General features: G+C 40.5%; 1 protein-coding gene across 1 annotated transcript; it reads left to right on the top strand.

Moving 5' to 3' along the window:
* Nucleotides 1-37934: 37934 nt before the first annotated feature.
* LOC147618699 (mitochondrial uncoupling protein 1-like) lies at nucleotides 37935-59150 on the top strand. Its single transcript, XM_086773730.1, has 9 exons — nucleotides 37935-38138; nucleotides 39652-39870; nucleotides 40212-40290; nucleotides 40529-40662; nucleotides 52112-52210; nucleotides 54430-54534; nucleotides 54663-54740; nucleotides 58555-58641; nucleotides 58742-59150. The coding sequence occupies exons 1-9, from the start codon at nucleotides 38028-38030 to the stop codon at nucleotides 58775-58777; spliced, it is 948 nt and encodes a 315-aa protein (XP_086629856.1). The 5' UTR covers nucleotides 37935-38027; the 3' UTR covers nucleotides 58778-59150.
* Nucleotides 59151-72089: the final 12939 nt, after the last annotated feature.

The following is a 72089-nucleotide window of genomic DNA, read 5'->3' as shown; positions in this document are numbered from 1 at the left end:
TCAAAGAAGATGAAAAGCCAAAAGATCTTTCAGAGCTTGAAAGATTGTTCCCCATCATGGAGCAACAAAGGCAAAAGGAAGAAACCAAAAGGGCTTAAGAATGAAGGGACAAAGAAGCCCAACGTGATGATGAACGAAGGGTCAAGGATGCCAAACGCAAACCAAGTAGCTCCAGAATACCAACAAAGGCTTGAACGAGACGCTCCAGCACCGGTAGTTGATAGCAACAAGCAAACGTGATGTCAATTCTCCCTACAATGGCACAACAAGGTCCAAGTTTCTCCACCGCTGTCATACAAGCTCAACCAAATTTTAGTAAGGCTCTCTCATACGAGGAGGCAGTAGGAGGACAGGCTCTCAGACTCTCTTACTCTAGGATTGATATTGTTCCCACTCTAGACCGATCATCAAAGCCTTGGTCTCCGGGGAGGACTAGTCAGAGATGGGAGATCATCATCAGCATTGGCATATGCCAAGTCCATCTCTTCCATATGAATTGACCTCATCCATACCCTCCATGGGTGGCGAGTAGAGGAGGAAGCTACGTGGAGGTTCAGAGGCTTTTCTGCACGCATGGCATGCTCGGGTCCCTTTCTCTCTCGTCAGAATGGCGAGATCACTTGGCATTATAGGCCGCTTGTATGGTTAACCCCCACCTCCCCCTCCCCCATGGGCGCTTGTGTGAGGTAGGTTCCCTCTGGGAGTGGCTAACCATGGAGGGAACCACCCTCCCCAGTTCCTACTTTGCCTCTCTAGCATGTACACTTAGCCTATAGCTATTTATTTTTTAATAATTGAGGAAAGGTAGCCTATAGCTATTTATTTTTAATAATTAAGGAGGGGTGGTTTGATGCACTATAGTTGGCTATATTGTCATTTCCAACAATTAGTCTGGAGCTCTTTGCAAGAGACACATTAAGAGTAAGCTTTGTATTCCTAGCTTCAGATAGTGAGGCTTAACAGCAGCGTAAGGCTGGTAGCACAACATTTGTCACCAATAAAATGGAACAATAGTTGGATGAGCAATCTAACCTGTGCATTCCCAGCTTTAAATAGTAAGGTTTTAACGCAGCCTAAGGAGAACATCTGTCGTCAATGCGGTGGAATAGGAGTTAGACGAGTGCATTAGGCATGGATAGAACTCATGTAAGTGTAAGCATCAAGAAATCAAAGGTTGAGTACACGTTGCTCCAATGATGTGTAAGGGAGAATCATGAAAATTTGGCATGGATGAAACTCATGGTAAGCTTTATCACCAAGGAAGGAATTGATGCTGAGAATTTAAGCGTCACTGAGTACTTTATTAAATGTAGAGGCGCAAAACTCTCCATCCCATGTGCTAAGCTGCTTGCATATGTTATGCCACCAGTACTATTGGCACTTATATTTGATCAGATTGTTGCCTGTATTTGATAAACATATAAATTCTTCTTCTTGGCAAGGTAGAATTGACACATGCCACCCTGCATGATACAAATTGTTGTCCTTTGCCAAAAAGAGTGAGGCTTACGCCAGAATCTCTAAATGGAATGATGGTCCAGTATGACTTCTCTTATCCCTACTACCTTGGAAGGAATTGATGCTGAGAATGTAAGCGTCAGAGTACTTTATTAAATGTAGAGGCGCAAAACTCTCCATCCCATGTTATGCCACCAGTACTATTGGCACTTATATTTGATCAGATTGTTGCCTGTATTTGATAAAACATATACATTCTTCTTCTTGGCAAGGTAGAATTAACACATGCCACCCTGCATGATACAAATTGTTGTCCTTTGCCAAAAGAGTGAGGCTCACGCCAAAACCTCTAAATGGAATGATGGTCCAGTATGACTTGTGTCATTATTAGGCTTGCAAACTTTGACCATATCCATGGCTAAAGTTACGCATAGAAATAGAAAAGTTAAGACAATGCTTTGAGCCTTGCCAAATAATGTACACCTGCCACATCACCAAAATAGTTGTCAGCAAATAAATCAAACTATGCAAAAGTATGCCAGCACTTCTTCTAATATGATTCAAAAAGCATGATTTGAAGTATGGGAGCATGGCAGCTTTGTGCAATTTGATATTTAAAGCATGCTTCTTCAGTTACCTTCTGAGTTGATTTCTATGTGGTTGTGTGTGTGTGAGAATGAGACAGAGGGAGCGCGAGCTCTTTTTTTGTAGTTTAAAAACCTCAATACAGTTGAGACGTTTTGTTTATTGAAAACTAGTTAATCCTCAAAATTTAAAATTCAAAAACCCCTCTCTCTCTCTCTCTTGCAAAGGTTGTCACGCGCCTTTGCCACACGAAATCCATGAAGCACATGTGAAATTTGTCCTTTGCCACATGAAATCCATGAAAGCACATGTGAAATTTGTAATCTCGCCTTCACCAATCAGCTTAACACCAAGGAGTCCATTGAGAACAGCTTGCAGGCCCTTCTTCTCATTCACATTGTACCATGGGTGTCGTTTGGCAAAGGCGAGTGACACACTCTTGCAGGGATGGAGGGCCTTAAAAACGAGGAAAGAGAGAGACACAAGAAAAAGAGGGAAAAAATAAGCAAAGCTGGCCTTTTACGTCTCAATATAACAGTGCAAATAGGCTAGATATAGCACACCTATGGCATTAACAAAGGCTTTCTAAGGACAAGACAAAGGCGATAGCTTTCACTAGAAGAAGAAGAAAAGGAGGCATTTATAGAGAGAGGAGTACACACAGAGGTGAGACAGATGGCTTACTTTTAAAAGCTTGGAATGCATCTTTTCATGGTGCGTGACCCGATCAAAGTAGGCTTTGTAGTTTCGTACTGCAGTTTGGTACACACACACACACAGTACGAGTGCATTTGGTGTCATTTGATAGCAGTACATTGCAGTAGTACACCTCAAAAGTCTAATTCAAAAAACACACACACATGCGCAATTCACGTGCGTGCTCTTTCTTATTGGAAATTTCCGCGAGTTTTGACCTTGCTTTACATATCTAACTTAACAATATTGTGCCGAGTCAAAGCTCGCATAAGATAACGATTGACAAAGCCCTACAGCTTGTCTAGAAAATGTCGTTTGCATGCTTGTGATGCGCATCGATTTATGCCCCATTGAGGGGGGGGGGTGTGCACATGCCCCTTTGCTTTCTACCCCCCCCCCCCCCCCCCCCCCCTTGTCTCTCTCTCTCTCTCTCTTAGAGAGGAAGAGAGAGAGTGTACCAAACACGATTTTAAGATGCACCCAAGCCTCATGTGATCAATGTGATGAGAGAGACTGTCTTCTTCTCTTATGCATGCATGTGTGTGTCTATATTTGTGTATGCGAGAGCGCTCACGCACTACATATATGAGTATGTGTGCGAGAGATAAAAAAAGAGAGATTTCATTAATGTACATGGAGGCCAAGTACAACCTATGGGAACAATACAAAGCATAGACCATGAGAGGTTTTCTAACAAACACTTGAAATAAATTAACAAAAAAATACTTAAGATTAAATGCCATTTGCTTCATGTGTAGCCTCATATACATTACTCATAGACTAAGAATCTATTAGTTTTGGATGTGGAACTCTAGGCACATTTCCTTTGTAAAAGATTCCCATTTGCCATCTTGCATTGTCGAAGGAGGTGGAGCCAGTAGAGGACAACTTGATTTTTTTTAATTTACATGTGCAAGAGAATGACTCTTTTCAATTGAATATTTAAAAAAAATATGTTAAGAGTGAAAGCTATTCCGCCAATTATGACCCTTAGGAGTTACGATCAATGCAGCTACATAGTAATACATACATTGAGGAAATAGACACTGTGACTCACATCACATATATTGGTGCATATGTGAGCAATTTGTTGATGTGCGTTGGACCTCGACAAGAAGGTGTCTATTGAGAACTAACCAAGTACAAGCCAAGCCACACACACCCAACCAAGGCCACAACAAAAAAGAAAGGATTATATATTGTTAGTTTTTTATGTTATTTCAACAAACAGAAAAAACTAACAATATATAATAAACACACACACCCAACCAAGGCCATAACAAGACCACAACAAAAAGCAAGGACTAGGTTCAAGATGGCATTTTAATGTATGATCATCCTAGCCCTAGGTCTTAACCAATATATAGCTTTGATATGTGTCCCCTTCTTGTTCTAAACAAATATAAACTAAGGCTCATGTTTGTCTCAACCACCATTGCCTTGCACACTTATCGTGTCGCTATGTGTAGTCGTTTTTCTTCAACGTTGATATTGTGAAAGTCATTGCCTATAGTTATAGCTACCATATAAGCTAAATACAAAGCTCTTAAAGCAAGCTTAATCAGTCGATGCTTAAAAAGTAATCTTCTTCTTGTAGCCAAGCTCTGAAGAAAGAGAAAGAGGAAACACCATTAGAGAAGAGAACAAATCGCATAGCTAGTAAGTTTTAAGACTTGTGCTTGATTGCCTCATGATCTTTTTTATACCTTAGCCTAAAGCTAAATATAGGTTTGATAAAAAAAACTTTTCCAAAATGCACGCCCTCTTTTCTTTCCTAATGAGTAAGAAAAAAAAAGTTATTCTTTTAAGATAAAGCTTGCCCCTTTTTACTAAACTAGTGGCATGACCCATCTCTAATGGGCAAGAGTATTCTTGCATGTATTAAAACAGAGACTCGTCCTTAGGGGAGAGTAGTCGGATAAGCCTTATATTTGAAGCCCATTTTGGGCCTCATGGTCCTCAACTTGGCAATCTATATATGAACGTGTACACCATGTTTGCCATATATATCCATGTAGGAGCTCCTAAAGCACTTACTTTTCTTTGAATAAAGCACCAAACGTGGCAGAAATATACATCCAGCATTCCAACCCAATATAGTGGTGACAATCTTAACACACCTGAGCAAAGCATTAAAACAATCTTTGGGTGACTGGATTATCTGTCCTTGGAATCCTATACTCCTCACCTCCATCTGTTCAAAAAATTATATTTAAGATAATAACATTAACTATTTTGTAAGATATAATTTTTAAAGAAAAAAACAAAAAGATAAAATCTTACAAAACTCATTCTGTGGATCAATATTTGAGATGAATGGCGTTTGAACAGACTTGTAAACAACAAATCAAAAATTCTGAAATGTCCAGTGTCTATGTACCAAAAATCTAACTTATTAGGCTTTTCATAGTTACAAAAATTACATGTACATGAATCGATATCCAATGTTAGATTGTAAATTCCGAGCCCAAAGCTCTCATTGTAAGTATCTCGTTGTATCTCATTGTAAGTATCTCGACCATACAAACCTAGCAATAATCTGGGTTCAAAAAAATAAAGATACTCCCTGTTGCAAAAAAATGTATCAATAATAATTTATATTTACATAAAATGCAAAAGCTACATAAAAAGCAAGTTTCTATACCGTACTACACCTATGCTCTATAATAGTTCGATCATTAGAGATGTTGTTGCTTGTCCTTCCCAAAACAAGAGGTCTACAATTGAGCCATGAAAATTAAATAGATTATGGTAAACAATGATGACTATATCATAGCAAACATCGAGAAAAATACCTTCAATATCTTGTCCATCACCATAAATAAATGAAAATGATCTCGTTGCCACATCCATCCCAAGAAAAATACCCGTGATATTAAAAATGACACTACACTACACTAATCATTTACATAAGATTTTGAGGTCAGTCTCTCTCTCTCTCTCTCTCTCTCTCTCTCTCTCTCTCTCTCTCTCTCTCTCTCTCTCTCTCTGGACGTTCAGTATTTCGAGCCAAATAAGAAAAATTAATAATGCCATTGTAAATGAAAACAAGCCAAAAGCAAAACATTTGCTTATCCAAATGTTTTGAAAAAAATAAGAACTCACCAAGCTCCTAAAACCATCTCAACAATTTGAACCACCCCTTGAGTAATAGATAGGGCACTCCATATTGTGGATTTGTATGGTGGCTTTACCTCAATGTCAACCATTTAATCCACATAATGTAAGTAGATTTATATATATCAAGTCAATATTGTCGGCAAGGATAGCGCTACTGTGAGATAAATTAAAGGAATTTTACCATCCAATTTCTATTTAACTTCATGTCTTTGCATCACAATAAAATAATTGTCATTCTAAAATAAACATCTATCAACTTGAAAGCATGTACACTTATTGAAAGATAACATAGATTGCACATGTCACATCTTCGCAAACATTATCCTTTCAAATGCTTACTTGATTAATACAGAGATATCTATGAATGTAGTCTCTGGTGTTTTTAGTCTACTGCATCAATAGCTCGTTCTCTACCTTTTGGACATATATTTTATTTACATTCTTTATTAAGAGACTAAGGTTATGTAAAAGGGGAGGAGAAGGGTGTGTGTGTGTGAAGGGACTTAAGGTCCTCCTAGCTCACCTATTTAAAAGGTTATGTAAAAGGGGAGGAGAAGGGTGTGTGTGTGAAGGGACTTAAGGTCCACTAGCTCACCTATTTAAAGGTGAAGCTAGGAGGCATTTTGTATGAAGCAAGAAGCTTAGTTGTATTTTGAGCAACTTAATAAGCAAGATCTTTTCTTGCATTTTGTGAGTCTCTCTCCTCCACATAATGATCTAGCATGAGCACCACGAAATTCTAACATGGTATCTAGAGCTTGGCAAGATTAGGTCACTTTTGTGGTGTAGAATAGGTCAATTTTATCATGTTTTTCTTTGTGGAGAAGAACCCCCAGCCACCCCAGTGGAGGCCTTCTAGCAGCTTGTGGAGGCTGTATCTTGGCATGATTTGAACTAAGAAGATCAAGATTACCTCCATGCGCTTAGGGCCGTACCACCAATTGACGGTTTGCACCTCACTCCACCGCCGCGGCATTGTCGCCTGAGCAAATCGATGCTGTTTCTGCTGCGCAACCACTGTCGTACAGCAATACGCCGTGTGTAGGCGATTGTAGGCTGCATTGGCTTAGGGCTTTTGAAGCCCATAGCCTCAACTATCTACAGTCGAAGTTTCAGCCCGAATGACGGCCCGAATCGTGCGCTACAGTCAAAAGACCAAGCTGCTCTTTTGGTAGCCATTGAAGCTTCCATTAAAGCTTCAAAATCAAAGGTTTTCTTTCACTAATCTCCTCTTCTTAGCTATAATCACTTAAGTGCCCTTGTGAGGGTTTGTTGCTGATCCTAATTTGAGTTTGAAGTGGTGGGCATACACCATGAGATATTCATGAGCCTCATTCTCATCAAGCTCCATCAACAACATCTTCAAGTGCACAAAGCTCTTTCAAAGTGTGCTTTATAAGCACTAATAGTGTTGATTAACACTAATGCAGCTTCTAATCCAGCAAAGAGGAGTCATTCCAAAGTGTTTTTAAATACTAAGAGTGTTCTTAAACACTAATGGTGAATCTAATCACCAATACAAGTGTCATTAGATGATAGAAATGTGCTCTTAAGTACTAATCATGTTTTTAAACACTAATGGTGATCTTAATCACCAAACAAAGTGTTCATTGACACTAATGAAGGTCTCCCCATTAGAATTAGTGGTTGGGCACAAACCCTAAGTGCTAAATCATAAGCTTAACCATCTTAATCTCCTTTTTTATGCAACATCCTTGGCTTGATTAAGGGTTGTTGCACTATCATAAGCCTTTCTCTTTCTACTTAAGCCAAAATATCAAAATTTTTGGTTTTTTCTTCTTCAAAAATCAGCCCATTACTCTCTAGTAATCTCCTTCAATACCCAATGTCAAAGGACAACACCCAAATCAAGAAGTTCTCAGGAGAGGGCTTCCACACTTGGCAAGTCCTTGTCAAGTACAAAATGATGTCTAAAGGTTTTTGGCCATTCATCTCCGGCACTAAGGTTATTGATCGAACTAAGACTGAAGATATTGAAGATGATGAGAGGGCACAAACCATCATCATGCTTCATCTTGATGAGGCTCTCAATCACCATGTGGACCAGCTTCCGATACTACAAAGGAGAAATTGGATGAGCTTGATAAGCTCTATGGAGCTCGTGGTGGTAAGAATTCCAAGATCTCACTTAAAATTGAATTTTTCAGCTTAGAACTCAAAGAAGGAGACGGCATTGGAGCCTTCATCTCTCACTTGAAGGGCCTTATGGCTCAACTTGCATCAGTGAATACGAGAATGGATGAAGATGATGCAGTGGGCTGTTTTGCTAAAAGCAGTTAAGAAGGTGTACCCCACCTTAGTCACCACCCTGAAGAACATACCTAATCCCACCCTTGAAGGAGTCATTCAATCTTGTCTTGATGAAGAAAAGAGGCCAAAGGGAGGAGCTGAATCTTCAAATGCAACAACTTCATCGAATATCGAACAAGCTTTGTCACATCAAGTGATCAAGGTAAGATGTGTCCATTGCAAAAAGGTGGGTCATTTGGCAAATAATTGTTGGATCAAATATCCCAACAAAATGAAATGTAACAAATGTAAACAAACCAGACATATCACTTCTAAATATCCTAACAAAGAGTCAGAGGCTAACTTTGTATCAGCTTCTAACTCCACTGAGAAATTGTTTTAAATCTCAATGTAACCACACCTATATTCCTAACCTTGTACGCCTAATGTTATAAAGGCAACCTATGTCCAATACCACCTATTCCAATTTTTTTTCATAGTTGGTATTGAAGGGGAGTATTAAGAGACTAAGGTTATGTAAAAGGGGAGGAGAAGGGTGTGTGTGTGTGAAGGGACTTAAGGTCCACTAGCTCACCTATTTAAAGGTGAAGCTAGGAGGCATTTTGTATGGAGCAAGAAGCTTAGTTGTATTTTGAGCAACTTAATAAGCAAGATCTTTTCTTGTATTTTGTGAGTCTCTCTCTGAGCCACATAATGATCTAGCATGAGCACCACAAAATTCTATCATTCTTCTGTATGCCATTTGCAATATCTCTTTGTAGACAACATTGGCTTACTTCGTTTGAACCTTCTATGTTGCTTTCATGTTCCATAGTATCCTTTACACACACTTTCACTGCATCAAATGATCTAACCCGTGACATAGCAACATACAATTATCCATGTATGAATACTTATATGTCCAAATAAAGTCCCAGCACACTCAATGTTTGTTCTTAGGATTATTTATTAACATACCAAAAGCTAGTCTCATAGAGAATTATCTCCTTCTCATGTCAAAAGGCAATTGAAGCATAGTTGCTTTGAATATTATCATGGGAATAAAGAGCATGTCTCTAATGTTTGTACCTATAATAATTTGTACTTCTATCACCTTTGAGTGAAATTACTTGCATATCAGTCTGGTACCATTACAAAGTCCCTATCGAGGGTCTAAATTACGGAGCAACATGATAGGAGCATTCATCTTTAGAAGCAAGCGATGAGGAGGGTAGCCACCACTTAAGTTCAAACTATTCAAGTACTCAATTGAATACAATATTCTGTCATTCTCAAAAGAAACAACCGAATCTACACTGAGGTATTCTCTTTCAAGACCGGGTAATGCACTCAAGGCTAGTTCATTGATCTCATCAACCTTTAGATTTCATAGTGTAAGAATAGCACGATCTTTGAAGAAGCATGCATAATCCTCCACTCTTTGAAGATCTTTGTACACCCGTTCTACCAAAGTCAAAAGGGAGTTTCCACGGTTCAACATTCGTGGTGGAATTACCACTCTACCTTGATTTTTTGGATGACCTATAGAGACATACATCTCCAATTTATGAAGTCCGTTTGACAAATTCTAGTTATGTACAATCATAATAAGCACTCTAAATGACCCGCATGTTTGGGTGAGCTTTAAAACATTCACATATCTCCAAATATATGACCGGCACAACATTGCATCAACAATAACCTCATGCAATCCTTTTCCTACAAGGGGTAAGATTTACCTCCTGAAGTCACCGCCAAAGAGCATAATTTTTCCACCAAACACTATATCACTTTGCATAATATCTTTTAATGTCCTGTCCAATGCTTCATATGCATACTGATGCATCATTGGAGCCTTATCCCAAATGATCAACCTTGCAAGCTTCAACACCTCAGCCAATTGGTTATTATCTTTGAAACCACATGTGCTAAAAGCATTGAGAACCAATGGGATTTTGAAGCGTGAGTGTGTTGTACGACCATTTGAAAGTAACAATGCAGCTATTCTAGATGATGCACATGCCAAAGAAACTTGATTATCTCCACATAATCAAGATAGCAAGGCATTATAGAGATACGTTTTATCCACTCCACCTAGTCCATCAAGGGAAAAAACACCACCATTGTTCAAAGAATTGGCCTCAAGGATGGGATCAAATGCTCTTGATTGACAACTATTTAAAGTCCTTTCCATGGAAATAGACAAATCAGCTTGTTGAACAAAATCAAACATCATCTCTTCCATCAGCAAATCATTGTTGATGGTAACAACACTTAATCTATCAAGAATAGGCAACCCTTCAAAATCATGTAGCCGTCTTCAGTTTCACATGTAGCCTTAAAATAGAGATACAAATGTCCATTCACTATGAGTAACATGCGTAGGTAAAATTTCTCACCTGCACTCAGGCTAGCATTTACATACGTCCAATCATCTTTCCTCTTTTTCTTTTAGTCCATGATCGAAGAGCTCTATTCCACACCCACTTGCAAGGAAAATCAACACATAGCAAGCTATTTGTATCTACATGTAATTGATTAGCTATGAATCATTCGGTGAGATTAGTTCTTTGGATTTCTATCACACAACTAATTACATCACGCAAATCATCATGGTCATTGAATATCACATTATCTTTCATCGAAAGATAAATATGCATTCTTTGTATATCAAGCATTTCATCATGCAAATTATATTGGTATAAGCACCAACATGCCTCTGACGCAGACATGTATCATGCATCCAGATATTGACTAACCTCATCAATAACCCCATGTGTCTCTTGCAACTCTATAGTAGCTCTATCATGTCCTTTGTATACATACTTATACAAATACTTCACTGCTGCTGTAATGGTAGAGCATACTTGTATGTTAATATGGGCTTTGTATCTCATAGAGAGAAAAGAGTTATATGGAACAACCCATTGAGTATCCACCCTATGATCCTTAACTTGGATGATGTTTGCAACTCCCATTAACCATGCAACAAGAGTATATAGTTTATTCCCCACATGATCCATGGACATTACAATGACTGATTATGTTGTGCAACTCAAACATCACCTTATTAGAAAGTTCAGCACATACCAACATATCATAGTGAGCAATCTCAGTCAGTTTACATCCACTTTCCAACATCAATAATATATGTGCATGTGGCAAGCCTCTTTTTGAAATTCAATAATAGAAAAAAAAATCCCACTACCCTTCCAAATAATGTTTTTTCCACCAATAAGTGCATCATATCCTTATGCTTCTCATAGAAGACCCATGCCGTCAAGTCAGGTCGATCTTGGGTAGCCTGACCCGACAGTGAAGCATTGCTTATTTCATCCCACTTAGGATTGTAAGTAAAGGTAATAAAGAGGTCATCCTTACCCATCTTCCCAATAATTTCCATTGAATCCTGATACAATTGATGCATCTATCGAGCCCCCCAGTATATGTAGATGGTAGAACTATCCTGCGTCCAGGAATGCCCCCAGAGACTCCATTGACCCCATAGCTTATATTAACCATATCTGCAAGCCCTTTCTATACTTCATCATGAAATTATTTTTGGTTATAACGTATCCATACTAATCTTGATTCTTCCATGCTTCTATATGCATCAACAATGTATGGTTGCAAAAGTCGACCACCGCACAAAAGGCAAGCATTTGTATCTTCCCTTATTTGTAATCTATATGCATAATATTACCATTGAGTTATAGACTTTATCTCCTCATTTGAACCTTGTCTATTCCTACCATGGAGTGGAATTCCAACATACCAACCATCCTCTTCCTCGAAGAAATAGAAGAACATATAATAAAGACATATATGAACGATGCAAGTTAAATATTATTTTTATAGCACCTCTGCAAGACATTATTTGAATATCTCTATGATCTACATGAAAATCATCTCCTTGACCCGGCATAATAGCTCACTTCCTATAGGAACCAAGTATTACCTTTAGGTTGATCGAGCTTGAAGGATGACCATTCTCAAATCTGCATGTGGACTTGACTGCAACATTTCTCTCATTGTACGAAGTGCACACGCGTACGGATTATGTTTATACATCATTGTTTACAACCTTTCATCCCATGAAGTCTATTCTCCAATTCATGCTCCATATCATACACGTTGTTATCATTCTGGATCTCCATTTACTGAACTCCAAAATGAATATCTTAAGTCTCTTCAAACATCTCTTTATATCTTTGTCAACATATAACATAACCCTAATAACCCAACTATATACCAACACTACATACATGTAGATATCTCGTTTATACACAATGTGTACTCTTAGCGAGACATATAATTGTCTCTCTAAAAGTCTAGTATTGGCAACCATAAAGAAAGTTCTTTACTTTTTAAGCATATTTCTCTGTTGTTTTAAGGCTAATATAGTATGTATATTCTCTTAGGCCCATATATTCTCTCTCTAGAACTCTCCCTACAATCAAAGACAATTGTCTAATAAATGAAAAGTTTCTAGCTTAGCCAGCCAAGCATATCAATATTATAAACTCTATTTATGTGCACACAGTAAAGTATTAGACAGGTAAAAATCATTATTACATTCACATTATCCATACAAATTATCAATATTAAAATACTCAATGAGATACAAAGAGATATAGAAAGTGTTTTAATGTGCAGTCTCCTCTCTCTCTCTCTCTCTCTCTCTCTCTCTCTCTCTCTCTCTCTCTCTCTCTCTCTCTCTCTCTCTCTCTCTCTCTCTCGCTCTTAACTAACCAAACATATGAACATAAATAAATTTCTTTATCTATGCATCACATATGAACTGCAAACACACAAATAGATAGAGAGAAAAAGGGCAACAATAAAACTAACCTCAAGTTAAAGAGAGAATGATAATCGAAAAACCACCAACTTTGCTAGCTGTCGTCCTTGTGCTTGCCTCTACATAATCACACACAGAAACTAGAACAACATAAAACTTATGGTCTGTCTATTTTTCTCATGTTGTCCCAGCTACATTTCACATCAAACACACAAAAAAGCAGAGTAACTTTTTGTGTATTGCGTGTGTGTGTGTGTGTGTGTGTGTGTGTGTGTGTGTGTGTGTGAGAGAGAGAGAGAGAGAGAGAGAGAGAGAGAGAAGAGACATCCATCAATAATCTCAAAGATTATTACATCATTATCTTTATCAATTTTCTTATTGGAATGCACTTCAGTATTTCCCTGAAAATAAAAGCGCTTTTCCTTGGAGATCCTACATCTGCTACCCACAATATAAAAGCCATCTAGTAATCTCAATGCCTCTTTGATTAAGAGGAGCTTGAGATTTTTATCTAGCCTATAAGGGTCTAAGATTATATAAATATACAGTGGATTAGCATCATCCCATCCATCAAATCCATGAACTTCCCATTTTGGACTAGGTTGGTATCCATGGTATCCAAAAATACCCAATTGTGGTAGCTCCTAAAATAAGATCATATTTGAGAATTTAGTATTTTTGTAGATCAACTTTAAAATGTCCAATGACATATCTTTGCATAAAACATAATTAAACTTTACATTAAATGACAATCATGATCTTTTTTATAGTGAGCGACAAAGAGAGAGTAGAAGAAAAGAATGAGAGAGACAAAGATAGTATATAAAAAATAAATAAATTACAAACTATTCAAATACTAAAAGAGACCTTCTAGCACCAAAGGTCACAAAAGAAGAATACACCTATATTTATTTTCTAATGAACTTATGCTTCGGAATACATTTCATAACTTTATCAAATACTTGTCATACTTGATCTCTATCACCAAAGATATTATAGTCTATTTCATAAAAATCTATCAAGCCTAGACTTTCTTTAATATACATTAGCGTAATATTTTCATCTACATTTTTTGGCTCTAAACATATAATAATTTTATAAACATCATCCCATCCAACAACTTCAACTCACCATGCCCCAACTTCTCCACTATGAAAAATCAAACTCTGTAGCCAAATTCACCCTTTCCTCAAAGGAAAGAGTGCTCCTCATGTGCTAAAAAAATGCAAGTCATCTTATCCATCTCTGTCAATCATACATACATACATATATAGTAAGATGTTAACATAGGTAAGTAGATGCATGACATATATGTAGATGTGATATGTAAATAAACACATGTAATCACAAAACATGAAAAATATATTTGTGTGTGTGTGTGTGTGCATAACATATGCATGACATATATGTATGTATGTATATGTATGTATGTATGACATATATGTATGTATGTATATTTATATATATACATATATATGTGTGTATGTCAGGTAAATATGTGTTTTTGCTTGCCTTAAGTACAAGCCAAAAACACACACACATATGTATGTATCTATGTATGTATACACATATGTATGTATCTATGTATGTATACACATACATACATACATACAATGTTATACACATACATACATACATACAATGTTATACACATACATATGTATGTATCTATGTATGTATACACAAACACACATATGTATGTATCTATGTATGTATACACATACATACATACATACATACATACAATGTTATACACATACATACATATATATAATGTTATAGATACATACAAAAAAATACTCATATAGAATTACTTTTAAAAAATAGAGTTAAACCATATACATGTATATTATATGTTTTCATGTGCACGGATGTCTATACTAAGTATGTATGTGTTATTGTATGTATTTGTGTGTATTTGTGTGATCATGCATGTGTGATCCCATGGCTTTTTGAACTTGTATACTTTAGTTCGCAATCTCTGTCCTCTCTCTCACACACATTTATCTATCTATATGTATGTATGTATGTATGTATACACATATGTACATACATACATATAATGTTATAGATATGTACAAAAAATTACTCATATAGAATTACTAAAAAAACATAGTTAGACCATATACATGTATATTATATGTTTTCATGTGCACAGATGTCTATACTTATGCATGTGCTATTGTATGTATTTGTGTGTATCATGCATGTGTGATCCCATGGCTTTTTGCAATCTCTCTCTCTCTCTCTCTCTCTCTCTCTCTCTCTCTCTCTCTCACACACACACACACACACACACACACACACACACACACACAAACTCTCACAAACCGGAAGCGTGAAAGGGAAGATTAGAAAATATGAGAAGCAAGATATAAAAAAAAGAAACATAGCATGTCTTTTCAAAGATACACATACACACACATATGTATGTATATATGTATGTCAGTACACACATACATACACTCTTATAGATACATACATATATGTACGTGTGTATGTATACACATACATGTAATCTTATAGATACATACAAAAAAATACTCATATAGAATTATTAAAAAAATCAAAGTTAGACCATATACATGTATATGTATATGTTAGTGTGTGTATGGATGTCTATGTTATTGTATGTGTATATTTGTATTGTAATGATGGAGAGAGAGAAAAAAAGTGCACTCATTATGGAGTACCACATTCACTCAAGGGAGTACCACCATAGCCATAGAAGCATAGAGCTCCAAGAAAATATAATTTGATTAGTCAAAAGTGACTAATGCCCCTAGTTATAATATTCACTTATATACTTGCCCACCCTTTTACACTCATTAATGTTGGGCCTCATTCTTTCACAGCCATATCCATGCCCATGAGCCTCTCCTTATGTACAAACTCAAGCCCCTTTCATTACAAACCATCCCCACCAAAAGGTTTCGCCCTCGAAACCATGTATGGAGTAATGTATGGGCTGTATGAATTCTTCTTAACTTCCCTCATGAATGCGGAAGTACATTTGTTGCAATTCCAAAAATGGCTTACACAAAAAAACTCCACATAGAACTATCCACTTATTTGATGTACATATGGACTGGCCTCTATGATATCCATAAGCTCGTGGACTCTTGTTGAACTTGATTGATGAGTAGTGAAGTATACCAATGATCATAGCTATCCATATAGTAAATTTACAGCAATGGCATCCTTCATATCATTGTCCAAATCCATGCAAATAGCTGTCCAAAGACACAGAACAGCTATACCACTTAATCCACTTTGATTCATTGCTTGTAGAAGCTCCGGATGGTCTTTCATGAAACCTTCGGACTGCCAAGAAGCTTCTTCATTAGGCAAGTCTCTCCGCTTCACAAGGTACTCAACAATAGACCTATTACGAAAGTGTCTTTCCCTCATTCCAATCACCTCCTTTGCCACATATTGAATCATTCCCTCTTCATCCATTGAAGGCAATTCATCAATCACTTCCAATTGTGTCCCCACATACTTCTTCAAATGTGACACATGAAACACATTGTGGATCCTTGTGGTAGAAGGTAACAACAATTCATAGGCTACTGCACCAATTCTTCCCAACACCTTGTATGGTCCATAAAAGCAATGAGCAAGCTTTGTATTGGTGTCTCCCTTCAAAGAAGCATACCTTGACTTAGGGATTCTTAAAAATACATAATCCCCTTCCCTGAACTCCACATGCTTCCTCAATTCCATTATTTATTATGTGGAATTTATTAAAGCCTATGGCTTTACCCTAGTCCCAATATTTGACACTCTATTTTTGTTAAAGAAGAGTGCCGTGCTCTCTAAAAAGCACATCTTGTATATTTTGGGGGCTATGGCCTAATTTTGGTGAAAAGAAAGCTAATAAAGAAATACACTTGTGTGGGGAGAGGCCACGCACAAGAGGGGGGAAGATTGCACCCAATATGGTCTATTGAGCTAAGTATTTTAATTTTGTTAAGTGTTTAAATTTCAATTGATTTGATTTAGTTGAAGCTTGCAAAGCAATGGTTTTTATGGTTGAATCAATTCTTGTGAATTCTCTACTCTTCCACAATTTATCCTAGAATAAGATTCCGGTTGCAGTGGTATCAGAGCTTGGGCTAGGAGATTTGTGGAGAAGGTAGGAAAGGGCTTCAACTTCTCGAAAATCAAGAAAGTGCAGGAAATTATCCAATGGACAGAAGGGTGTTTTGTAGGTCTTTACCCAAAGGTCAAAGATTCAAAACTAGATCTACTCTCAAACCCACTCTCACCACCTTGCAAAACCATCCCCCTCTATCAAAAAGTGGTTTTTCCAAATACTCAGTGAAATCAAAATCTGACCGCATGGATGAAATCCCCATAGCCAAAAACCTCACAGTATTTTCTCAGAAATCAGAAAGCTTCAAGCACTAGTAAATCCATAATGGACGGAGCATGTAAATCTCTGAAAAAGCCATTAAAAAAAATCACAAAAGCCATGAGGAAAATCGGCACAGCCTGCCGGCGCAAATCGGCGCATGGAGGTGATTAAAAAAATCCCATAAGCTTTAATCTCCATAAGATAATCAATGCTTAATCTATCTTACTTTTCCCAAACCCTATGCAAGTCACATCACCTTTTTGGAGCCTTTACTTCTCTTATTTTCAAATTTGAAGAGAAATACAAAAGGTTTTCAAATCTGAAATTTTTGGGTGTAGAAAAGTGATTTACAGGTTTTAAAAGGCTTAAAAATTGCCTAGAAAGGGCCAAAAAATTTCGAAATCGCTTCTGAAAAATTCTGAAAAATTTCAAAAAATATTACAGAGATTGGGCAAGGTTTACAGGACTGTTTTAGCAGGTTTCAAAGTGCAAAAAAATTATTTCATCAACAATTCGACTAGCCCAAGTCTCTTGAATCACGCGGAATCGTTCGAGATTTGTTTGAGGCGACGAGAATTCAATTCAGCCATTGAACAGCGTCTTTGTTCAGCTTCAACCAAGATCAAATTGCGGGAGAAAAACAAGATAAGTACTTATTTTTGCTTTATTTATTTACATCAAATAAAGTAAAATTTTATTTATCTACATCATTTGCACAAGCACTATGGCAGATTTGCCTATCTCGCCATCAATTCAAGAGCAACTCCTTTCTTTATACAACATCAAATTGTAGAAGAAAGAGAGAAGCGTATTGAATTGGAGAGACAGCTCACGAGTCGTAGACGCAAGCATGACTCTTCGCTATCTTTTGATGACAAAGATGACACTATTCAAAGGGCTGTAAATGCTACATTGCAAGCACAAAGGTCACCAAAAGAATCCAAGATTAGTTGGAAAGCTTTCACATTTCAAAATTATGATGGAAAGAAGGATGCTAGGGTCATTCTAGCTTGGCTTAGTCAACTAGATGACTATTTCTCAGGAGAAAAATTTTCAGAGAGTGATAAGATTAAATGTGCAGTCAATCATTTGGTAGACAGCGCAGCTTTATGGTGGAGTATAGTTAAGCAAGGTCGTGACAAGCCAGATTCTTGGAAAAGATTTCAACGGTTGGTTAAAAAGCACTTTTTACCCTCATAATTCAAGTCCAAAGTTAGGCACCAATGGGACACTTTGCATCAATTGGAAAAGGAAACTATGTCACAGTATGTAGAAAAGTTCTGGAATACTTTATTACAGGTGCAGGTTGTGGATAGAGTCAGCGAGAAAGACCAAAAAAGGAAATTCATATCGGGCCTTAGATCTACCATTAGGGCTGATGTGAATATGTTTCGACCTCATTCACTATCTTCTGCAATATCAATTCAGAACGTAAAAATGGTTTTCCAAAAGAGATTAAAGCACATAAGGGTACTCCTTCTAAACCATTTACTAAATCTTTTTATGGTTCAAAGAAGATGCATAAACCAGGTTATGACAAAGGCAAGGACGAGACTAAAGGTAACATGAGTACCAATGAGAAAGTCAATGGTGGCAAACCGAAGACATCTACTATCAAATGTTTCAAGTGCCACAAAGAAGGACATATAGCCCCGAATTGTCCGGAGCGTACCAAGAATTCAACACCACCAGCAGCAGCAGCTCGAGTCAATATGATTTAAGAAGACGACAATGAAGAAGAATCATTCAAGCAAGAGGGTAATTCCGATCCTCCAGATTACTCAGAACAAGAAGGTAAACCTCATGTTCATTCTTTGCTTAAAATAAAAGGAACAATAAATGGATATGAAGTTCTTATTTTGCATGATGATGGTAGTACACATGATTTCATTTCTGAAAAGACACTTAGAGCATTAAATCTTCATTCTTCACCTACGCACTATAAAGTCAAAGCAGCATTTACTGGAACAAAGTATAATTGCATGCAAGAGGTGAAAGATTTGGATTTATGTATCAAGCCTTTAACAGAAAAGAGGGATTTCTTAGTTGCACCTTTACAAGGGGTAGATATAATTTTGGGTATGCCTTGGAGACACAAGTACAATCCTATTATAGACTATGACACTCATAGCATTGCTCTAAGAAAGGACAATGAAAATATTATCCTCCAGTGTCAAGTCAAAGGAGAAATGAGTCCTTTGTTGAGTCACACTCAAGCAAAGAGAGCTCTAAAAAAAAGAGACAAGACTTATATGGTATGGGTTAACCAGCTTGATGCTGAGTCTGACACATCCAAAAGTCCAAAGTTTGATCTTTTTATCTCCAAATTTAGTGGTTTCATGGAAGATCTACCTCCAAGATTACCTAAGTCTAGGCCTGAGGATCATAGTATTGACTTATTGCCTGGAAATTCTCCGCCTTGTAAAGCTCCCTATAGAGTCAACAATTTAGAGCAAAAAGAAATCCAAATCCAAATAGAAGACTTGCTAGAGAGAGGCCGTATTCGACCTAGTAGTTCACCTTTTGGAGCTCCAGTACTTCTTGTTAAGAAGAAGAATGGAACTTACCGAATGTGTGTAGACTACCGTGCATTGAATAAGATTACTGTCAAGAACAGATATCCTATTCCTAGGGTAGATTATCTTCTTGACAAGCTTAGAGGATCAAAGGTCTTTAGCAAGATTGACCTAAAGTCTGGGTATCATCAAGTTTGTATGACTCAATCTGACATTTTCAAGACAGCTTTTAGAACCCAAACTGGTCATTATGAGTTTTTGGTTATGCCATTTGGTTTGACCAATGCTCCAGCTACTTTCAGCCGTATGATGAATCGCATATTCCTTAAGTTTCAAAGTTTTGTTATAGTGTTCTTTGATGACATTCTTGTTTTCAGCAAGGATCGACAAGAGCATGAACAACACTTGGAACAAGTGTTCAACCTTTTGAGAGAAAATGAATTGTATGTCAATCCTGAAAAGAGTTCTTTCTTTCAAGAAGAGATTGAATAATTAGGTCATATAGTGTCGGCTGAAGGGATTCATGTAGATCCTAAGAAAATTGAGTGTATTGCTTCTTGGTCTACGCCTAGAAACATACATGATCTTAGATCTTTTCTTGGCCTATGTAGTTATTATAGGAAGTTCGTCAAGAATTTTGCTTGTATTGCTTATCCTTTGACTGAACTCCTTAAGAAAGCTACAAATTTCAATTGGACTGAAAAGCAAGATAAATCTTTTGCAACACTCAAGAATGCTTTAACACAAGCACCAGTTTTAACACTACCTGATTTTCAAAGACCATTCTTTATAGTAGTGACTGATGCTAGTGGCAAAGGATTTGGAGCTGTTCTTATGCAAGACAACCATCCTATTGCTTATCAAAGTAGAAAGCTTAAGCCTGCAGAGCAAAATTATAGCACATATAATAAAGAATTAGCAGCAGTAGTGCATGCTTTGAAAATCTGGAAGCATTACCTAATGGGCTCTGAATTTCTTATCAAGACGGACCAACAAAGCATTAGGCATTTGCTTACGCAACCTCTTATTTCAGATAGGTATATCAAATGGGCATCTTTCATTCAAAGTTTTCAATCTATGATTCAATACCAACCTGGAAAAGAAAATGTTGTTGCCGATGCTTTGAGTCGAAGACCAAATATCAATAACATTTCCATTATTGAAAGTGAACCATTTGTGCTTATGAAAGAAGCTTATGAAGTTGATCCAGATTTTTTTGAAATATGGATCAAATTGCGTGAAAACAATTGGACACCTCAAGGAAGTTATTCTCATAATGATGGCTATCTTTTCTTTGAGAAAAGATTGTGTGTTACTCAACCTTATAGACAACTTGTCTTAGAAGAGATGCACCAACCACCATTTGTGGGACATAGAGGAGTTTTCGCAACACTTCAAGTAGTTTCTCGAGAATTCTTTTGGCCTCATTTGAAAAATGATGTAGCTAAATTTGTAGCTGAATGTAACATTTGCCAAACAATTAAAAGCTACAAAGGCAAAGCTTTGGGATTGCTTATGCCTCTACCCATTCCTGATAGACCATGGGAATAAGTGTCTATGGACTTCATTACTAGCTTTCCTACTACTTCCAGTCATCATGACATGATTTGGACAATAGTGGACAGGTTTAGTAAGCAAGCCTATTTCATTTCATGTAAAAAGACACTAACTTCTCAACAAGCCGCGAACATATTTGTTAAGAAAATTTTTTTTCATCATGGACTACCCAAAGTGATAGTTTCTGATAGAGATTCTAAATTTTGTAGTCACTTTTGGGTTGCTCTTTTCTCAAACTTAGGCACTAAGTTAGATTTTTCCACGGCTTTTCATCCAGAATCGAATGGACAAACCGAAGTTACAAATAGCACTATCTTAGATATTCTTAGAGCCTATGTTTTCCAGCAACCTAGTGCATGGGATAAGTACATACACCTACTCCAATTTGCTTATAATAATACTCCTCATACTGCTACTGGTCGAGCACCATTTGAGATCATCTATGGTAGAGCTTTACCTATTCCGGCTACTAGACTCTCCCATAAGATTGAAGCTGCCGACCAATATGTTAGAGACTTTGATCGCATTTTATCTGAAGTGCGTGATTGTATTGCAAGAGCTCAAGAGAAGTATACATCTCAAGCAAATAGGAAGCGCAAAGATTTTTCATTTCAAGAAGGTGATTATGTCCTTTTGAGAATTGAAAAACGTCGATTAAAGAGTGTGGAAAAATTCCCTGCAGTGAAGCTAGCGCCTAGATATTATGGGCCATTTAAAATCCTTCAAAAGAGTAATGATGTGGCCTATAGACTAGAGCTTCCATCTAGTTGGAATATCCATAATTCTTTTCATATCCATCGCTTGAAACCTTTTCGAGGAACACTTCCTACTCACCCAACATATGAGGAACCACCTCTTATTGAAGGAGAGGAAGAAGTCTTAGTTCCTGATGCTATCATTGATCAAGAGATAACAACAATAAGAACAGGTAATCAATACTTCAAGTATCTTTTGACTTTCAAGAATCATCCTCAAGAAGATGCTAAATGGATGCCTGAGAAATTTTTTCGAGTTTACCCTGAAATTCTTCATTCTTTTTAAACCCAGCAAATCCGCAATTGAGGACAATTGCAAACTCAAGCAAGAGGGATGTTATGAGAATATATTTTAAGTCCTCTAGAAAAATATTATTTATCCCCTCTTGAGTAATTTGGGGACGCCTAGGTTACTCTTGCGTCATGCCGGCTAGGTTAATATTGTGGGTGATACCGCGATAAATATTAATACGTGCGGTATATGACGTATGTTTGAGGCCACCTATGATTATTTCAGTTAGGTTTGTATGGCAGGGTGATTCCTGGGGTACTTACGCCTGGTAATCATGAGTTGGTTATGATTTGTGCCTGTTTAATATTTATGAGATTAATTTAATAATTAATTGGGCTTATATTTTCAGGTGATGAAGACTATGGGAATTGAAGAGTTTACTTTGGAAGAAATGTCTTGGTTCATCACATTTCATTTTTGGCAAGCATAGTAACTTGCAACCTTAGCAAATGATTTTTCCATTTTGAACTTTAGGAAAGATACATTTATTATGTGGAATTTATTAAAGCCTATGGCTTTACCCTAGTCCCAATATTTGACACTCTATTTTTGTTAAAGAAGAGTGCCGTGCTCTCTAAAAAGCACATCTTGTATATTTTGGGGGCTATGGCCTAATTTTGGTGAAAAGAAAGCTAATAAAGAAATACTCTTGTGTGGGGAGAGGCCACGCACAAGAGGGGGGAAGATTGCACCCAATATGGTCTATTGAGCTAAGTATTTTAATTTTGTTAAGTGTTTAAATTTCAATTGATTTGATTTAGTTGAAGCTTGCAAAGCAATGGTTTTTATGGTTGAATCAATTCTTGTGAATTCTCTACTCTTCCACAATTTATCTTAGAATAAGATTCCGGTTGCAATTACTTTGGATATGTTAAGGATTTCTCTCACCGATGCAATCAAGTATGCTCAAAGGGATGCCCAAAAAGAGGTGCTCTACATTAGTAGTGAGATTGTGCGCCAAGGCAATGAGAATGCCAAGTTAATGCATCAAATGGTGGACAAGTTGGATGATAGGTTTGCAACTCTTGACGACCGGATTTTAGGTGTACAAAGGGGTGTGGACAGGTTTGATCATGCACCAAATCCACATGGGAATCTTGGTGGTATGCAAGGAAAGTCAAATATGTCTCAAGAGACTATCAAAGTGGGAATGTTCCGGGGTCTAGGTTTGGAAAGCAACCCATAGTTTTGCATCCCATGGAAGGCTCTTCAAGAGATGTTTACAATGTTAGTGGGAGATGGGATATACCACACAATACCCATGGTCGTTCTACATTAGAATTACCAAGAGACAAAGATGTGAAAGATGATTACACTTCCCAAGTTCAAAGGGATGGTCATAACCATCGAGGAATTGGAGGAATGGACTAGCAAGATGGAGATGTACTTTGCATTGTATCCCCATGAGAGGAAGAAGATAAAGTACAATTTGCTGTGTTGTATTTGGAAGATTATGCCCATTCATGGTAGCGGTTTACTCAATATGAGGGTTTGCATTTTGACACTTGGGAGGTATTCAAAGATGCCATATTTCAAAACTTCACATCTCCATTGCAACGGGCTCCAATTGGTGTATGACTTGGAGAAAAAGGAAAGTTTCGTCAAGGAATATAGCAACCAATTTAGGAAGCTTTCCATGTTTGTTGGAGGAATGAATGAGTATAACAAAATGGTGAAGTACATACATGGATTGCAATCCTCACTTGGAGCTTATGTGAATGCTTAAAGACCTCAAACTTTGCAAGATGCCATGTATTATGCGGAGGTCTTTGAATCTAAGTATAAGGGAAGTGTTGCAAATAGATGGAATGCGGGATCAACTAAGCCATCTACTTTCAGCTCAAATGCAGTAAAATGGCCAACTTCGACATCTTCAACACCTTATGTACCTCGTTGCAAGTTCTACTCCCATATACAACGATATCCTAGTGTGTATGGATAGCCAAGGAATGTGAAATGGAGTGGTTCTATGGCAAAACCACCTCTCAAGAGTGATGCCAAATATTCATCCCTTCAAGGCAAAGTGATTAAGCAATTGTCACAAACAGAGATGGAGGAGAAGAGGAAGAAAGGGGTTTGCTTCCTTTGCAATAAGAAATGGAGTCCTGATCATAAAAAGGTTTGCAAGGCAAAGGAGGTGAGAGCTAACATGATCTTCGAGGTGGTTGAAGATGAAGAGGCACCATTGGATTATGTGGATGAGGCTCAATTTCAAGATTGTGAAAATGAGGTTATAGAAGAGCCTACTCTTGGCCCTTCTCAAGAGTTTCCTTTTGATCCAGGTGGAGAGGATTAGGTAGAAGTTGAAATAAAAGAAAGGACAGCCATGCTTTGTGGCATTTCACAAGAAGCTAAAGCGGGATGCAAAGGTTCCAACACTTTGAGGCTTGTGGGGAAGATTGGGGGTAGATCCATTCATATACTTGTTGATTTGGGGAGCACACATAGTTTTGTGAACTCTAAATCAATAAATTCTTTAAAACTATGCCCAATAGAGGAGATGAAGCCTCTAAAAGTGGAGGTTGCAAATGAATAGCATGAGCTGAGCAAGAGTTGGGTTGTAACAAGGATTTCTTTGTCTTTCGAATATACCTATATGATGCCCGTTTGATTGTGCTTGATATGGATCCCATTGATGTGGTGCTTGTATGTGATTGGTTGTACACTTTGGGCAGGTTCTCAATGGGTTTGAAGCACATGAAAATGTGGTTTATGCATGAAGGTAAAGAGTTATGCTTGGATGGAATTTATAGCCATGCTTTAACCTTGGTGTCCATGAAGCAAATGAAGAGAGAGTTGAAGAGTTTATGCCTTGTTTACATGCTACAACTCACTCGTCCTCAAGAAGAGGACAATGGGCTACAAATACATGATAAAGAGATGGATGCCTTGAGTACAAAGATGTGTTTGAAGCACCCAAATGCTTGCTACCTACTAGAGAAGTTGATCATGCCATAGAGCTTGAGAAGGATGCAAAACCAGTCAATAAGCCTCCTTATAGGCTTTTGAAGGTTGAGCGGGAAGGGGTGGCAAGGCAAGTGGAAGAGCTTTTGGAAATGGGATTCATACACCAAGCCAATCACCTTTTACCTCACCGGTTTTGTTGGTGAAGAGAAGAAGGATGGATCTTCTAGAATATGCATCGATTATAAGGATCTCAACAAGATCACTATAAAGAATCGATATCCCATTCCAAGGATTGATGATTTACTTGTGATTTATCAGAAGGAGCAAAATACTTCTCCAAGATAGATCTCAAGTCTGAGTATCATCAAATAAGGATAAAAGTGGTGATGAGTTTAAGACGGCATTCCGGACTGAACATGGTCTATTTCAATTCATGGTTATGCCTTTTGGATTATCAAATACCCTGGCCACATTTCAAGCTCTCATGAGAATAAAGTTTTGAAGCCATTCCTCTACAAATTAGTTTTGGTCTTTTTTGATGACATACTTATGTATATATAGCAAGTCAGGGGAAGAGCACTTGATGCATGTGGAGCAAGTGTTGAAGGTATTGAGAGAGCACAAGTTGTTTGCCAAACAAAGTAAGTGCACCTTTATGTCACAACAAGAAGTGGAATACTTGGGTCACATTGTGAGCAATGATGATATTAAGATGGATCCCAAGAAGGTACAATGTGTGAAAGAGTGGTCTACACCATCCAACACTACTGAATTAAAGGGATTTTTGGGATTATCATCCTTTTATTATCGGAGGTTCATATGCCATTATGCTCACATGGCAGCCTCACTTATCGATAGGCTTAAGAAGGAATCATTTTTTTGGGATGTCGTGGTCGATAAGAGCTTTCAAGATCTCAAGCAAGCACTCATTTCATCTCCAATATTGATTTGTCCTGATTTTTCTAAACCTTCCACTATATGGGGAATTGGTGCTGTGCTATATCAAGAACATGGGGTAGTTTCTTATGAGAGTAGAAAGCTCACCCCGAGAAGGAGAGGGAGCTTCATGTGTACGATCAAGAGATGTTGGCCATTTTGCATGCCATAAGAAGTGGCATCACTATTTGTATGGTGGGCATTTCAAAGTAAGGACCAATCATCGAGTACTCCAATTTTTCCTCACCCAACAAAACCTTTCTCCCAAGCAAAAGAGATGGCTTACCTTGCAAAATTATGATTTCGAGATCTCTTACATGGTGGGAAATGATAATGGGTATATGCAATTTCTAGGGTGTGGGCTTGCACTATACATGCTATTTCAGAGGTGCATATGATTGGATTCATGAGATACAAGAGGAGTATTTGGTGGATGAAATGGTTTCAGAAATTACAGCAAGGGTTATGTGATGAATATCCACATTTTGAGGTGCACAATGGGTTGCTTTGGTACAAAGGAAAGGTTTATTTGGTTCCTGACTCATCCTTCAAGCTGAAAATCGTACAAGAGATGCAATCTTCACCAATGACAGGTCATTTGGGAGTGTTCAAGACTATGATAAGGTATGGAAGAGTTTCTTTTGGAAAGGACTTTGGAAGGATGTGCATGACTATGTGCAAGAGTGTTTGCCTTGCTAACAAAACAAGGATCCAAATCAATTGCCAGGAGGATTGTTGCAACCATTGCCTATTCCGGAAGGAAACTGAGCCCACATAGCCATGGATTTCATTACCGGACTGCCCACTACTAAGCAAGGGTGGAATAGCATCTATGTGGTAGTGGATAGATTAACAAAGGCGGCTCATTTCATACCCACAAAGGTGCAATATATAGCTTCTATGGTGGCTCAACAATTTATGGAGCATGTGTTTAGGTTGCATGGAATGCCAAAGCAAGTGGTACACGACTATGAGAATCCGCAAGTTTCCAAATAGATCTCATTAAGAATTGTCAGAGGGCCAAGTGTGCCAATGTACACATTGGGTACTCTTAAAAAAGCTGAGAGCCAAAATGAGGATGAAAGTGAATGGGAGTATGAAACAGAAACAAGATCTGAAGCCGAAACAAAAACTAAAACAGGCTTCTTTGGAAGATTCTATCATGGTATGGTTGGATTTCCCTACAGGGCAATGATGTGAAGCGCAAATGCACATTGATTAACCCTCAAGCTAGTCATAACATCGTGAAGACAATAGACACTTGGGTGTCATTGGGACAACCTAAACTCATCCCTATAGACAATAGTCTTGCAAAAGGAGCCAATGGACAAAACATTGAATTTCTAGATTACTTTAGATACACTACTCGATGGCGATATGGAATTTACATTCCATGTTACCCTAGATTCCCTTGAGTATGTGTCATTCTTGGTGGAACTTGGATAGGTGAATCATTATATTCAATAGATGAATCCATGTAAACAGTCACCTTGAACACTCCTGCAAGCAATGTATGGAATTTACATTCCATGTTACTCTAGATTCCCTTGAGTATGATGTCATTCTTGGTGGAACTTGGATAGGTGAATCATTGTATTCAATAGATGAATCCATGTAAACAGTCACCTTGAACACTCCTGCAAGCAACGTACAATTGCTATTACGGGAGGAAGAGACCTTGGAAGAGCTGGAACTTCTAACATATCTTACTAAAAAGATCCCTAGGATTCTGGTTGGATTGGAAGTTTCAAATAAAATCACCATAGCTCAAGCACAGCTTTATCCAACACGAGAACACAATCACATGACCCTCGAGCTATGGGATTTGTTAGGTCAACCAACACTCATGGCACATCTTGAAAGAATTCCCTTTACACCAGACTTGAACATGCCATGTTTGGGATACTTTGAACATACAATGTATATTGAAACTAACCCCCTTACTTGAAAGTTTTTTATGGTTGAGTATGTGTTGGAAGCAGATTTGAACTTGGGGCATAAATGGACTATTGTTGCCCAAGCATCACGGTGCTTTGCTAGCGATAGAGTCATCATGATAGTCAACAACAAAAAGTTGATAATGCCATACTGCAAGGAAGAGGATCCAACTTTAATGGATTTCTATGATGCTGAAAAAAGGATACAAGACTCTTCACAAAAGCCCCTCTACATAATGACCTACCATCTGCATCAATAACCGACTCCGTTAGTGCATCTACTCCTTCAACCCCATCCTCACCTACGAAGTTTGATACCAAAACCTCGCAATCAATGGCTATTCCTGAAGAAGTTCCCACAACCTAACCATCTATTTCTAACAAGGAACTCAAAGGGAAGACCCTAGAGCCTATGCATCTTCATCGACAAACCTCACCAAAGGAGATAACCACATGCTCAAAGGCCTCGTCATCGAGAGACAGCCACTCCATAAGAGACTCTAGCCTCATCATCGTTAACAATGTCCATGAGTCTCAAATCTGTAGCCTCAACGCTAACCAAAGTCAAAGAGGGCCCCAAACCTTCCACATCAACCAAAAAGAAAACTCCACCACGACAACCACAATCAAGGTATCTTAATAGTATCAAGATGTAGATGCAGAAGTAGCTACTTGTAGCTCAAGGCTACTATGAAGGTGCCAATCAAATTTGGGTGCCTTGACAATCAAAGCCTCTTCCCCAACGCAGCACTTAAGGGCCAAGGAAGAAGAAAAGTACTCCATAACATCGTCCACAAAAGCCTATGTGAGTTTCTCAAAGAACTCCACCAAGGCGTTCAATGGTCTTTGTTCCTCTGGAAGGAATAAGAAAAGCTAGTTAATGAATGAAGAGGTTAGTGGTGTATTGGGAATTCCTAACGAAGTGGAAGGTGGGGTTTTGTGAATGATTGCACTTTTATATTTGTGTGAGCTCCTTTTTTTTTTGGCAATGATTGGCAAGGTTACATGTGATTTTTTTTAGTGGGGACACTAAGAGATGTTAATAATGGGAGAGAATAGAGGGAAGGATTCGGAGGAACGTAGACTTAATCATCAGAATGAGATGGTGATTCTCAGTTCCTCATTTGATTCATTGAAGCGACATTCATTATTTGAAGTAATTGGCCTTTGATAATGTCCCTTTGTGTGGCAGGATTATTGTCAAATGTGTGTGCTTTTTATGTTTTTATGTATATTTAAGTGCTCTTATGAAGTAGATTTACATGAAGTACAAGAATTGAGTCATATAGACTCTTATTGAACTGCTATGTGTGTTAAATTAGCCACTTGTTGGTGAGGATTGAAAGAATTACGTTGACTTGCAAGGCTAATATAGATATCTTCACGAAGGATTAAAATCATTGATTTGTGAAGATGGTAGAGTCATTTGGAGAGGTTTATAATTTGAAGGAAAATTCTAGGAGATGGGTTGTACCATTAACCAGGCTTTCGCCCACCATGGCCCCCCCATCCAGGGATGTACTTGGAAGTTGTCGATGGTGAGACTTTGGTGCAAATGTTCTCCAGTGCATGAGTATGGATATATACTCATGGAACAGCTGCTATATTAATTTAGCCAAAAGAATAGTAAATGCAATAAGCTTAACAAATATATAATGGCTATTGAAGATCATTGGGAAAGTGTTAATGCATGATATGACTTAATCCATGATGAGGCTTAAATTGTGAAAGTGAGGTTCTTAAGCCATGAGACTGTAATTTGTGAGAAACCTGAACTCGTGAGATTGCAGGTTTTTTGGTCGTGAAGGGGTATTCCGTGAAACGGTCTAATCCCATAAGATTGCAGGTTTTTGACAGCGAAGGAATATTCCGTGAAATGGTCTAATCCCACGAGATTGCTGGTTTTTGGCCCGTGAAGAGATATTTCGTGAAATGGTCCAATCCCGTGAAAAGGTGTTTCCGTGAAAGTGCAGGCCGTGAGATGGAATTCCATGAACTGTAGTTCCGTGAGATGGAATTCTATGAAGGGTAATTTCGTGAGATGGAATTCCGTGAAGGGTAATTCCATGAGATGGAATTCCATGAAGTGTAGTTTCGTGAGATGGAATTTCGTGAAAGTGCAAGCCGTGAACTGGATTTATGTGAAATGGCATTCCATGAGAGGTAATTCCGTGAGAGTGCAGGCAATGAGATGGAATTGCGTGAAAGTGCAAGCCGTGAGATGGAATTCCGTGAAGTTGCAGGTTTTAACCTCGTGAAGTGCAGGTTTTGATCTCGATAGTATTTTGATTTTAATTGATTTTATGGGTCAGCTAGGTCATGACTTGCGAGCAACAGGTTCGTGTGCACTTATCTCTCACATCCAGAGGGGTGACAAGAGCATTGTTATTTTGTCCTTGATGCGCTCATAAGTCTTCATTGTAGACGTGGGTATTGATTCTTGAATTTGTTGCTCAAATGTTGTCGAGGCAGTAGATAAGACTGTTGGTGGTGGTTTGCTTGAATACACAAGCTCTTGTGTTGGTGCTGAATGCACGAGAGTGGTTGAGTGATTTTCTTGTTGTTGCTTAGGCCTCCATTCTTGCCGAGCTTTAGGTGAAGCTGTTGGGGTTGAAGTCGGTGTGGTGAGGCTTTCTTCACATTGTTTGATTTTGGCAACCATATGATGGGATTACCATCATAGTATCCTTGTTGTTGAAGCACATGCATAGGCACCCATCTTTGATGAACATTATCAATTGGTGGCTGATGTGCTTAGTGATGATGAGGCTTCCTTCTTTGTGCAAGTTTAGGAGACTCAACATCAAAGCCATCGACAAAGCTTGTTCATTTTTCCCACACAAAGGTCTTGAACGCAATCACGAGGATGCGATCGACATCAGGAAGGGATGGATGTTAACCCAATTCTAGGGTTAACAAGAGCTACCGCCATTATCTTACATCAAGGAGTCACAATAGATACACCAAAGGGTCATACATTCAAGATATGAAGCAATAGTGTCCAAAGCTACAACTTGGACGGGCACCCATAATGGTGTGACAGAGTATTTATGGCAATTCCCACTTTAAGAGCATGTGGTAGCAAGTTAGGATGAAGTCCTAAGTGATGTACTTCATGGATATATTATGAGAGTAGTCATTGTAATAGCATTAGGTCTCTTATGAGCCTAAAGTTCCCGGTCGACCACAGTTTAAGTGAGTGTAAACACTTATGGCCATGTATATAAGTGAATATCTCTCGTAATACAACATACTCTCCCATTGTGCAATTGAGTCTTGCTCTTGCTAATCCTCCTGCTAATCTCTCTCCCTAATGCATGCTAGTGAGTGTGGGTGAGTGAAGTGAGGTGAGAGGAGGGACGAGTACCCGTAGTGCAACACAGCAGTGTGACAACGTTCGCAGGAGGCGCGGTAGAATTGCTTCTCAAGGAGTTGTGGAGCCTGGATACCTCAAGGGTTATGAGCTTGACCATTGGAAAAATCCTCACGACAGTTGCGGTTCACTAGGTAATCTCTTTTTGGATGTGTTTCAAGGAGGGTTAGTGTCACGTAGGCTGTAACGCCTGTGACCGACGGTGACGGCGGGCAGACCGGATGGCCATGTCCGGGGTTCAGTGGGAGAGAACGCCCATGCGGAGTCATGGGCGGATAGGCTAGTAGTAGCCTATCCGCCCATGACTCCGCATGGGCGTCCTCTCCCACCACTGAACCCCGGACATGGCCACTACTAGCCTATCCGCCCATGACTCCGCATGGGTGTCCTCTCCCACTGAACCCCGGACATGGCCATCTGGTCTGCCGTCAGTCTCACAGGCGTTACAGCCTACGTGACAGTTAGGGTGAGCCTTAACACAGTACTCCTAATGTGATAAGGTTTTGGTACTTTTAAAGAGGTTTAATACTTAGAAAGTGGGTGATGTACTTGGCACAAAAAGCAATAAAATGAACTCACAAGGATCAAGAAAAAACTCATGGATTTCTCTTAAGGGAAGGGGAGTATTTATACAAGAAATTAATTACTAAGAGCCTCCATATTTACTAGAGTTGATATCATGCCATTCCTACCATACAACTCATGCACACCATAGAAATTGGTTGCTAGGAGCCTCCATATTTACTAGAGTTGATATCATGCCATACCTATCATGAAACTCATGCTTACCACACAGAAATTAGGGACTAACATGCATGCACTTTATCTAAAGTGAACTATGGAAAACCTTTGACTTTGACAAATTCCTATGGTTCTTGCATATTTATTTATGCAAAAATATCTAATTTAAATTAATTCAAATCAAACTGGACCAATAAAAAGCAAGAAAATGCTATAAAAATGTCAATTTGAATGATAATTATGAGTTGTACCTCTTTAGGTTTGTTAAATTTGACTTGATGTTGTGACTTGTGCAGTACCTTAGAAGTCCACAATTTTTTTCTACTTCTCCATAGGTACTTTTAATACTTCTCCATAGGTACTTGTAATACTCAATGACAAGGTTTTGGTACTTTTGAAGAGGTTTAATGGCTAGAAAGTGGGCTATACTCTAGGTGATGTACTTGGCACATAAAGAAATAAAATGAACTTACAAGGATCAAGAAACAACTTGTGGCTTTTGTCTTGAGGGAAGGGGAGTATTTATACCAAAAATTAAAGGTTGGGAGCCCCCCCCATGCTAATAGTTTACTAGAGTTGATGTACTGCTATACCTACCACACAATGCATGCACGCCATAGAAATTGGGGGCTGAACTTAACCCTAGACTAGCATGAATGCACTTTATAGAAGGTGCATGACTCTAGTTTTGCATAAACCATCTTCCATAAACCACCAATAATTGCCATGGGCAGATAAACCACCACCTACCAATCCACCTTGGTTTTACCCAAACCATGGTTTTCCAAGGTGGTTTTCCAAACCACCTTGGTTTTACCCAAACCATGGTTTTCCAAACCTTAGAAAAAACACCCTTAGTCTAACTAGATTACATAATGTGTACACATACATGGGTATGCATATTTATTTAATTTAATAAACAACTTCTCAATAAACAAATGCAAACTGTATAGCTAAGATTTTCTCTTTTATAGGGATGAATGTAGCCAATTTGGTGAGTTGGCAATGATCACCCGAATGGCATTATTCCCCCTCAAAGTTCATGGTAAACCAACCACAAAATCCATAGAAATATTATGCTATTTCTTTTTAGTCATTTCTGATGGCATTAATAAGCCACCACGTTTCAAGTGGTGCTCAGCTTTATTGACTTGGAATTGCTGGCATTTTTGAACATATTGTTTAATATCAACCTTCAAACTTTTCCAATCCTCATTGCCTGACATATTATTTGATGTCAACCTTTAACTTTGGCCACCCAAAAGAAATCTCTTCTTACCAAATTCTCAATCCTTAGCACACCCAGAGGCTCAACAGAAGGCATGCCATGATACTAAAACATGATGTGACTCCTTGCACCATCGACATCGAGTATACGAACCTTTCCTTTTCAGAAGAGCAAACCATTTCAAATGGAATACTCCTTATAAAAACAAAAATAGGGGTTGTCCCGACCTAGAAAACATCTAAGATCCTACAAAAGAATCCATCATAGGGATACAAGCCCTTAAGAGAGTCAAATAGGCCAGACTGAATGAAAGTTTATTCATATAACTGATTCTACTCAAAGCATCTGACACTCTATTGGTAGATCCTCGCCGATAACAAATCTTAAAATCAAGCTCTTGCATAAGGTCAAACCAATGAGTCTTTTCCCCCCTCAACTCTGGAGACTTGCAAAAGTATTTCAAAGATGAATTATCCACAAATGCCATGAAAGTAGAGCCATAAAGATAATGTCTCCACTTTTTCAAACCATGAATAACAACAAAAAGCTCTTTCTCATGCATAAGCCCCTTTATCTAATGGGGGGTTAGTCAACCTTTTACGTTCAAAAGAAACTGGCCTACCATCTTGGAATAATGCAGCTTCAATAGCATACTCACTGGCATCCATTTCAACCAGAAATGGTTTACTTGGATCCATAATCTGTGACATTATTCAATAAATTAAAGTACTCATCCAACTTCTTAGTCCACTCAATAGGCTTGTACTTATTGTACTTACCTTTCTCCACCCCTTTTGAAAGATTCAAAAGAGTCAAAGCAATCTTTGCATAATTCCAAATAAAAGTCTAGAAGAAATTGACAAATCCGAAAAAGGATTTGATTTAGGTAATGGTCTTTAGGATTAGCCATTATGTGTCCAAGGTATGTCAACTCTTGTTTGAAGAAAATCACATTTGCTTTCTTTAGTAAACAAGACTTCTTTTCTTAGAATATCTAACACAATTCTTAGGTGATGAGAATTGTTCTTCAAGGGTCTTTTCTAAGAATATCTAACACAATTTTTTTGGTGATGAGCATGTTCCTCAAGGATCTTACTATACACGAGGATATCATCTAAAAATACAATTATAAACTTTCCTAAATATAGACAAAATATATCATTCATCATCGGTTGGAAAGTTGCTGGTGCATTTGCGAGTCTGAATGGTAAGACCAAGAACTCATAATGCTCATATCTAGTCCTAAACCCAGACTTAAAGACATCATTTTCAAATATCCTAATATGATGATAACCTATCGTTAGATTAATCTTCATGAAGTATCACACTAAAGCCGATCGATAAGGTCAACCATCCTTGGTAAAAGATATTTTCCTTAACAGTAAGCTTGTTAAGACTCTTGAAATCAACACACATTCTCTTAGTCTGATCTTTCTTGTCCACTAAAAGAACAAGTGTACCCCATGGCAACTTACTAGGTCTTACATGCCCCATACAGAGGTATTCTTGAAGTTGTCTAGCAATTTTATCCTCCTTAATTTGGCTTAACCTATAAGGTGTAAATACCAGCTGAGCCCCATGTAAAAGCTCAATCTTATTGTGTATACTCCTTCTCGGAGGTAAACCTAAAGGTAGTTCCCTCTTAAAACTCGGACATAATCTCTCGAAAGAGTTTTGAAGAATCCACACTTCGAAGGTAAACCTAAAGGTAGTTCTTTTAGAAACACCTCTTAAAACTCAGACATAATCTCTTGAAAGAGTTTTGAAGAATCCACACTCCGAAGGTCTACTTTCTTGGAGCCTGCCATATCAATACCATCAAAGCTCGAACTAGTCTACTAATCTCCCACAACCAATCTCTTAAGAAGAACAAAATCACTCTTTTATCCCTTCCCTAGATCTTAATTCATAGCCCTAGCAGTTACTTCAATTTTTTTCTTTAAAGAAGATGTAAAAATATCATCATTGCATTGTACTTCAATCTTTAAAACACAATAAAAAACATCACATTCATTATTGTTGAGTATTTATCTTCTTTCCAAAACAGAACATACATGACTATCATCATTAACTACATTTGAAACACCAATAGTAGAAGAAATTTTGCTCACTAGACCAGATAAATCGCTAACCAAGGAAAACTTCTTCATATTATGTTCAAAAGTGATTACATGATGTACATAGTCAATATTTATAATGGAGCTTTGTGGAAAAGCCACTCTTTTGCCCAGTAATAAATCTATGCTATCAAGGCACATAATTTTGGATCTTCAAGGTGACCTAAGGAATCTTCCCTTACCAACACTGGGACACACCTTGAGCTAGATTGACCACATAGCGGTGGTCACTTGACGCCATTGGAATATGTAATCTCTAAACAAGAGAAGCATCAATAAAGTTGTGAGTACCACCATTAACATGTACAAGGGATCCCATAGCTTCACCCGTAATTTGGATAAGGTCATGTGGACGAAACACCCCCATGTTAAAATGACAATTTTGACAACTATTATTGAAAGAATAGACACCAATAGAATGAATGAGTGGATTACTTGGAGCCCTAAACTCGCTTGTACCAAATGAACGTGCACTAGTGGTTGCATCACTTTGCCACCACCTCCACCACCAGAGCCGGAGGTACTATATTGAATGGATAGTTATAAGCATAGTGGCCTTGTCTGTGACATTTGAAACATGCCTCCCCCTTGCGAGCATCATCAAATCAAGGACTCTTACCAAGAGACTTCATTTTAAATTGTTCTAAGAATGAGGCCTCCTAGAAGGCTACCTGCTAGGCTTTGAAGAGGGTACTGCCTGATCTTGCTACTTGGCGTCTTCTCTTGTAGTTCCTTTTCTTCTTTATTGCACTTCTTTGGTCATCATAAGAACCTACAATGTCTTTCCTTGCAGTTTTACAATTGTATCATCATAGATATGCACAAAGTGCAATGCATCCTTAAAAGACCTGATTACATTCTATCTTACCTCATTTTGATAATCATGAGATAAAGCTTGAAGAAAGAACAAACAGACATAACGATCTGGGAGATCTGAGAACTCAGGTATAAACTCCTGAATAAAAGCCTCAAAAGGCCTCCGTGCCAACTGTATCTTCTGAAGTCGATGCAAATCCACAGTTTCATCAGGTTCTCTGATAGAAGTCTCCAAGAACATAGTCTTGAAGTTTTTGTGCTCGCCCAAGACTAACTCTCATTGTTTACCATGCTAGAAGCTCGTCCAATACTTAGTACCACTGCATATTATCGTAATATCACAAAACAATACAATGAAATTATATAGCACACACCACCCAACCACAGGCTCCAAACCACGTGTGGTAAGCCACCCACTAAGGTGACATTGGCACAACCCTAATAAGGACGTGCCAACAAAGCATGTGCATCCCATACCATACACCCCCAGCCATCACAACTGTCTCACTGTGACTGCCTGTAGTGGCTAGTTGGGACCCTTGGGATGCCCGAGTCCCAAAGTAGAGCTCCACAATTGGAACTGCTCACAAATGAGCCATAATCCCAACTTTAGCCACTTGACCAGTTTACACTACTATAAGAACTGTTCGACTAGCCTTTAACACTAGCCACATTTTGTCCACACAAAATGGGACAGAACTCTAGTGCACTTGCAATATCAAAGAAAATAGGGCAAATCTAGGAAATACACCCAAACTCGACATTGGTGCTAGCTCCATAATTGTGGGCTTTCATGCATTTTGCATATACCTTATCCATGGACAAGTTAATACTTGACTTATGCATGTGAGAACGTCTATGGGGTCAGATGCATACTTGAAACTTTTCTTGAATTCATAAGCTTTGCCTTGTGTCGGGTAACATGATTACACTAAATGCATTGTGCACAAGTTTTTTGTAAGAGATTTGGCACTCCATGAGTTTTGCAGGGCGTCTTGGCAATCTCACAAATGGTTTTTCTTGGTTGGGTGATATTCGAGGTTATTTGCTCCGATTTCAAGGTGGTTGGCCAGTTTGTCAACCCTGAAAGGGCTTATTGGCTTGGCCCCACCAGGTGGCCAACAATGTTGCCAGAGGCCCCTATGTGAGAATAACCCCTGCAGATGGAATGGCTGCTTCTTCTCAACTCAAGCCCTTGGTTCAAGTTTTCCGGCTATTCGCGGTTCCAAGTATGTCTATCATTCACAAGGTTTTTAGGTGAGGACTCCCAAATAATACTTACACCCTTCTCGAGCGTAAAGAAGGTTTCTAGGTGTTGATCAAGGTTTTTGATTTGTGATGAGAAGGTGTCTAGGTGTTGACCAATGACTAGAGGTAGAGGTAGAGGTAGAGGCGTTACTCCTACTTTGCCCACGAGTCATAGCGTTACATAAGCAAAGGTGGTGCCAAGTGGAAAGCCAGCATTTGTTGTGGGCAGCGCACTTTGTGGCGTATGTGGGGTCTGGGACGTCGGCTACAACTCCAACGTTGAGACATTTTTTTCCACATTATTCAGCAGCAGAAAGCTGAACCTGTTGAGACAATGGCTGCTCCTCCACCTGCCCCTCAGAGCACAGCCCTTCCCCGCACCAGGAAGCAGATTTCTGTCGCCGGTACCTTTGCTAGCAGTGCCTTCAGTGCGTGCTGGGCGGAGGTAAGTTTTCCATGGCCATGATCTAGGTCATGTTTTCTCTGCGATTTCTGCATTACCGCATATTTCTTTCTCTTCGAAATAAGCTTTCCATGGCCTTACATTAGGTCACGTTTCTCTGCCATTTTTGCAATGTCTACAGTGTTTTTATTTTCTCTCCAAGGTTACCTTTCCAGGGCCTTACACTAGGTCAAGTTTCTCTGCAATTTCTGCTGTATCTGCCCCTCTTAGGTTAAGCTTTTCATGGGAAACAGCCGTGGAAATAAATCAGCCCGTAGACTAGATCACGTCACTATATGCAATGCTTTTTTTTTTTCTCCTTCTCCTGAGGTAGGCATTACTCGATCTTATATTTTCTGCGATTTCTGCAGTATCTCCACCGCTTTTCTTCTTTTTCTTCTTCTTGGGAAGCTTCTCATAGCCTCTTTGACTGAAACTGCGAAAATCTAAGGCATTTTTTTGTGCAATAACCGTTGAGGAAGTTTTGCATGGCCTTTTCTTCTCAAACTGTGAAAATCTATGTACTTCTTTACTTTCCCGCGGTAGTTGTATGCGGGAGAGACAATTTTTAATTTTTGGAGATATTTGAGCTTTTCCAAGCACCGTCATTGTCGTGGGTCACAGGAGAGAAAATTTGGGCTGTACAATCAACATGAATTAATTTGAAGAATAATCAGGAGATTTGGTCAACCCAGCTGGCGGAATCCTTTCCAGGGAATGCTGATGTGTCGTACAGAGGTCTAATATCCGTCCCCATCAGCTGCAGTATGAGTCTCCTGTCACGATCAGTACTTGCTCCCCCATCGACCATGCTGGTGATATTTCTCCCATCAGTGCCCGCGCCCCCCCCCCCCCCCCCCCCCCCCCTCCCGCCAGGGAAAGGCTTTTCCCTACGTCGTCACAGTCCTGGGTGGGCAGAGGATGAATATGCAGCATCCAATGGGCTCCCAAGAAAATGATCTCTGCATCTTCTTGTTTGATCTCTGCATCTTGATGTGGGATGATCTGATTTGCCTGCCTGGAAACATATATCTGCTCAGAATTCCTGCAGCCTGCTGATGTGAGATGTCTTGCTTTGCCTGCTTGTCAACATCTGGGCAGAATGTGCTGCTGCCGGTCGGCCCTTCTCCTGCAGAGAAAGGGCTCCTGACATCCTTTCCCTATGCCAGCAGCTCTGTATGTCTTGCAGTAAATATTTTTTCAAATTTTAGACATGTGAGATTTTGCTGTATATACAGTAGAGGTATGGATTACTAGCTGTATCTTATCCTTGCAAGGATTTGTTGCTCTTTTAAAACTGTGAAATCATCCCAAATTTATGCATTGCAATGAAAAGCTTCTGTAGAGATTGGAGTTTCAAGACATGCCAGAAAGCTAATTTTTTTCCCTGTTCAATGTGCATTCAAAGGCTATCAGTAGATAATTTCTATTACTTATATGCCACACAAAACTGTACGCCACACAGAAGCTTCATACAATACTCCATTGTAATTATGTTAGTCTCATGTGTTGATAGACCTGCACCATTCCTATCGACACAGCTAAAGTGAGGTTGCAACTACAAGGAAAAGCACTTCAAGGAGATGGGGCGGTGGCACTGAAGTATCGTGGGATGTTTGGCACCATGGCAACCATTGCACGGGAGGAAGGCCTAAGGTCTCTCTGGAATGGTTTAGTCCCTGGTCTGCACCGTCAATGTCTATTTGGAGGCTTGCGGATTGGTCTTTATGAACCGGTATGCTATTTGTGTTTTTATGAGTTGCCACAATATTCATTTTTTCTCTGGAGTCTCAAACCAGGATAGCCTACCAATCGAAAGCTTAAAATGTCATTGAATTGCGGCACAAGATTTTTCTTGCCAATGATCGAAGTTTGCACGTAGCATCTTGATAACTGATGCTAGTGGCCTAATATCAAAGACTTATCATTTGTCTCCTCCTGCTGGTTTCTTAGAGCAATCTAGCTGTATGGTCAATGTTTTTATCATGACTTCAATACATTATAAGTGTGCACTTATTGATATTATGCTTGTTTTCTTTCAGCTTTTGGATTGACAACTATTTTGTTTCTTTTCAGGTAAAGAACTTGTATGTTGGTAAAGATTTTGTTGGAGATGTGCCATTGCACAAAAAAATTCTAGCAGGTCTAACGACAGGTAAGTATAAGCTGTGAAGTTATAAAGAGGGTGAGGAGCTATGGATGATCGTGCTCTTTTGTTGTCAATTCAAATGAAGTGAACATAAGAAAAATTTGACGATTTCTGGTGTATTTTAATCTGTATGAAGATTCTTGAGGTAAAAAGTATTTGCTGATGTGTGCTTTTTATCAGAAAATGATACTGTGATGTGCACTGTTTTACTGATTACCACCCATTATTTTAATCATTTCTTCAGGTGCATTAGCTATTACTGTTGCAAGTCCTACGGATTTGGTAAAAGTTAGGCTTCAGTCTGAAGGGAAACTTCCGCCAGGAGTCCCTCGCAGATATAGTGGAGCCATGAATGCATATTCTACAATTGTAAAACAGGTTCTGATTTTCTTTACCTATTTTTTCCATCACACTTCTTGTGATCTGTCACACGAGTGCTAAAGGCAGTAGCTTTAAACACATGACTAACACTAAACAAATTAGATTAACGCTAATCCAAATAATCTAGCAAACACACACAGGGGAAGAGAGAGACAAGAGATGTAGCCGTATATTGCAAAAGATGATCCTGTACACAATGGTTCTTGGATCTGAACTTAGATCTTACTCATGCATGCTTATCAATTGATGCATACCAAAATGATCATGGCTGTCTCTAAAAGGTTTGTGGCTGTCCTCCTCTTGTGCATGCTTTAATACACACGAGCGTTGCTAGTTCTTGCTGACTCACAGATTCTTCTGTCGATCCAGATGCCTTGGCTACATGCCGTTGGTATTGGCTCTTTTCCCAACCAGCTGCCCCTCGTCCCACCACTGGATCCCTGCTCCACTTCATTTACCCTCTTCATTAGCTCCAATGTCACTTCAGCCACACATATACTCCAAAATGGGCGTGCCCAGGATCATGAAGGGCTATTGGCAGAGCACGTATTGCATGTGCATGTGACATCCTTCCACCTCTATTGGCACACATTTTCAGTGGAGCCCTTTGCCACGCATTCCCACCCTCTTGGTTCACTAATATTATCACACCCATCTGCAAAGCTAGGGACCCATCTGACCCAAGTAAGTATAGGGCTATTATGATTGGCCACAGAGTGGCCAAGCTTTATGGGTTTGTGCTAGAGGCTGACCTTATCTCCGTGCTGAGTGACAGGACAGGCAGGACCTACTCTACATTGGACCACAGCTTCACCTTGAGGGCTATTATCGAGGAGGCTAGGTCAGAGATGCTGGGCTTACCTTTGTGGATTTCCGCAAGGCATTTGACTTTGTCCCTAGGGGCACGCCTCATCATACACCTACAAGCTTTGGGTGTATCCTCAAAGATGATATGGGGCATCACAACACTCTACAAGTCAATCATAGGTTGGGTCAGATCTCTGAAGATATGTCACAAGAGTAAAGAGAACGCAAGGGAGAGGGAGAGCTTGAGTTCCTTGCAAGCAAAAACACACACACACACCACAAGAGAGTGCAAGACACGAGAGAAATGGATGGCTGAATTTTCTTCTATCTTCTTCTCTTCTCTATAACCATATAACTAAAAGATAAGAGTACATACATAAAGGAAAAGTACTCTCCTACAATAACATACAAATGGTCGGTCCATATTGTGAACCCGACTATATGAGTTGGCACTATAACTATGCCATAACTCTAGTACTCCAAAGTGGCTGTCACATAGCCTGTCATCCACTGGCGGCATATCAACCATAATCTCACCAACCATGCTAGTGGCATTAGTGTGGAAGCCATCACCCAGGCAAGTCATCAATGTCTGTTCGCAGCGCTAGTTGAGCTCGATACCTCAACACTCCCCCTCAAGCTCAACTCTGTATGTTGCACTCCAAGTAAGCTCCTAAACTTGTAGAGCTTTTCTGTGCCCAATGCCTTCGTGAAGATGTTAGCCACGTGATCCTCTGTGCTGACATATACCAAATCTATATCACTTGCCAGAACATTTTCCCTCACAAAGTGACAGTGTACCTCAATGTGCTTCGTTCTAACATGGTATACTGGCCAACTGTATACTACTTATGTTGTCACAAGAAATGACAAGTGCCCTATCCACGGGCTCACCTATATCACTAAGTAGCTTTTGAAACCAGCTACCTCACAAGCTGCCATAGTAGCACTCCTGTACTCTCTGCTTCTATTCAACAAGGTAACTGTTGGTTGTTTCTTACTACTACAACTCAGAGTAGCACTCCCAAATGAGAACATAAAACCATTGGTAGATCTCCTGTCTGCAACACTATCGGCCCAATCAGCATTTGTGTATCCATGTAGCTATATCTCTATAATGGCCTCATAGAAAAGTCTATAATCAACTGTGGACTTTATGTACCTGAGAATCCGTCTAGCCACATCCAAGTGTGGCTTCCTAGGGGCTTGCATAAATTGACTCACAAGTCCAACAACATAGCTCAAGTTTGGCCTAGTAATGGTCATGTAGATCAAGCTACCCACTATGCGCCTGTGCGTAATGGGGTCCTTCAAAAGCTCACTTGTATCTGCGGAAAGCTTTGTGTTTTGCTCCAATGGCACTGAAATAGGCTTACAACCTGTCATACCATACTTGGACAACATGTCCAAGCCATATTGCCTTTGCAATAACAAAATGCCATGAGGTATTCTCACCACCTCTATGCCCAAGAAATACCGTAGCTCACCCAAATCCTTCATCTCAAACTTCTGCTTCAAAAACCTCCTAACATCATGTATGTAAGCATCACTATCTGTGAGCCCAACGAAGCGTGCAGTGACAGATTCAACCACTTGTCTAAGAGATATGGATAGAGAGAGAAAGGGAAGAGAGAGGGATACAGGGATTTTACATAGTACACCATAGTGAGTGGGGAGCAGGTCTCGCCCCCTTTAAGGAATTTATTTCAGGAGCAATCCATGGGCTTTTCAAAGCCAGGACCAATACAATAAATGAAAACAATATCAAATAAATATGTCGATGACGAGGTTGGATTGAAGTCTGTCGAGGCACAAGATCTCTGATGCCGAGCACACCACGAGGATGATCCACAAGAGTCTTACACCGGGCTAGTACCAATATCCAAGGTCTGAATCAATTTTAAGCTCGAAGAATATTTGGATATTTCTTGAGGTACTCTTTTGGCATTCATTTCGCATACATAGGCGAATAATTCTTAAACTTCAAGAGGAATTTCGTGACCATTGTCTTTCCTTTTTTTCTCACAGAATGGAATACAATCTGTTCTAGTTGCAAGATTTCTTCTTGTAAGTATAAAAAGGCTTGAATCTCTCTTGTAGCATCATGAAGGAGATTGTGGAGTGTGTGTGGTCATCATTATGATCATGGAGAGCTTCTTCTTCGCCATCAACACCTTCTCCTACTTGCTTTTCAGATGTATGGTCATGTCATGTGCATGATCTATGCCATGGACAATCTTCAGACGCTGATCCAGAAGAGGCAGCCAAATAAAGACTTTGAACCAGATAAGAACCAGAAGGAGTGCTGTTTGGTGGTATTGGACTTGGAGCATGGCATGGAAGAGGCAGTCGGCTGCAGGTGTTTGTCAGCTGAATCTGATCAAGAGACGGCAGCTATACCTCAGGAGACTAGGCGGCTGTAGGCGCTCTAGAGAACAAGGCGGCGGTTGACGCATGATGATCAAAGAAAAGTCCACCAGTCGGGCAGCGCAAAAAGAAGGGGCATTTAAAGCATACAAGACTGGCCGACCAGTAGTCGGCCAATACACCAAAGTGTCCAAGACTACTATAAAAGGAAAAGTGTGCTCATTATTAGAATCATTCTCTCCCCTATGGAGTGGATCAAGTACTAGGCTAGATTTTGGTGATGTTCACCTTTTATAAGGCAGCCTTTGGCTGTAGAACTAGAGTACCCTTTTTGTACTATATCTATATACTGAATTTTCCAGCACATCTCTCTCTCTCTCTCTCTCTCTCTCTCTCTCTCTCTCTCTACTCTCTCTACATATCTGCGTTTTGTATCATATGGTTTCCAGGAGTGTTTAGGGTTGAAAGAAGACTCCTAGAGCTTCCACGTGTTACATTGGTATAAGAGCATCAGGCTCAGCAAAGCTAAACACTGATTCAGTCCCATATGATGGTGTACAGGTCCAAGGTACAGGAAAGTACACGGATACGAAGCCCAAGGCAAGGAACACAGAATCGGGAAGAGCTCCGAGGAGGTTTGTTGGTGGTATTCCACAAAGCCAAAGGGGATGGCAGTCCTGTGAGCCAGATAGGTTCTCGGGCAACGGTTCCAAGGGAGGTTTATCCTTCAAGGGTGATGTGAGGGTGCCAGACTCATTTCTCAAGAATGAAGACCAAGATGGTGTTCAGAGTCAGGGCAGGAATGGATTGTGGACTTGATGGAACCAGATGCATAGATCTTAGTTTGTGACAGAGTAGTTTGGAGACCGGGCTGGGCTTTCAGAGAAAAGGGTTGCCAGGGATGGATGGATGACAGAGGGACTTCGGGAAAAAGTATGGGATGATGACAGTCATCCAAAACCAGGTTGGAATCCCGTCATCAAGTTTAGCAGAGGGGGATGTCATGTGCATGATCAATGCCATGGACAATCTTCAGATGCTTATCCAGAAGAGGCAGCCAGATAAAGACTTTGAACCAGATAAGAACCAAAAGTGAAGCAAGGAGTGCTGTTTGGTGGTATTGGACTTGGAGCAGGAGACTAGGCGGCTGCAGGTGCTCTAGAGGACAAGGCGGCGGTTGACGCATGATGATCAAAGAAAAGTCCACCAGTCGGGCAGCGCAAAAAAAAGGGGCATTTAAAGCAGTCGGCCAGTACACCAAAGTGTCCAAGTCTACTGTAAAAGGAAAAGTGTGCTCATTATTAGAATCATTCTCTCCCCTATGGAGTGGATCAAGTACTAGGCTAGATTTTGGTGATGTTCACCTTTTATAAGGTAGCCTTTGGCTGTAGAACTAGAGTACCCTTTTTGTACTATATCTATATACTGAATTTCCCAGCACATCTCTCTCTCTCTCTCTACACTCTCTACATATCTGCGTTTTGCATCAGATGGTTTCCAGGAGTGTTTAGGATTGAAAGAAGACTCCTAGAGCTTCCGCGTGTTACAGGTCAGCCCTTGACTTGTATGGGCATATGCATGGGCGATATGGATAGAAAATTTCAAAAACCCTAGAAAGCTCTTTTTGATAAGAAAGCTGATATAAAACTTGTTTTAATGGTTTTCGGGCGATAAAAACCTCAACCCTAAAAATTCCAAAAACCCAAAAACTGCACAAAAAACATGGTTCTTGGACATGAAACATAGAGCTTAGACATGGAGCTTGGATTTGGACTTGGATCTAAATTGGATCTTGAACTAGAATTTGGATATGAACTTGGACTTGGATATGAGCTTGGATTTGGATTCATTGGATTTGGTACTAGCCCGGTGAGAGATACTCGTGGGTCATCCCTGTGGTGTGCTTGGCATCAAAGATCTTGTGCCTTGACATCGGCATTGACATCGACTTGGATATCCTACATCGGCATATCTGTTTGTTTTGTATTCATTGATTGTATTGATCTTGGCCAGTATGCCCATGGATTGTTCTTGAATAAATTCCTGAAAGGGGGCGGGGCGTGTTTCCCGCTCAATGTGGTGTACTGTGCAAGATCCCTATTCCCTTCTCTCTCTCCCCTCTCTCTATATCTCTATCTCTGGACACGTGGTTGAGTTTGTCACGGCACGCCCTGTTGGGCTTACATGTTTTTATTGATAGAATCCATCTCATTTTGCATGGCTTTTACCCAATGCTAATCCTCATGAGCCTCTTCAAATGAATCTAGCTCATCTGCATCACAAAGTGTACTCATGCAAGCAACATCTACATGTTCTCTTGCATTACGTGAACTAGCTTGTGTCCTGCTACCAAGTGGAGCTGAAAGTTTGCTCTTTTGTAGGGTACGGAGCAACCAACGAGGCACAACTCTAGCCTCTTCCGTTGCTGTCCGCTCTTGTTCCACTACTTCCTCTACATTTTGAGGTGTAATGAGCTCATTTATGGGCTGTTTTTGAGCACCCAAATGCTTTCCGTTAGGCAAAGTTGATGGCTGATCTGTTGTGCCATCAATTCTCAACGGGACAAGTCCTTCAAACATGTTAAGTGGGCTTGAAGGTGGCTGTCCAAAAAATTCAGCCAATGGCTGGTCTGAATTTTCATCAAACACGTCTTTGTTGTCCACAATCCTTTGTGTGGAAGGATTAAAGAGACGGTAGCCTTTATTGCCGCCACTATAGTCCACAAATATGCACTTAGTGGCTTTGTCATCAAGCTTACCTCGCAATTGCTGAGGTACATGTGCATAAGCAATACATCCAAAAACTCTAAAGTGATCAACTTTAGGTTTCCTCTCATGCTAGGCCTCATATGGCGTTATGGTTTTTAATGTTTTGGTAGGGCATCTATTTGACACATGTGTAGCACACATGATTGCCTCCATCCAGAATTTGTGAGGCAAGCCTTGGCCTTTAACCATGCATCCTGCCATTTCCATCAATGACTTGTTCATTCTCTCAGCAACACCATTTTGCTGAGGAGAACATGGCATCGTGCATTGATGCTTTATGCCCTTTTCTACCATAAAAGCTATGAAAGCAATGGACATGTATTCCCCTCCTTGATCTATATGGAGGGTTTGCACTTCAAAATTTGTTTTCAAGGGATACACCCAAGCAACTCTGGAGTAGTCATCGATAAAGGTTACAAAGTATAGATGCTTTCTGATAGATAGTGTCGGCATAGGACCACACACATCACTGTGCATGAGCTGTAATTTTCGGACAGTCCTTGTTGATCCATCTTTTGGAAATGCATGTTTGTGCATCTTATCCAATATGCACCCTTCACATACATGTTTTGGTGACAGTTCTACACGAGGCATGTGTTGCACCATTTGATGCCTTTGTAATAGCATCAAACTGCCATAATTTACATGTGAAACATGGCATGCCACAATTCTGCCTCTAGCATGGCAGGTGTCAAAGTGGTAACCACATGAGCATCGTGCTCTTTCCTGTCAAACCTGTCAAGCTGATATAACGCATGGTACAATGTGCCGGAAGTGACTAATGCATAGCCACCTTCACGGTCTTTGACTGCGTACGTGTTGTTCTCAAAGTTCACTGCATAGCCTCTTTTAGCAAAACAGGAGACGGACAACAAATTCTTCTTAATCCCAGGCACGTACAATACATTTGGAAGACATAAGTTTGCACCATTTACTGTTGTGAGGATCACCTCACCAACACCCTGAACTAGATAAAAAGAATTGTTTTCACATGTTACCCGTTTGCCTCCAGGGGTAGCCATTAGCTTCTTAAACAAATTCCTATGTGAGGTAATGTGTTTAGAAGCACCACTGTCAAAGTACCATGTGTCGTGTCTTTCATTCACATTGAGAGACATATGCATCTAATGATGCATCATAAGTGCAAGTAAGAAAAGTCCACTCATCTTGCGTAAGATTTATTGATGCACCATCTTTCGCTGCAGGTGATGAAGAAGAATCTACAGCCATGCCACTTTTCTTTTTCTTCTCCTTTGCAAGCCGCTTTTTGCACTCATTCAAATAGTGACCCGGCTTTTTGCAGTAGTGACATTTGCCCTTTTTCTTGGGTTTGTTGCTTGCTTGTATAATTTTTAGTCTTTTGTGAAGGATGCCCCAAATCAGCCTTTGGTTGAAAATTGCTTTTGGCTTTTCCTTTGCCCCTGCCTTGGGCAACAAAAGCCCTATCACTACCACGCATGATGGAAGATTTTTTCTTCCGATTTTACTTCTCCTATAGTAACAAGCCAACCAACTCTTCAAACAAGATTGGTTCCAGGTTCCCTGCATAGATAGAGTGAGCGATGTGTGGAAGCTCAAATAAGTTTCTAGCAATGATGATAGTGTCGTGGAAACCAGTTCCTTTTCAGAAATGACCTCATCAGGCTTGAGCAACTGCTCCCGAAGATCCTGAATCTTCGTAAAACGATCAGATCCAAAAACAAGTACCTGTAAGCCCTGCAACAGATTTGCTTCTGTAGAGTTGTGGTCGCCTTGCACACTGTAGAGGTGGTCGCCTTGTAGGTGATGCGATGGAGCACAAGGACGGCAACAATCGAGCAGGCATATGGTGGACATGAAAGGAGACGACGACGGGCAACGACAATAGGCAAGCGTCGAACGGCGACGGCGAACTGCAGCGGGAACGACGGATTGGTGGCGACGGTGAACTAGAAGTCTTGGCGAGCAAATAGATGGCGACTTGTCGGACTAAAAGCTGACGGACGACGAACTGACTGATTTCGGAAATGCTGGATGGAAGGGAGCCCAAAATACTCGAAAATCCGTCAATTGCCACGTAAGCCGAAAAGCGGGTGTAAGTTCGCTCATTGTGCTCTGAGCGTCACCATGTGGCTGGGCGGAGGCGGTGCACTGGGCACTAGAGCCGCTGGGTATAGAGGCGGGAGCAGCTGCTGTGTACCGAGGAAGGCAGCGGAAAGGAGGCATAGTAACCGGTGATGAAACCTGTGTGTGGACGTAGCGGAAAGGAGGCACAGTAACCGGTGATGAAACCTGTGTGTGGACGTAGCGAATCGGCGGGATAGATAGCGCGGCACGGGACATAAACACCCGTCGGGTCATGTGCGAACGGTCGGAGGAGCTGCTTGCGAGAGTGGAAGGGGGGCAACAAGGCTCTGATGCCACTATTGGCCCAAGCCAGGGAGATGTAGCCGCTGAACTAGGGTTTGGCAGGGCACCACTCACACAATGAATCACACACACACACACACACACACACACACACACACACACACACTCTGAGTGAAGAGGTTGAGCGATGCAAAAGAAGATTGCATTGGAATGAGTGGAGTTGGAGAGTCAACTCCATAATATCAAAAAGTGGTGGTGTCCTTTCACACCAGATATCCAAGGGGAAAAACCCGAAGGGAGAAAAGTGCCCTTGGTTAGCCCATGTTCACATGTGGCACTACTTATAGCATATATGCCAATAGAAATTAGGGTTTTCAACCAAAAGACCAGAAACTATACCAAATAAAAGGGCAGAGTGAATATGACCTAGAAACACTCTTGGAAGCTTGGAAAACACTCTAGCAAGCTTGGATATGGTGTAAGGAAGGAATAAGTGCAAAAAATACAACCATAAGGCCTCCTTCAAGAGGGCACCAATTTCTAGAGAAGGGCGAAGAGAGGTGGTGAGATGTCTGCCTTAGGTGTCAGGCAGAGAAGGAAGGGAAAGTGAGTTGGGGTCCAAGCTGGGAATGACACATGGCTGGTTGGTCTCTTGGAACAAAGGGGATAAGGTCTGGGTGGCGGCGGTGGACATTGAGCTTTGTCCACCTCTGGATATCTGCATGTAGAAACACAGGGCTGGTCATAATATAGAAGTGAGTTTTGATCGCCCAAAACTTAATAAACTGTATACACACTCGCTTGTAAATTAATATTAGATCCCAAGGCTCAACTTTGACTAATTCTTACGAAGGCTTGGATACTTTGGTGAGGAATGCTAAGCCAATTTCTATGGCAGAAGCAGTGCGAATGGCAAAGGATTTTGCCAAGGCCTTTGTTGTCAAGGTCCCGTCGAAGATAACACCATCGTCTTCTTTCAAAAGATTCCGAACCTCGGAAGGTGATTCCAACTTTCCACCTCCTAAGAGACAACAAGGTCCTAGTCAAACCCAGGATACGGGAAGTTCCAAAATGGAAGAAAGGCCTTTTTCTCATAATACAATCCCCTAGAACTCAACTTCAGAAGTTCCACCCTTGAACAAACCACATGTCCATGCCATCTAACCATGTAGCAAACAATTTCACATGACAGTTCACGGGCGGTTGTCCCCTTATCTGGAACTACACATTGGTTAAGCAAGCATGAAAACAACATGCAAATTCAATTTGCAGGCAAGCATATAAATGTGCTATGCAATGCAATATTGGTATGGACAATCCCCGTTCATGAGACTATACCAAAATAGACGTGTTCCAAGCAGGTACACAAGGTTTCAAACCCAGTGGAACAATCCTCCACGCATTTCTAGACATGTACACATAGGGACAAGTCCCAGAGAAAAACCAAATCCACAGTTTTACATGACTATTATCAATCCCCTGCATAACAGCCATGGATGGCAGTCCAATATATACACACAATGAGAAAGCAAGTGTGGACCATTTGGGTGGTCCAGTGGTGACATTCCTCCCGGCTTCTAAACACCGACCCCAGGGCCTACTAAACCTTGTGTATGTTACAGCCGTCCTTAGCTCTGGCTGCCTCAAAAAGAACCTTTTGCTCTGTCACCAATGTCACATGCATAACGCACTGACCTTGGTCTTGCTTTTCTTTTGGTCTACCTCTAAGTGGACATGACACTCTTATCTATCCAAGAAGATCCTTGGCTTTGAACATGAGTCAAAACCACCTCAAGTGATTGTGCTCTAAGTTGACCTCTGTTCCCAGCTACCTTTGGTTTTGGAGTGCTTCATAGACAAACCTTTTGCTGTGATACAAGTGTACTATTCGGAGCAGCAAGATTGGCTATTGGTCAGTCAGGATACCACAGACCAGACTCTTTGAAAGTAAAAAGGAGGAGGCATTGTAAGGTCAAGATCAAAGGTCTGGATTGTATGTATCTCAATTCCAAGATATAAGTAAATACACTACAAGGTGGGGGCCCTTCAGTGGGTTTTGGGTCCCAATCAGGTGTTTGGTCTCTCTCTCTTTTAGTTTTTCCATGGTTCACTATATTCATGGTACCATTGTATTACTCATGGTCTCATAGACCCTTGGGGTCTTTCGTAGATGATAATATAACTCTCTCTCTCTCTCTAATGGACCACAACAATTGCACAATCAACTCAGTCAAGAATGTCCTTTCTGGTACAACCTTATCCTTGTGTAGGTCCTCTGCTGCAGTGGAGTGCATTTTTGTCTTGGTCTTTGATGCTCTGGATGCTCTTGCTGGTGCATGTGGACTTGCTCCTTGGTTGGGTTCTGAGCCCATTGATAGGGAAAATCCACACCCTTTGTACTGGCCAGCCTACACAGTGCTCAACCAGCCCACAACCAGCCGCCAACAACTGCATACTGGTCTGCCCAACCTGCCCTTCTGCTGCCTGACTTCACCTAGCTCCAGCCTACGTTGTCTGGATGTCCAAACCTGCCTGGAACAGCTGCATTTAACCTTCTAACTGATCTTGGCTGATGTTTGGTGCCTGGCATTTGGCCTAAGAAGCTGCTAGACATTGTATAAACCTCAACTCCAAGTGGGTTAAAAAACTATGCAGGGTTCATGCATGGAAAAATGCGTTGACTTACCCAAGGCTACCCTGATGGCAATTGCCTTGACATATCTTGGACTAGGGCTCTAGGGCTCACAATGGGGCAGAGTGCTCATCGCTAATCCAAAAACTCGCACATTATTAGGGTTTGTGCTCTTGACAATCTTGCATAGCTAACCGATGTTGCGATTGTGGGGATCCTTTTATAGACCTATCTCACGATCTCAAATGATGTGGAGACATGTAGTGATCATTTTGCTTTGCTGATTGTAGTATCTTAGCCTTCATTGTGTTTGGTACCTTCTTCTTAAACAGGTTTACAAATGTCTCTCTGTATGTCTGCTCATATTCATACCTTCTAGCTATGTTCTTTGGGAAGCATGAAGTTGTGGTGAAAGTTTTGTATGGTGGTCTCTTCTGCCTATGAAAAAAAATCACAGTGCAGTAGAGAACAGTAAGTGGATGACATTTGCATTTCGCATGTGACAATTTCCTATTTCTTGTAGGAGGGAGTTAAAGCGCTTTGGACAGGACTGGGTCCAAATGTTGCCCGCAATGCGATTATAAATGCAGCAGAGCTAGCAAGTTATGATCAAGTCAAGCAGGTGTGTATTACATGCTGCACTACATTTATCTACACCAGATCTGTAGCAGGCAGTGTGAAATTTTTTCTTGTGTGTTTTGAGAGTAAACTTCACCAAAAGAGGGCCATGAAGTTGCGGGGTTTGCACACTTCTGATGTATCAGTGCAACAGCTTTTTATAAAATGTGTGCGTGTGGCGTGAAAAGAATGGATATGCTTGCATATGCTGAGATTTGTAGTTGTAGCTTGAAAAGAATGGATATACTTGTATATGCTGAGTTCTGGACCCACCTTGAAGAGGCACAGGCATAGTAACAGCAAACGGCCACATTGCGGAAACTTTCCCAAAGGTTGCCGTTTTTGTTTCCATTTCTCCGTTTCTCCTCTCTTTTTTTGATTTGTTTTCTCCTCTCCATTTTTTACTTTTCATTTATTTATTAATATGACTTCCCCGTTTCATTTTTAGTTTCGAGATGTTTCCGTTTGCACATTATCAGCCATTTCCGTTCCTGCTTCTGCTGCATGCAATTATGGGGATGGGGATTGATGGAGTTAATGGGGATGCACAGTAGATAGCCCCTTCTTGAGTGACTGTGATGTAGACCTTTATCGAATTTCATAAAATGCATTGTTTTCTTGGCTTTTTCCATGAGCACTCTGGGGTTTTTTAAAGACTATCCATAGCCTTTTGTGTCACGACCATCCATTAAGTAAAATAAAATCATACAAAGGTTGATCTCAAACCAAAAGGTAGGGAGATCTCAACCAATCGGGGACACTATGCTGCCATAAAAGCCCAGTAAGGGTGACGAGGATAAAACTACCATGGTTCCACTCTCTCATAAATCTGCTGTGATTTGTCTGTGCAGCTCTAGAAGATCCCTGTATGCGGGCCTAGGTGGCCAAAAGAGAGTGAACGATGTCACTGTATATACTGCAAATACATTGGGTGTCATAAACCTGAATACTTTCGAAGGCCTCTGAGCATCTGGTCTTCCAGATATGCCATGCTCTGATACTAACAATAATCTCCCAGCTAGTGTCAATACTCAGCAAAGGTGTGTATTGTAACTGGGGAATATCCTAAAGCAAACATCTTTGAGCTATGCCCCTTTGGACAAGCATAATAGGATCTGCTTCCCTGCCCTCAAAAAGAAGAAGTGGGCCAGACCCAAGTCAACCATGCAATAGCACCCCAAGCAATATAGATAAGATCACTTCCCAATCTACCCAAGAGCTGGGCTATAATATTGAGATCCTCTGTGCTCCTCCACACTCTCATAAGCAATGGTACACGCTCGGATGGAGCTGTGGCCAAACCAGATCTCCATTGGTTGGTGGGCAACCCACCATATAGAAACAAGTGATACCCTGTACGAGTGCCAGTCTCTGCCAAAATCTCTTCTAAATGTCGGGTGTAATGTCATACGCCTCCAAGTGAGGCCTAAGACTGGGAACTCTCAACCAGGTGTTACGCATAGTGTAGCTGAAGAAAGGTATGCTCCTCATGGGGTTAGTCACATCAGTCCATTCCCACTCACTAGGGTCCCAATGTTGATGTCTGATAGGGCATCCACCATATAGCCATCAGCACCATGAAGCATGAGTAGCCATCATTGGGGAAGGGTCAGTATACCAATGTTACCCAAAGCGACCACTATTTTCATTGGACAGGTCATAGAGCCAGGTGTGATCACCTGTACATCAGATCTCACTATCCGCCATCCAGATTGAATGGATTAGAAGGCAACATCCACTTCCTCTGGTTTTGGGAATCCCATCACATGGACTCATCTAAGAATGTACCAGTGATCTAGTGGTTAGGTATAGCTGCATCAATGTGTGCAATCTGTCGTGACTCCATCTAAGGTGGTGGGTAGATGCGTCTCTCTGATCATCTGGAAGACTTTTAAAGTTCTTCAGTTTTGTAAGCAGGTATTTTTAGTTTAACCTTGCTTGATTCTGACTAGTATACCACCGTATGTTTGCGTTTGAATGTTTTGCTCTAGTGTGCACATCGTAAATGTTTACGACTCATCAACCTGAAAATTTTCATGAAAAAATTTGAAGAGAGCGCTGGTCTACATGAATCATTGACTATGGTCATATGTACCGGAAAGGAGGATTTTCGATTAAGTGATTGCATAGTAGAAAAACAAGGTCTAGAAAAGCAATTTCCAGTATTGTTTGTTGGTCCTAAGTTTTGAACGTAGGTGCTAACAGTTAGCTTGATTGTTGCAGTCTTTGCTGAAGATTCCAGGGTTTTCTGACAACGTGTTCACGCATTTACTTTCTGGATTAGGAGCTGGTTTTATTGCAGTCTGCGTAGGTTCTCCTGTTGATGTGGTATGCGCCGGTAACTATATCTTTATTTGTAGTGCATCCTGTTCAAGTTTTTACAAGGGACTGCCTCTTTTATCCTCACACAGGAGTTTTGTGCTTTGTATTGAGACATTTTTATTCAATCTGTATAGGTCAAATCAAGAATGATGGGCAACTCACAGGCCTATACAAGCACCATCGACTGCTTAGTAAAGACTCTGCGAAATGATGTAAGTTGCTCCATTTTCAGGTTCTTTTTAAGTCCTCCTCAAGTTTTCTGTTGTCCTCACTATGTCAAATTTTAAAAACACAGTGTGAGTGTTTCATGATATTTGGAGTTGGTGGCTCCTTCCTAGAGGGGCTATGTGAGGTCGGGAAACCAACCTGAGACCCATGGGGCTTTGGGGGTATGCTTGACCGCGACGAAGATCATGCATCTATATGGGGAGGAAGTGTAAGGAGAGGTGAAACATGGACCCATATCTAGGCACACTAGAACACACTCACGCATTGTGTAGCTCCCGGGTTGCCGTAGGGGTTACTAGGTGCCGCGTGCCCCGGGGGATGCCCTCCCCACCTTGACGGTGATTGTGCCGAAGCGGAAATGGAACCGATGGAAGGAAAAACGGTGGAAACGGCAAAGCTGCCGGGACGGCGAGCTGTGCCGAGCCGATGGGCCTATGAGGCCGGGCCGGTTGGATCATGGATTTGAGATGGATGGAATGACCCGAGACCACAAGACCATGGACCCAGGCCGGGGATACATGAGAAGGGTGTGACCTGACAAGGTTATGCGCTGTGACGTGCTCAACAGCTGATGGAGCCGAGATATATCATATATTGGCATGATGGGACGCATTGTGGCCCGATGTCCGGGACCCCGATCTTGGGGCCCGTGACACTTGGTATCAGAGCAGAGATCGTTGGGAGCCCCAGACGGCACAAAAGTAGCCGACAACACAAAAACACATTTTTGAGCATCAAGATGATGGAATTTGCCCATGATTACATATGGCATGCTTGGTCGGGGCCGCCGAGGATCCGGGCTGCAGATACGGAAGCTTAAATAACAAGGCAGCTCCGGACGGAGGCCCAAACGATGGAATTTGAGAACATGTTATATATGAAAAGTGATCAGTTTTCCGAGTAGAATGCAGTTATGCAGTCTGTTTTGTGAAAATCCATAGTTGACCAGTGAACTATTTGGCATGTGGAATGATTGTTTTGGATACAAGGGAAGGTACCAGGGTGCAAGTGCAACTGAGTTGTTGACAAGGGCCAATTTCTAATAGAGGCCCATATCATTCATATGAGGAGAATCAGAGATACATGAAACTTGGTCCTGGTGGGGCTGACAACACTTCGAGTCAGAAGAATAGAGGGCTCGGGACCTCACATGAGATAACCACCATGGAAGGTGAAGCTTTGAAGCAAACAGCAAAGGCAGGCAATCCAGATATAGTGGCACATTTTAGCGGAAGCTACTGGGAAGCGGAAGCCATTGTCACAATTGATATGCGGGTGAAGATAAGACCAAAGATGGCACACCAATAACCCCATCATCTATATCATCACGTGGGTCGACAGAAGGTCGACAGCCGGGCAAGTAAAGCTGGCAAGGAGATATCATCATTCGGGTGTGAGGGTGAGTCCAATCATGGCACCAATATCCCCTAATCATATATCATATCAGAGAAGGATCCACCATAGTGGTCATATCAGAGTGGCCATGCAACCAGTATCGTACAAGAAGGTCACAAAACCGGAACTACAATCCATGGACTCTTAGGTGTATCAAACACTTCGGGTCCATGTTGACCCAAATTGGAGAAATCTGGGGAGGGCGAACAGAGTTTGGAATACAACGTGCTACATGAGGTCAAGATAGGACCATGAAGGCACATATGCATACCAAGGGGAACATGTGAGCAACTAGGCTCATGAAATATGAGCAAACAAACATTTGAGCATCAAGGCTCACAGGTACAAGGGTACTACATCCAAAGGTGAGATTATGTAAAGACCAACATGGTGTCATGAAGGCTAGAGCAAGCTCAAGCTCAAGGATCTTATGCCCAGGATGATAAGCAGGTTAATCATGACATGATGGTCAAAGGAACCCGAACATGGTTGTAGGAGATAGACAGGACAAGAATCATTGCAGGCCGAGCTGGTGTCACTAAGGTTCCGCAACTCATGTCCCATGAGGATTCAGCACCGCAGTGCACATGGATAATAATAGAGGTCCAGGCTCAATGCAGCCCATGGATTCAAGGGATCAATGGAAAAAGAACATGCAAAGCTTATCTTGGTTTCAAGATAGCTAGGGCTTGGCTTGACGAGGAAAACCTTGTCCTCAACAATGTCGACAACATGGATTGGAGTGGCAAATGCTTAGATTGGTATGATGAAAGGCCAAGTGGAAACAAGTTCATGAAGATCAATGTGGTCGACCTCTTTGAAGATGGGAATATCACTGGGAACTCTTGGGAAAGCGACGCTCAAGAAAGGCAGAACATACTTGACTCAGGAGAAACAGGCAAGTGTTGCCTTGTTTTGAAGGCATTACATTCGACTCAGACAGGAGTCAAGCGGGGACCAAGGCAGCAGTTTGGTACCTCGCACACTGGGGATTCGGGGGACTCTCGAGCGGGGGCTTAAAGTCCGCGCCAAAAAGATAGATAAAAATACAAAAATATGCACCGTTGTAACGGGTTAGACACTGACTTTGCTCATGGCTATAAAGCAAGGTTAAGACCTCCCGCTTTCTTATTTCTAGTTGCATGTAGGCACTTGTTGGAGATTGAAATAAACATGATACAAAGGCACTCACTCCTAGCTCGAAAATCAATTGACGAGGACGTCAATTCCATTAAGGTGGGGTGTGGGGTGGGGTGTATGTGCGGTCGGGAAACCAGTCTGAGACCCATGGGGCTTTGGGGGGTTTGCTTGACCGCGCTGAAGATCATGCATCTATATGGGGAGGAACCTAGCTCGAAAATCAATTGACGAGGACGTCAATTCCATTAAGGTGGGGTGTGGGGTGGGGTGTATGTGCGGTCGGGAAACCAGTCTGAGACCCATGGGGCTTTGGGGGGTTTGCTTGACCGCGCTGAAGATCATGCATCTATATGGGGAGGAAGTGTAAGGAGAGGCGAAACATGGACCCATATCTAGGCACACTAGAATGCACTCACGCACCGGGTAGGCACATTAGGCCTCCCGGGTTGCCATGGGGGTTACTAGGTGCCGCGTGCCCCGGGGGATGCCCTCCCAACCTTAGTGACGATTGTGCTGAAGTGGAAATGGAACCGATGGAAGGAAAAATGGTGGAAACGGCGAAGCGGCTGGGACGGCGAGCCGTGCCGAGCCGATGAGGCTGGTGGGCCGGTTGGATCATGGACTCGAGATGGATGGAATGACCTGAAACAACAAGGCCATGGAGCTGGGCCGGGGATACATGAGAAGGGTGTGACCCGACAAGGTTATATCGCGCTGTGATGCGCTCAACGACCGATGGAGCCGAGATATATCATATATTGGCAGGATGGGATGCATTGCGGCCCGATGTCCGGGACCCCGATCCTGGGGCCTGTGACAGGTTATACCCAGAAGAAGAAGAGAGGGAGAGAGAGGCGAACGTTCGCAGTGTGCCCTCCATTCATACAGTGCTCTCCATTCATCGCTTCTTTGTGTGCGTACACGCATGTGGCGGCTGAAGTTCATGCCATTTTTAACCTGCTAGTGGAGAGATGAGAGGGCGCTATTGAACTGCTTAAGAAGCCAACAATTAGGCTGCTCATAAGGGAATGCATTGCTAGTTTCAGCTTAGGTCATGTTATGCGGGCAAGAGATGATTTTGTAGATGGGGGCAACAGAAGTATTGATTGAACCGCAGGATGAGCATGTGGCAGATTCTCAAATTCGTAGGAGATGTGTGGAAAGTTAGTAGAATTGCAACCAAATTGCCTGATGCTATTGCTCTCTGTGCATGTGCACACTTGGGGTGCATTTTCTGATAGGTCCTTTTTGGGTTCTGTGCAGGGGCCAGCTGCCTTCTACAAAGGATTCGTTCCCAACTTTGGTCGTCTTGGTTCCTGGAATGTTATCATGTTTCTGACATTGGAGCAGGTATACTGTGATATACTCATGGAACAAATGAGTAAAAGCCAAAGGCTTAGATTAATTTGATCATTTCTTCATTCTGAGATTGTTTTGGTATGACTGGCAGGTCAAGAAGCTCTTCACGAAAGAGGTGCCATATTGATTAATGTCATAGTTAGTAGAAGCACGCGGATTACTTACTGAGGAGGAGGAGGGCACGGTTTACTGGTCTAAGGAGGATTAAATTTTTTCACAGGCCAGGGATTCTTTCTAGGGAGCTTCACATGGCCTCAAAATTTTGATAGAAGTTTTGGAGTTTTGCCATACTAACTGGATTGCCATTAAAGGCTGGTAATACCCAGCAATAAAAGTTGAGGTTGTAGGTCTTCCTTTTTAGGATTTAAAAAATGCGCAATAATGAACTCTAACGTTTTTGTTTTTTTGTTTTCGTTGGCACACAAATGTGCCCCTTTAAACTCGAAAAAGGCTAAACACTTTTTATCTGAAATAAACTTTAAGATCGATGCTTTTACAAATCTGTATAATTTCCATTGCTACCTTTATAATTTCCTTGAATAAGTAGAGGTAGCCTTCACCTTTGCTGATATAGAAAGGGATGGGCACAGTAAAAGGACAAGCCTTTGTATGGGAAGGAGTCAGAGCTAGGTCACAAGTGCATGCAAATATGTCCACAGACACTTTTTTGTCCCATGTCTACAGACACTTTTTTATCCTATTACCAAACCAATGTTAAAATGTGGGACAGTGATCGGTGACGATCTTATTCCAAAAGATAGTGCATCTAACCACTCAGGAGCCTCTTAGGAGTTAAGTGTGGGATAGCTAGCACCCACGCCTGCTACCACTCAATTGAGCGTGGTTGCCTAGAGAGGACTAGAATCTCTTGAAACCAATAGTGAGGAATCATGGATGACTTTTCCTCTCCCATAAAATCCAATAACCTAGTGGACTATGCCAAGAGACTATAACCTAAAAATGAACAAGATGCTCAATCATATGAGCATTAGATTAACAAATGTTATGGGTGGAATAGATATTCAAACTATAACTCCTCCGACATTATCTGTGCGAGGATCGATTTTTTTTGTGAGTGCCTCTTGGAACAATCCCGTATCAGTCTCTGAATTAGGAAAGATGTCAGCGCTTTTAGGATTGAAGAAGCATTCTTTCTATCACGGAGGAAATGCAAGTAGAGGAAAATATTAGAGGTATAACTACGAATATAGATGTATAGTGGCAAACGGCAAGGCTTGCATGTGCCAACAACCAATGCTGATGAATGGAGAAATATGAGAGGCTATACGAACTTTGGATTTGAGTTTAAGCTTCGAGAAGACACAAGCCTAAACACTTGCTCAAGCCCTTACCGATGAGGGTATACCTCTTTTTAGAGTCAATTTTAGAGGGCTTGAAAGAGGGTTAAACTTGAAGTTGTGAAGCCTAATCCAAATAGGGTGAAAGGACCTATCGAGCAACTGTACAAATGTATAGGTTACCTCTGTACCTATGCTACCGCTAATCTTACCACCATAACCATCTTCACCTAAGCTAACACAGGTCAATCAGGTTTTGATGAAGGAATCATTAGAAGTGTGAGTATCCTCGTGAGTCATAGTTGAACAACGGCTATTATGAAGAGCCATCGTGACCAACTTCTATGTTATGTAACAACTATACCAACACCAATGTTCCAAACCATTGCTTAGTGAAAGGATGATATATATGAATTCAGATGTGAGAAGGGCTTCGATACAATGTTTCCATTACCAAGGACCCCACTACAAATAGTGAAATGCCCGCTTATAAAGGGGTTATACAGGTCAAGTAACAATAGTTCTAGCTTATACATATTCCAAGTGTGGAGTGGATCATTGGACTAAAGACTGTCCATATTGTAAATAAAGGGGAGAGGCAGCAACTTCTATGTAGAGTAGATCACTTGTTCATATAAATCATGTGCAGAGGTGTGAACTTCTACCAATCCTACCATAAGCCTTCGCATGATTAGTGTACAACCTAGACATATGGACATACAGTGAGCCCATTAAATATTTTCACTCATGCTCAAGCTAGACAATAGAGCAAGGACAAGGTAGATGTTCAGTTACCAATTTGAACCTCTAAACCTAACTGAAGGATGTGGGTTAAGAAAGTGGGAACAAGGGTGAAACAATGGTTTTAATTTAGGATGGTTTGGATAAAGGAACCATAGAAATAGGGTGAACAGAGTCCAATAAAGTGGGTATAAACTTTTAAGAAGCTCGAGTGATGGAGAATTAACACATTGAAATCTGCCTGCAAAACACACCATATTTATCCATTGAAATATCTAATTAATTTATTTTCTCCAAATTAAATTGACATGACATTAACTCCATATACATATGATGCAAATGATGCATGCGAGGTTATAGAGAGGAGACAATTATGAATCTCACATTACATTAAAGGTAATAATTAATTTATATTCATTATAGTTTTTTACAAATCTCCCTATTTTCAAAACTAACCTTTTATTCCAAAAAACATCAAAAAAGGGAAAAAAAGAGAAAAGAAAAGTATTTATGAAAAGAATAAACAAACTCCAAAAAAAGAAAGAGGAGTTTATTTTTGCACATATGCATCTTTATATATATATTTATGCCTTGATTCAATCCACGCACATCGGCACATCATTTAGCACATGTTCTCGACACCATCCTGCCACATCCTTAGGTGGTACAAGGATTAGTGGGGTGTATTTCTATTCCTTAAGGACGCTTGGGAGGATTTCGTTGATGTCAAGCCATAGTCATATCCCTACGAGATGATGTACCGATATTCTTTGCATTTTATGGCATACCAAGGCTTTCCTGCACATTTTTTTTTATTTCTCCAGGGTCACATGGATTTTTTCCATGCACAACTTCAAATTGATTTACTTTGTTCTGACCCTTGCATTGCTCCATCACCCGAGGTCACGGGGTAAAATCAATGTCACACATTCGTTACTCACACCACTTGGACCATATGATGATGCATTGCGAGGAGCTCCACATGCCTCCTAGGGCCTTGTAATTGAGCCTTGTATAACCACATCTTAAGCCATGGGACAAGACCTCCATACCTTGTATATCCTTGTCCAAGGATCCTGGATCCCAAATCTAAGTCCTAAGAGCGAGTGCTCTCATAAATGCAAGTGATGAGTGAGAACCATGCAACATGAGGGTGATGGATGATGATGAAAGTGGTTCATGTGCCTCAAATGGTGGCAGGTAATCACATGGATAAAGGGGTGTCAGCAAAATAGATGTGTCAAGGGGAAAGTTCCTCCTCAATAAGAGAAAGACGGTGCTCACATATATCCTTGCCATCGAGCATTGCACCCTCTTTCTCTTATTGAGGAGGATCTTTCCCCTACCACTGACAAATCTTTTTTTTTGGGGACACTCCTTTACTTGTGTGATTACCTACCACCATTTGAGGCACTTGCACCACTTCCATCTTCAATCATCACCCTCATGTTGCATGGTTCTCACTCATCACTTGCATTTACGAGAGCAATCACTCTTAGCACTTACATTTAGGATCTAGGATCCTTAGATGTAGATACTTTATCCTCACCACCACCATTGACTTTTATGGAGGTTCCCACCTCCACCCTTGTTACATCTTTCAAGGGGGAGCCTCTTCATCCCTTCCATTCCTCAATACATTCGGAGGACTTAGCTCTATCTTTTCCACCATCTTCCATAGGCCCTACTTTGTTTGGTTACCATTCATCTTGGCCTTTGCTCGAGGAACCCACTTTGAGCCACTTTGTGTGGAATCCTTGATTAGTCTACATTGACTTTCCATGGACCTCATCAATGCCACCTTCTACCTTCTACATCAACATACCTTTCCTTGGCGTTTGCTAGAGCACTGACTCTAGCCTCACGCATGTGGGATCTCGGCATACACCTTTGGGAGCCTCTCAGGTTCTCATTTACATTTGGGATCCTGGTGAATGGGCCTCTCTCCTTTTTCTGTTCCTTCCCCACTCCATTTTTTTGGGCGATGCTCTACATCAACACACCTTTGGCATGATCCTTCCTTATTTTTGGGCTTCATTGACTTTTATCTCCTTTTTTTTTTGTTCCTTCCCCCTCCATTTTTGTACTCATTGCCATCTAATCCAAACACATGTGGGATCGGTGTATTAGAGGTAGGGGGATGCTAACCTCTTTTTGTACACTATATCTTAGTACTATCTATCCTCTTCACATGATGGCACGTATGCACATGTATTTGTATATTACTTTGGTGCACATATCCTATATTTTGCCATAGGATATTTAGGTAACATTGAGCTTCATTGTATATCTTTTGAGGACTCACCTATGCTTGCAATGTGGTACTTGTGTATATGGAATGGCCCTACTATATATTGAGAGCATGGGTGAGGGGGATCTCACTTCCCCTCTAGCCCAAGTTGTGGAGTCCACCTTGTGTTGTTGTTTCCCTTTGAATAGGATCGTCTTGTACTCCCCTTTCTCATCTTAAAGGTTGAGGTATCTCCTTTTAGGGTTTTCATAGGGTTGAGTGAGGTTCTCTTCTTGCTCATGAGAGAACTAGGGTGTGTTGTTGGGCATGGCTTACTCACTCTAGATCACTCCCATGTGTGAGAGGTATGTGGTTGAGAGCTTGAGTGTGGGGTTTCCATTTTCTCATTGCCATGTGCTTGTCATTTTCTTAAGCTTAGGCTTGTGAGTGAGAGGAGAGTATAGAGTGAGAGTGTGTGGTGAGAGTGATGTGAGTGTTGAGTTGGCTTTCCTTTTCCTTAGTTAGGTATATTCCCTCTTGTTACCCTCTTCCCATAGAATAGGTTATCTATTATTCATTCATCTGAATTACAATGGATATTAACACATTCTTTCTTATTTATTCTTTGCTTGAGGGCTTGGGTGAGAGAAAAGCTCTTAAGCACCTCCCATGGGTATTCCATCGACTTGCAAATGCCCAAATTAGAGAGCACCTTGTTGGTTGCTTGACACTCCAACTTTGTTAGGGCATCTTAATGAATGAATATATCCTTGTCAACATCTAGGATCTTACAAGGAGTAGAGGTGCTTGCATAGAATCCACCACATCTTATATGGTCTAGAGACTCACATGTGCAAGATAGGAAATGATTACTCTGTATTTTTTAGCTCATTTGCAAGGCCCTATTGTGGAAAGAAGGTACTCAATATGTTCGTTTTCCACAACCACATTCTCAACATGAACCTCATAAGCCAAGGATATATCTAATGCAATCTCAATCTTCATTTCACATTTGTTAAAGTACACAGCCACTCCACAACCTTGCCATCCCTTGTGTAAGGCCTTCCAAGTGCATCTCTATTTTTGGAGCACTATCAAATGGTCCATAAAACCCTTGTAATTTTAGTTTGAAGCCTCCTACGCTTAGAGTTGCTATCTTCTCCTCATCCATCCTCCTCATCCAATGATGTTCCCACTAGAACAAGCAACTTTTGAGGAATCACTCTGGGGAATTCCTCAATGGAGTTAGATTGGTGTCCATGTGTGGTCTACCTTATCACCACAAAACCACATGTATATTCGTTACACAATCTTTGGAGTTTTGGTCCTCCCAAAGCTCATTCTCTCGTTTCTTTCTTTGCCTCCCCTTGACACCTCACGTCATTTCTGGGATTTGTTTAGCAACACATTTTTTATATATATATATGTACAAGCTCTTCATTGGCTCGAGGTCCCTCCATTCCCAAAGGGGTATGTTGCCCTCTTTTTTCACAAATTCTTTTCCTGGTTTGATTCACTTATTTATACTCTGATTGATGGGAATCATTTTCATGAATGGCACAGTAGTAGAGAGAAGTAGGTCTCTTTCTTCTTACGATCTTCATATCCCCTCGCTTCCCCATGAACTTACTTAGCCAAGTTTGCCCCAGGAATCAAGTATTTGTCATTCGCCTCCATGCTCTGCACCATAAAGCCTCTAAGAATCAACAACACATACATATACACAAAAAAATTAATTGCATAAATGGTAAATTCTTACCTTTAGTTGAGCCACCCTATCATATCACCAAACAATCCATGTCTCCAACATTAATGAGCCATGTCACCAAACAATCCATGTCTCCAACATTAATGAGACATCTCTCCTTTTTTTGCATGTCCTTTCTTAAGCTAAGATCTAAGGCTCTTCAGCTCAATCTTTGATGTTTCCTCACGTAGGAGATATGTTTCATTAATATCTCCAACATTGATGAGACATCTCTCCTTTTTGTATGTTCTTTCTTAAGCTAAGATCAAAGGGACTCAATGACAAACATTTCCTCAATAGGAGCATTCTTCCATACTTCTCTTCTTGCACACTTTTCTTCTTCCCTCTCTGTTTCTCTTCTCCATTTTCTCTCTTCCTACTTCCACACCTTCTTCTCACATTGTTTCTAACTTTTGGCACACTAGTAATAGGTAGATTCCAATGTGGGCAACCTTTACAAGTGTGTGTGGCCTTTACGTTGGCCCTATGGGCCAAAGGGGGTCATCCCTAAGACCCCCCAGACCCCCCTTTCTCATGGGTGCCCTTCAGGCACACCATCACTTTGGGTGGGTCCTAATGAGTCTTTATTTAGATTTAATTTAAAAGTCTTTATTTAGCTACATGGCTCTTTTATGGATGGCTATCCTAATGAGTAGGTGACTTGTCTAGGCAATGATTGGAATACGATCTATCCTTCTAATATTAAAAATATAGTTGTAGTTTTCATACCATTACACTATTTATGGTAGCAAAAATAGGACCAGAGATATTAAATTTTATGGTCAGTTATCCTAATGAGTAGGTGGTTTATAGCAGTGGCATCTATATAAATATTGAAGTACGATCTGTCCTCCTAATATTAAAAATTTAGTTGTAGTTTTCATACCATTACACTATTTTTGCTAGAAAAAATGGGACCAGAGATATTGAATTTACGTTGAATCTAAATATAATGTAGCTTTGGTCTATTTTACACACGTGTACCAATGATAGATATTTATAATAATGATGTGTTAGGTATTCTCTTGCATTATTTTTGTTGGTGAAAATATTTCTATATATATTAGAATTGAAATTAATTCTAACTAAAATGTTGCTCAAGTCTAATGTGAGTGTGAAAAGTTCATGTGATAGTCTTGCCACCTTTGTCCAACCTATATGTGTAGGAATGAATGTACCACCAATATATGGAATCTAAATTATGATCTTAATTTTCATTCATGTTTTTGAACTTAATTTTAAAAGAAAAATTATTGCTCATAATTCTAGATAAGTCATTATAATTCTTTGGGGCTTGGACCAAAAAAAAAAGATATATGGAATACTCGCTTGTGTTTCCACTTCACTTCATTTTCTTGGAAGGAAGGATCAGTGACCATGGAGTTTGATGTAGTGGACTGATGAACATAGGAAGAAGACCTAATTGCTCGCCTAGCAATGGAGTTGCTTACTATAGCAGTGGAGTTGCATCTATCAATATAAAGCATCTCTATTCCATTCTCAATCTTTCAAAGAGCATAACAACACTACATCAGCTATTTGGTAATCAAACTGATGATTTTTCATTTGAGGTTCCTCCAATCCAAGTGGGTGTGTGATGATATGGTCTATCATCTTGACATCCAATTTTGGGAGACCTTCATTGCTAGAGGGGTGAGGCTAGTGCACCCTGTTGATTGTACAACCCCATCAATTGATTCTCAAAGTGTGTTCTCATGCTTAGACAATTACCTTTAGTGCTCTCTTAATAAAAAAAGGATATCTAGAAGTACTTTTTTGTTTTTATGGTTATGTTGATTTGACCAAGGGATATGCATATACATATGGAATTAACTATGAGGAGACATTCAACCTGTGAAAGACTAACAAGGGGATCATGCTAGTGGTCATCTATGGTAATGACTTGTCACATGTGATAGTGATGATAATATTCATGAGGTGAAGACGCTTCTAAAGAAGAAGTTTGAAATGAAAGATTTGGGTGAGCTATGATAGTTTCTTGGGTACAGATGTGATAAGATCACATGGGCTTTTACAAAGGTAGTATGCTTTAGCCATGTTTTCTAAGTATGGGATGATAGGATGCAAGCCAATTTCAATGTCATTGGAGTAGAACATGAGGTTGTCTACAAATATAGGTGATCTCTTACAAGACCCTACTTTGTACAGGTGTATAGTAGGTAGTTTGATGTGCATAACTATCACAAGGCTAGATTTGAGCTTTGTGGTTAGATTGTGAGTCAGCTTATACATTGGATACTTAGGTACATAAAGTCCACAGTATATATTATGGACTTTTCTACAAGGTTGGGATACATGTACATATACATGGGTATATAGATGTAGATTGGGCTACTCATACATGAGATCTATTAGTGGCTTTATTTCTCTTTTGGGAGCGCTACTATTAGGTAGAGGCAACAAGAATGCAGCCTACATTTGCTTTGTCGAGTATAGAGGTTGAGTATAGGGGTGCTTAGGCCTGCTGCTATGGTGACACATGAGGTAGCTAGTTACAAAAGCTACCTGTAGATATGGGTGAGTCTATCATGGATAGGTTATTTATTGTGCTAGAATGAGCACATTTTGCTAGTAACCAAATGTATATCATTCTAAGATGAAGCACATTGAGGTTCATTATCACTTTGTGAGGGAGAAGGTTCTAGCAAGTGATGCGAATTTGGTCTATGTTCATAAAGGCATTAGGTACATATACAAAGAAACTTTGCAGGTTTAGAAGCGTACTTGAAGTGCATGGTCTGGAGTTCAACTTGAGGGAGAGTGTTTAGATATCAAGCTTAACTAGTGTGAATATGGATGACACACCATGATGAAATCTTTGCACTTATGCCACTGGTGTGGTTGAAGAGATCATGGTTGATATGCTGCCATGCTATATGACAACCATTTAGTAGCTAGAGCTATGACATAGATATAATAACGCTAGCCATATTGGGCTCACACTATGAAGTTTGTACGTTTGAGTAGTTGAGAACTTTCCCTTATAGTATATACTCTTTCCCTTATAGTTGAGAACTTTTCCTCATAGTATATACTCTTATTTTTATATTATGGTTGTGGAGAAGAAAAAAGAAAGAAGAAAATCTAGCCATCCATCTCTCACTTATGTGCTTTTCTGAGTCTTTTGTGTGTGTGTGAAGAACTTGTAAGGAGCTCACGTTCACCCTCTTCCCCACATTCTTCTCAAATCTTCATAGCTATTAAAGATAAATCCATTGACATGACCTTGACATCAATGTAGTGTTGAGATGTCAAGCTCAACATGAGCTGACACTCACAAGGCGCCTACATGACCGTTTGACATTTATATCACTGGCGGGTTTGGTAGCTGGCACCGACATATCTTCGCCAGAGATTCTATAGCTGGACTACACGGACTAGTCCACATCTACCCACTCCTCTTAGGGTGTTCACATTATGGACCGCTTATATATAATCTATTATGTGTGTTAGTCACTTTATCTTTATTGTAGACCTCTTTTGTTGTGTGGAGAAGAAGAAGAAATTTTAGCCTCTCACCTTGTGTGCTCTCTTTTAGGGTTTGTGTGAGTGTGTGTGTGCTTGCAAGAGCTCAAGCTCTCTTCTCCCTTGCGTCTTTTCATGGTATCAGAACTTGGTTCATGCTAAGAGCTGAGTAGCAAGCAAAAGAAGAACAAAAAGCGGTATGAGGGTAAGACCTTCATCTTCTACTCTTCCCCTTTGTGTTGGTTACTACACCCTTGTCGGGAGCTCTTCGAGAGGCAATGACAAACGAACTTTGATTGAGGAGCTTTCTTCGTGAGAGGAGAGCTACAGGGAGGAAAACGCGTTTTGGGTGCATCTGGACCTCCGTTTTTCAGTTCGCAGAGAGCAGGCATTCACAAGCACTGCGGGTAAGTCTCGATTCTCTACAGAACTCTGTTTTTGGAACTGTAGGAAGGGCGATTGGTTGTACAGACACTATGTGTGCTGCAAAGAGGTCTGAAAGTTGCCATTGGGTGTACGTATGCAAAGTAAGGTCACTGGTTGTGACAGTTTGGGTGCAATATAGTACCATTGGAGAGAATATAATAGTTTGTGTAGGTCAAGCAAGAGTGCTATTGTTGGTAAATTTGTGTTATAGAAAAGATGTCAAATGATGAAATAAACCAGATTGTTGCAGAGAAGCTTGATAAGAACAACTTCCATGCTTGGAGGTTTACGTTGACCAATTTCCTGATGGGAAAAGGTTCCTGGGACTACATTGAAGGTGAACATGAGGAGGCACCGGAGATACCAAAGATTAATCCGACTGCACGAAAGATTCGGTTGTTGAAAAATGAGCTTCATACTATGGAGAAGAAGAATATGTCCGTGAATGATTATGCTTTGAATATCAAGGACATTGTGGAATCCTTTGCATCAATTGGTGTTTCTGTGGATGATGATGATAAGGTGGAAGTGTGTCTGCATGGTCTCGGGCCACAATACAAGGCGTTCAAGACGTCTATTCAGACTCGGGAGAATATTCCCAATTTCATAGATTTGGTGTCAATGTTGATCATTGAAGAGAAGAACTTGGGTGAAGATCAACAGTCTTCACAAAACAGAAACAGTTCAGAGCAGCAAGCCTTCTACACACACAAGTGCAGGTAGAGGACGAGGTAGAGGTCGTGGACGTGGCCAAGGTGGTGGCCGAACAGGTAATCAAAAATTATGGTGCGGCAGCAGCAAACAATCCTAGGATTAACAACAACATACAGGTGGAAGAGGCTAGTTTAGAGCCAAGGGGAGTCAACGAGGTCGTGGTAATTGGTAAAGGCAACATAATGATACACGAGGCTGTTTTTACTGTGGTAAGCCTGGGCATGTACGGACAGATTGCTATAAGAAACATAGTGACATACAAAATGGAAAAGTGCAGCAAAACAACTATGCATCCTCTAGCAAAAATAATGAGGATAATGAGAGGTTGTTTATTATGCAACATGTGGGTAATGCTAAGTCTAGAAATGATGTAGCAGCATGTAAGGATGATGTATGGTATGTTGATTCAAGTGCTTCCGAACCACATGACAAGTCATGATGAGTGGTTCAAGGAAATGAAGAGTCTTGAAAGACTAGGTTTTGTTGAAACAGGGGATGACACTGCTCATCTGATTGCTCATGTTGGAGATGTGCCATCGTCTAGCAAGATGGTAAAGTGAAGTACCTTTTTGCAGATGTACTTCATGTTTCGAACATTATAAAGAATTTGGTTTCTGTTGGCCAGATGATTGAGTAGGGTTTGCAAGTTCGGTTTAACCCTGATGACTGTTATGTAGAAGACTTCAAAGATAAGTGCGTTGCAAAAGGCAATAGAGTGGGTAGAATGTTTACATTGAATGTGAATATGCCTGAAGTAAGTGATGCAATGTTTGCAAATGGTTCAGGAGTTGTTACAGATACAAACATTTGGCATAGGAGAATTGGGCATGTCAATGTGCAAAGAATGAAGTCTATGCAGACTAAACAAATTGTGACATGGCTACCTAAGTTTAAAGTTGAAGGTATGCATAAAGTTTGTGAAGCATGTCAATTTGGAAAGCAAACAAAACATGTATTTTCACATGATAGAAATGTGAGCAGGAATGTACTAGATGTTGTGCATTCAAATGTCTGGGGTCTTGCGAAGACTATGTCTATGATGGGGGTGGCTGTAGGTACTACATAACATTCATTGATGACCACACGAGGAAAGTGTGGGTGTACTTCATGAAGGAGAAGAGTGAAGTGTTTACTCATTTTCAAAATTTCAGAGTTATGGTTGAAAAAAAGACACGAAAGCATGTGAAGTGCCTAAGGTCATATGGAGAGGGAGAATGCTTCTCCCAAGAGTTCTCCAAATTCTTGTGAAAGAATGGCATTCAAAGACAATTTACATGTAGATACACTCCGTAAAAAAATGGAGTTGCTGAGCAGAAAAACAGGCACATTATAGAGATAGCACAAGCATTGATGGTTGAGAAGAATATGCCACGTAACTATTGGGCTGAGGCTGTGTCTACAACAGTTTATATCATGAACATGACTCCTATTGCAACCATACATGATGTGACGCTAAAGGAGAAGTTTACTGGCAAGAAACCTGATTTGTCTCACTTGAAAGTTTTTAGATGTATATTGCATATGTGCATGTGCTAGATGAGTTACGTACCAAGCTGGATCCAAAAGCAGAAAAATGTGTGCTTATTGGGTATTCCCTTGAGCAAAAGGGATATAGATGTTAGAATCCTGCTACACATGAATTGAGGGTAAGCAGGTATGTTGTATTTGATGAGATGAGTAGCTAGTATACTGCTGAAAAGGATGCTGTTGGGGCTGCTGTAAGTGGAAATGTGGTTGCATAGAATGCAGGTTAGCAACAATCACAATCATTGAGTGGACTAGGAGAGTCCTCATCCAGTGGTTCTGCTGATAGACCATGGAGTGGCAGGCTATGTCATAATACCAGTCCTGAAAATGTAGTTGGTACATCACATACAGGCAAAGAGAAAGTGGTTGAGCCCCTTGGTATGCCTGATATTTCTGCAGGGCATTCTCTTATTGATGGAGATTCTAGTGGCTTAGAGATGAGCCTTGATGAGGAGCTTGGGATTCCAGCAATGAGGACACTTGGTGTAAATAAGGCTATGGAAGCCATGAATGCAAAGCTACAAAGATCTGGAAGAGTAAAAAATCCTGTGTAGAGGTTGACTTATGATGGTTATGTGGCACATCAGTATGCATATATGACAAAAGTTGTGCAGGTTGTAGAACCCTCATGTTTTGAGGAGGCTATTGGAAATGTGTGTTGGGAGAAAGCTATGGATGAGGAGATGGATGCATTGTATGAAAATGAGACTTGGGATTTGGTGCTATTGCCTGAAGGCAAGAAAGCTATTGGTTTTTGTGAGTGGGTGTATAGGGTGAAACATAACAGAGTGATGGTAGCATAAGTAGGTACAAGGTTAGATTGGTAGCCAAAGGATATGTGCAAACACATGGGATTGATTATGAGGAGACATTTGCCCCAATTGCAAAGGTGGCAACTGTGAGAGTTGTGATTGTAGTGGCTGCAGCTAAAGGCTAGTTTTTACATCAAATGGATGTCAAAAATGCGTTCTTGCATGGTGACTTGCAAGAAGAGGTGTATATGGATCATCCACTAGGTTTTGAGGATACAGGTCACCCAGAGTGTGTGTAAGCTTTGTAAGGCCTTGTATGGGCTGAGGCAAGCTCCACGAGCATGGCATGACAAGATTGCTAAGTATCTTATCACTATTGGTTTTCATATGGCAGACACAGATCACTCTTTATATGTGCGCAAGAGTGATAAGGATATTGTAATCATCACCATTTATGTAGATGATCTTATTATTGGGGGGGTGACAACTTAGAAGAGATTGAGCATGTGAAAAGTCTT

This window comes from Cibotium barometz, chromosome 34 (genome assembly GCF_041138505.1).
Source record: "Cibotium barometz isolate CiBa-2024 chromosome 34, ASM4113850v1, whole genome shotgun sequence".
Lineage (NCBI taxonomy): Eukaryota > Viridiplantae > Streptophyta > Polypodiopsida > Cyatheales > Cibotiaceae > Cibotium > Cibotium barometz.
The sequence above is the reverse complement of the archived record's forward strand: the minus strand, read 5'-3'. Positions and strand labels throughout refer to the sequence as shown.

Coding starts and splice junctions, on each gene's coding strand:
- LOC147618699 (XM_086773730.1), top strand. CDS start 38,028: ATGGCTGCTCCTCCACCTGCCCCTCAGAGCACAGCCCTTCCCCGCACC. Junction 39,871..40,211: donor GGATTGGTCTTTATGAACCG/GTATGCTATTTG, acceptor GTTTCTTTTCAG/GTAAAGAACTTGTATGTTGG. Junction 40,663..52,111: donor ATTCTACAATTGTAAAACAG/GTTCTGATTTTC, acceptor TATTTCTTGTAG/GAGGGAGTTAAAGCGCTTTG.